Source organism: Oncorhynchus gorbuscha, linkage group LG03, assembly GCF_021184085.1.
Source record: "Oncorhynchus gorbuscha isolate QuinsamMale2020 ecotype Even-year linkage group LG03, OgorEven_v1.0, whole genome shotgun sequence".
In the NCBI taxonomy this organism is placed as follows: Eukaryota; Metazoa; Chordata; class Actinopteri; order Salmoniformes; family Salmonidae; genus Oncorhynchus; species Oncorhynchus gorbuscha.
In genome coordinates, this window is record NC_060175.1 from 57,623,514 (window position 1) to 57,695,295 (window position 71,782).

At 41.3% G+C, this 71,782-nt stretch overlaps 4 protein-coding genes across 8 annotated transcripts; 2 read left to right on the forward strand and 2 right to left on the reverse strand.

Moving 5' to 3' along the window:
• Positions 1 to 3,526: 3,526 nt before the first annotated feature.
• Positions 3,527 to 15,834, reverse strand: LOC124031619 (protein ILRUN). 4 transcript variants are annotated; one of them, XM_046343090.1, is made up of 5 exons: positions 15,411 to 15,825; positions 12,448 to 12,602; positions 12,029 to 12,226; positions 11,393 to 11,700; positions 3,527 to 4,117 (listed from the first exon to the last, which is right to left on the reverse strand). In XM_046343090.1, the coding sequence occupies exons 1-5, from the start codon at positions 15,656 to 15,658 to the stop codon at positions 4,082 to 4,084; spliced, it is 945 nt and encodes a 314-aa protein (XP_046199046.1). In that variant the 5' UTR covers positions 15,659 to 15,825; the 3' UTR covers positions 3,527 to 4,081. The 4 variants fall into 4 exon arrangements, with proteins under 4 accessions (XP_046199046.1, XP_046199043.1, XP_046199045.1 ...); XM_046343087.1 differs by lacking the exon at positions 3,527 to 4,117 and adding an exon at positions 4,126 to 5,166 and having other exon boundaries at positions 15,411 to 15,834; XM_046343089.1 differs by lacking the exon at positions 3,527 to 4,117 and adding an exon at positions 6,175 to 6,338 and having other exon boundaries at positions 15,411 to 15,831.
• A 2,054-nt stretch (positions 15,835 to 17,888) lies between these two features.
• On the forward strand, positions 17,889 to 32,399 carry LOC124031620 (U1 small nuclear ribonucleoprotein C-like). 2 transcript variants are annotated; one of them, XM_046343091.1, is made up of 6 exons: positions 17,889 to 17,997; positions 30,433 to 30,475; positions 30,580 to 30,688; positions 31,119 to 31,208; positions 31,339 to 31,449; positions 31,776 to 32,399. In XM_046343091.1, exons 1-6 carry the CDS (start codon positions 17,981 to 17,983, stop codon positions 31,883 to 31,885), a joined length of 480 nt encoding a protein of 159 aa, XP_046199047.1. In that variant the 5' UTR covers positions 17,889 to 17,980; the 3' UTR covers positions 31,886 to 32,399. The 2 variants fall into 2 exon arrangements, with proteins under 2 accessions (XP_046199047.1, XP_046199048.1); XM_046343092.1 differs by lacking the exon at positions 17,889 to 17,997 and adding an exon at positions 18,487 to 18,622.
• An 8,560-nt stretch (positions 32,400 to 40,959) lies between these two features.
• Positions 40,960 to 50,592, reverse strand: LOC124021067 (V-type proton ATPase subunit S1-like protein). Its single transcript, XM_046336391.1, has 7 exons — positions 50,448 to 50,592; positions 44,196 to 44,236; positions 43,869 to 43,957; positions 42,746 to 42,987; positions 42,570 to 42,620; positions 42,074 to 42,317; positions 40,960 to 41,589 (listed from the first exon to the last, which is right to left on the reverse strand). The coding sequence occupies exons 1-7, from the start codon at positions 50,546 to 50,548 to the stop codon at positions 41,326 to 41,328; spliced, it is 1,032 nt and encodes a 343-aa protein (XP_046192347.1). The 5' UTR covers positions 50,549 to 50,592; the 3' UTR covers positions 40,960 to 41,325.
• A 6,045-nt stretch (positions 50,593 to 56,637) lies between these two features.
• On the forward strand, positions 56,638 to 58,287 carry LOC124031621 (40S ribosomal protein S23). Its single transcript, XM_046343094.1, has 4 exons — positions 56,638 to 56,739; positions 57,286 to 57,445; positions 57,631 to 57,751; positions 58,099 to 58,287. The coding sequence occupies exons 1-4, from the start codon at positions 56,736 to 56,738 to the stop codon at positions 58,243 to 58,245; spliced, it is 432 nt and encodes a 143-aa protein (XP_046199050.1). The 5' UTR covers positions 56,638 to 56,735; the 3' UTR covers positions 58,246 to 58,287.
• Positions 58,288 to 71,782: the final 13,495 nt, after the last annotated feature.

Consider the following 71,782-nt stretch of genomic DNA (forward strand, 5'->3'; position numbering starts at 1 on the left):
CCCCTCTTGTATTTCCTGTTCACCCATGAATGTGTGGCCAGCACGACTCCAAAACCACCATTAAGTTTTCTGACGACACCAACAAAGATGAGACAGCCTATAGGGAAGTGGTCAGGGACCTGGCAGTTTGGTGCCAGGACAACAACCTTTCAATGTGAGCAAGACAAAAGGAGCTGATTGTGGACTATAGGAAGGCCGAACAGGCCCCCATTAACATTGACGGGACTGAAGTGGAGCGGGTCGAGAGTTAAGTTCCTTGGTGTCAACATCACCAAACTATCATGGTTCAAACACACCAAGGCAGTTGTGAAGAGGGCACAGCAACACCTTTTCCGCCGCAGGAGACTGAAAAGACTTGGCATGGGTCCACCTCCCCCTCCCTTTGTCTTTACACTGCTGCTACTCGCTGTTTATTTTCTATGCATAGTCACTTTACAAATTACCTCGATTAACCTGTACCCCCACACATTGACTCAGTGCTGGTACTCCCTGCAAATAGCCTCGTTATAGTGTTATTTTGATTGATTCATTTTTTTTTTACTTGAGTTAATTTAGTAAATATTTCATTAACACTACTTCTTGAACTACATTGTTGGTTAAGGGCTTGTAAGTACGCATTTCACGGTAAGGTCTACACCTGTTGTATTCGGCACACGTGACAAGTACGATTTGAAATGCTGAGCTCGTTGGCTTGCTTCTCCTTCACTCCGCGGACCAACTCATCCCAAAACATCTTAATTGGGATGAGGTCAGGTGATTGTGGAGGTTAGGTCATCTGATGCAGTACTCCATAAATCTCCTTCTTGGTCAAATAGCCCTTACACAGCCTGGATGTGTGTTTTGGGTCATTGTCCTGTTGAAAAACAAATGACAGTGGGACTAAGTGTAAACCAGATGGGATGAGGTATCGCTGTAGAATACTGTGGTAGCCAAGCGGGTTAAGGGTGTTTTGAATTCACAATAAATCACAGACGAGGTCACCAGCAAAGCACCCCCACACCCTCACACCTCCATGCTTCATGGTGGGAACCACACATGCAGAGATCATCCGTTCACCTACTCTGTGTCTCACAAAAGGACCAAAAATCTCAAATTTGAACTCATCAGACCAAAGGACAGATTTCCACCGGTCTAAATGTCCATTGCTCGTGTTTCTTCTCGTGTTTCTTGGCCCAAGCAAGTCTCTTCTTATTGGTGTTCTTTAGTAGTGGTTTAACAAGGAACAGCCTTGTTCAGGAGTAGAACGACAGATTTGTACCTTGTCAGCTCGGGGATTCGATCTTGCAACCTTTCGGTTACTAGTCCAATGCTCTAACCACTAGGCTACGCTGCGGCCCCGCTGCCGTGTCTTTGGAGCAATTTAACCAAGAAGGTCTGATTCACAGTCTCCTCTAAAAAGTTGATGTTGAGATGTGTTTGTTACTTGAACTCTGAATTATTTATTTGGGCTGCAATTTCTGAGGCTGGTAACCCTAATGAACAGCAGAGGTAACCCTGGGTCTTCCTTTCTGTGGCGGTCCTCATGAGAGCCAGTTTCATCATAGCGCTTGGTTTTTGCGACTGCACTTAAACTTTCAAAGTTCTTGACATTTTCCGGATTGTCTTAAATTAGTGATGGACTGTCGTTTCTCTTTTCGTATTTGAGTTGTTCTTGCCATAATAAAGACTTGGTATTTTACCAAATAGATTTATCTTCTGTATACCAACCCTACCTTTTCAACACAACTGATTGGCTCATACGCATTGAGGACATGAATTCCACAAATTAACAAGGCACACCCGTTAATTGTATTCCAGGTGACTCTCATTAAGCTGGTTGAGAGAATGCCAAGAGTGTGCAAAGCTGTTGTCAAGGCAAAGGGTGGCTACATTGAAGAATCTCAAATATATTTTGATTTGTTTAACACTTTTTTGGTTACTACATGATTCCTTCCATGTGTTATATCATAGTTTTGATGTCTTCACTATTATTCTACAATGTAGAAAATAGGAAAAATAAAGAACATTGGAACTTTTGACTGGTACTGTACATATGCAGACATTGATTTAAAACCTAAAGTTGGAAGTTTACATACACCTTAGCCAAATGCATATAAACTACATTTTTCACAATTCCTGACATTTAATCCTAGTAAAAATTCTGTCTTAGGTCAGTTAGGATCACCACTTTAATTTTAAGAATGTGAAATGTCAGAATAATAGTTGAGAGAATGATTTATTTATTTCTTTCATCACATTCCCAGTGGGTCAGAAGTTTACACACACTCAATTAGTATTTGGTAGCATTGCCTTTAAATTGTTTAACTTGGGTCAAACGTGTCAGGTAGCCTTCCACAAGCTTCCCACAATAAGTTGGGTGAATTTTGGCCCATTCCTCCTGACAGAGCTGGTGTAAAACGGAGTCAGGATTGTAGGCCTCCTTGCTCGCACACGCTTTTTCAGTTCTGCCCACAATTGTTTTTATAGGATTGAGGTCAGGGCTCTGTGATGGCCACTCCAATCGCTTGACTTTGTCGTCCTTAAGCCATTTTGCCACAACTTTGGAAGTACGCTTGAGGTCATTGGGAAGACCCATTTGCGACCAAGCTTCAACTTCCTGACTGATGTTTTGAGATGTTGCTTCAATATATCCCCATAATTCTCCTTCCACATGATGCCATCTATTTTGTTAAGTGCACCAGTCCCTCCTGCAGCAAAGAACCCCCACAACATGATGCTGCCACCCCTGTGCTTCACGGTTGTGATAGTGTTCTTCGGCTTGCAAGAGTTCCCCTTTATCCTCCAAACATAGTAATGGTCATTATGGCCAAACAGTTCTATTTTTGTCTCATCAGACCAGAGGACATTTCTCCAAAAAGTACGATATTTGTCCCCATTTGCAGTTGCAAACTGTAGTCTGGCTTTTTTTAATGCCGGTTTTGGAGCAGTAGCTTCTTCCTTGCTGAGTGGTCTTTCATGTTATGTCGATATAGGACTCGTTTTACTGTGTATATATATACACTTTTGTAGACGTTTCCTCCAGCGTCTTCACAAGGTCATTTGTTGTTCTGGGATTGCTTTGCACTTTTCGCACCAAAGTACGTTCATCTCTAGGAGAGAGAACGAGTCTCCTTCCTGAGCGGTATGACAGCTGCATGGTCCCATGGTGTTTATACTTACGTACTCTTCTTTGTACAGATGAACGTGGTACCTTCAGGCGTTTGGAAATTGCTCCCAAGGATGAACCAGAATTGTGGAGGTCTACAATTTTTTGGCTGACTTATTTTGCTTTCCCCATGATGTCAAGTAAAGAGGCACTGAGTTTGAAGGTAGGCCTTGAAATACATCTACAGGTACACCTCCAATTGACGTCAATTAGCAATCAGAAACTTTTAAAGCCATGACATAATTTTCTGGAATTTTCCATGCTGTTTAAACACAGTCAACTTTGTGTATGTAAACTTCTGACCCACTGGAATTGTGATACAGTGAATTGTAAGTGAAATAATCTGTAAACAATTTTTGGAAAAATGACTTGAGTCACACAAAGTAGATGTCCTAACCAACTTGCCAAAACTTTAGTTACTTAACAAAAAATTTGTGGAGTGGTTGAAAAACATAGTTCGAATGACTCCAACCTAAGTGTAGGTAAACTTCCGACTTCAACTGTACAATTGCTCAACAGGCAAAATTGTTTTAGATGGCTTTTTTTCACTCACACGTCATTTGCTCAAGCTCACACGCATCCATCCCTTTGCTAAACTCATCCAGCAGTCCTTACTCACTGAGGTGTGTTGACAGATAAAAATAAGAAAGAAAACTAAAAAGAGCTGTGTAGTAGTACGACAACTTTTTTTTAGGATTTATAGCACTCATTATATGGCATTTACACATACAGATCTCAGGAGGGTGCTGATGATGTTGGTAGGGGGTTATTCGCTGGGGTAGGTGCGTCCTTGTTCTCTCTGTAGCTTGTGTTTTGGTGGATTGGGGGCAAGGAAGAGGGTTGTCTGGAGTCTGTATGAAATGTGTCACTCCCCTCTCCGGTGCCCCTGCCTCAACATACCCAGGTCAGTTCAGCACCGCCTGGATCTCCATCTTTTTAACTCTGGCCAAACGGATAGGGGCCATGAATACCCTGGGGAGAGACACAGAACACAGTGCACAATTTTACGCTGAACGGCGCATGCCTCTTGCGGAGTCTGCGTGCTTACGCCCAGGTTCATTGAATTTAATAGGAGTTTCTCAAGGTTTGCAAAAGTTACGTTTCCAGTGTCGCAGGCCAGTAAGGAAGCAGCACCCACCTGAACAGGGCAGGCACTTACATAAAGCACATGTGTATTCCTCAGAAAGATAAGCTCAGCAGTACTTCAGTCCATTATTGAGTCAATAAAAGCTGTGAATGAGCAAGAGGCAAGGGTTTCTGAACAGTCAGGTGTACCCAGCCAGGAGTGGCAGTACATTTACAGTCTGGAATTTAAAAAAAAGGCCAGCCATAACAGAACGATGAGGTGATTTAGAGCAGGCACGGAACACACACATATTCAAGCATCTCTGAGGGCTATATGGTGGCAAACTGACAAGGGTTATCATCATATACAGGTAAATCCATAAAAACAAAAATGACTTGCATCATTAAGGGCAATAAACTTGGCAAAGCAGGTGGTGTACAGAAGCTGTAGTGGTGGATGTTGTTGCTCAGTGAGGATATTAACCACGAACTGACATAGGGCTGGTTATCCAGACACAGATTATGACTACAAGGAGAACCTCCACTGAGAATGCTTTAGTCCAAGACTTTAAAAAAAAAGGGCCAATGCAGCTGTGTTTATCTCAATATCAAATAATTTCTCAGTAACAATTAAGTACTATGGATGAATATTTTCCCCAAAATCTACCTGTATTTCAATAAGAATAATTCATATTTATACCGAGAGTGTAACGAGTGTACACTGAGAGTCGGGAAGCAAGTTCAGAGAGTGAGTGTTTTTATGAATAAAAGAAACAATGAACACGAAACGCACCGACATGAAAACAGAGTCAATAACACCTGAGGAAAGAACAAAAGGGGAGTGACAGATGTAGGGAAGATAATCAAGGAGGGGATGGAGTCCAGGTGATTGTCATGAGGCGCAGGTGCGTGAAACGATGGTGACAGGGGTGCGGGATAATCAGCAGCCTGATGACCTAGAGGCCGGAGAGGGAGTATACGGTGAAGAGAGTCCCGGGAAATACCACAAAAAAAATCTTTCAAACAAAGATATGGTTACTTTGCCAGAGTTCTCCCAATATATACATAAAGATTTCACCGAAAGTGAAACTGATATTTAGTAATGATACAGTAACTTTGATCACCAGTGACATTGTTGTGAATTGCGAAAGAGTTCATAAATTATGAGCATTATTAATTAATTCAGGCATAGAGCTCACCCCGAATAGGCTATAGCGTTGTCGAATCATACAAACTTTGTAACGGTGGTCAAACTGCTCAAAGTTGACAGAATATCTCCTATTTGGCAAAAATCAATATTATTATTATAATAATACAGATCGGCTCATGAAATAATAATAATAATAATCCACTTGAGCGCTCATATAGGCAGCAATAAGAGACAGTGCAGAGAAGCAGGATAAACGTTACAGCTGTATTTTGACATGCATAGGCAAGACATACTTTGATAATGCAACCTATGGATTACAGAATAAAGTTAGGAATTTTAATGTGAGACAGGAGTCAGGATTTTGGGTTTCGTTGGGATTGGCACAATAGGAAAATAGCCTAGGCTTGATATTTAAAAAAAGGCTACAACGCAAGTCAATATAGAAATATACACTGGATTTAGGCTACATTATTGCACACTAAATGTTTCTGATCAGTGATAGCTCATTTATTTTTTTGCTCATCTACCACATGTCCTGCCAGAGATCAAATAACCAAATAGAGATTCAGTGACACAAAATCACATTGATTGATTATCAGACAAGTCACAGGCTTTTGGTTGAGAGTAGGACCGGCTACTACATGAGTGAAGAGCAAGCAGACTTGTTCAAAAATGTTATCAGCTAATATACAGTGACAAGAAAAAGTATGTGAATTACCTGGATTTCTGCCTAAATTGGTCATCAAATTTGATCACAACAATAGACAAACAGTGTACATAAACTAATAACACACAAATTATAGAATGTTTCATTGTCTATATTGAATACATCATTTAAAAATTCACAGTGTAGGTTGGAAAAAGTATGTGAACCCCTAGGCTAATGACTTCTCAAAAAGCAAACTGGAGTCAGGAGTCAGCTAACCTGGAGTCCAATCAATGGGACGAGATTGAGATGTTGTTTAGAGCTGCCTTGACCTATAAAAACAAAACAAATAAATAAAACAAATTTTAAAAAACAAATTTGAGTTCGCTATTCACAAGAAGCATTGCCTGATGTGAACCATGCATCGAACAAAAGAGATCTCAGAAGAGCTGGAAAGGATTACAAAAGTATCTCTAAAAGCCTTGATGTTTATCATTCCACGAATTGTCTAGAAATGGAGGAAGTTCAGCACTGTTGCTACTCTCCCTATGAGTGACCACCCTGCAAAGATGACTGCAAGAGCACAGAATGCTCAATGAGGTTAAGAAGAATCCTGGAGTCTCAGCTAAAGACATCTCTGGAACATGCTAACATCTCTGTTGAGGAGTCTACGGTATGGAAAACACTAAACAAGAATGGTGTTCATGGGAGGACATCATGGAAGGAGCCACTGCTGTCCTAAAAAAAACATTGCTGCACATCTGAAGTTTGCAAAAGTGCACCTGGATGTTCCACAGCGCTACTGGCAAAATATTCTGTGAACAGATGACACTACAGTTGAGTTGTTTGGAAGGCACACACAACACTGTGTGGAGAGAAAAAAAAGGCACAGCACACAAACATCAAAACCTCATCCCAACTGTAAAGTATGGTGGAGGGAACATCATGGTTTGGAGCTGTTTTGTTGCCTCAGGGCCTGGACAGCTTGCTATAGTCAACGGAAAAGTTCATTCAAGTTGATCAAGACATTTTGCAGGACAATTTTAGGCTGTCTGCCTGCCAATTGAAGCTCAACAGAAGTTGGGTGACGCAACAGGACAACGACCCAAAACAGAAGTAAAATCAACAACAGAATGGCTTAAACAGAATAGAAAACACCTTCTGGAATGGCCCAATCCTGACCTCAACCTGATTGAGATGCTGTGGCATGACCTCAAGAGAGCAGTTCACACCAGACATCCCAAGAATATTGCTGAACTGAAACAGTTTTGTAGAGGGGAATGGTACAAAATCCTCCTGAACGTTGTGCAGGTCTGATCTGCAACTACAGAAAATATTTGGTTCAGGTTATTGCTGCCAAAGGAGGGTCAACCAGTTATCAAATCCAAGGGTTCACATACATTATCCACCCTGCACTGTGAATGTTTACATGGTGTTTTCAATAAAGACAAACGTAGAATTGTTTGCGTGTTATTAGTTTAAGCAGACTGTTTGTCTATTATTGTGACCTAGATGAAGATCAGATAACATTTTATGACCCTTTTATGCAGAAATCCAGGCATTTCCAAAGGGTTCACACACTTCTTCTTGCCAATGTATGAGCAAACTAGAATAAAATATGATCATTAGTACTTAGCTAATATTTCCCCAGCCTAATTGTTACTAAATATCCAAACAGAGATTCAGTGAAAAATCTATAAGTCCCCCACCCCACACTTGTCAAAGCAGCACTGTCCCAATCAAAACAGTGCTAAAATTATAATCTAGGTGACCACACACACACACACACACACACACACACACACACACACACACACACACACACACACACACACACACACACACACACACACACACACACACACACACACACACACACACACACACACACACACACACACAACGATTGCTTTAAATTAGTATAACGGTTGGATACAACTTTAGGAGTTTCAGTATAAGCAAGAATTTGATAGATGCCTTCAATTACATTAGCCTACTTTATTCCAATATTTTCATCATTCAGTTGCTCATATCTAAAAGGTGAGTTTTCTATTCTCTGCGCTTTTTCTAGGCCCAATGGCTGCTTCCTCACTCCATTGCCGCCAGCCTTCACCGTGTTGTTCTCAACACCCGTTTTAAATCAATATAGCCTACTGTTTACTAGAAGTCTGGCTTTTCATTTTTTCCCCCCAGGTTCAGACTCATTTAATTTCTGTGATGGTGGAACAGGCCTGGACTCGGGCTTCTGCTCACCGGGCCTGGATCAGAATCAAATTTTCAGGTCTAATTACAACTCCAAATTGCATTTGGGTCTGGTGTGCAGTCCGGCAGTTTCAATTATGCATGTGCTTTGAATTTATGGCGACTTTGTGTGAACTAAATCCATGAGGCTAAAGGCTTCCATGTGACAACCTGTTTAGATAATGTGCCATTACATTTTTAGCCAATCTGCTGCGGCGCATGTTGTGGATTTTGTGGAATTGCATTAGTGCCACATTGGGGGGAAATGTGCCACATTGGGGGAAAATAATTTTTTTTTTTTAAATCAGAAAATGTGAAGAGTGGTTATGGGATCCAGGTTACTGGTATTAATACATTTTAAGTACACACACTCATAAGTTTGGGTCACTTAGAAATGTCCTTGTTTTTGAAAGAAAAGCACTTTTTTGTCCATTAAAATAACATCAAATTGATCGGAAATACAGTATAGACATTGTTAAAGTTGTAAAAGACTATTGTAGCTGGAAATATCTAATGGAATATCTACATGGGCCTCTGTACACCTATTATCAGCAACCACCACTCCTGTGTTCCAATGGCATGTTGTGTTAGCTAATCCAAGTTTATCATTTTAAAAGGCTAATTGATCATTAGAAAACCCCTTTGCAATTATGTTAGCACAGCTGAAAACTGTTGTTCTGATTAAAGAAGCAATAAAACTTGCCTTCTTTAGACTAGTTGAATATCTGGAGCATCAGCATTTGTGGGTTTGATTACAGGCTCAAAATGGCCAGAAACAAAAAACGTTCTTCTGAAACTCAGTCTATTTTTTTCTGAGAAATGAAGGCTATTCCATGCGAGCAATTGCTAAGAAACTGAAGATCTCGCTAAGAAACTGAAGATCTCGTACAACGCTGTGTACTACTCCATTTCCAGCTAGAATAGTCATTTACAACATTAACAATGTCTACACTGTATTTCTGATCAATTAGATGTTATTTCAATGGGCAAAAAAAAATAAGAAAAAGTGTGCTTTTCTTTCAAGAACAAGGACATTTCTAAGTGACGCAAAACTTTTGAACGGTAGTGTATATACACACAAATGTTGAAACCCCTTCAAATTAGTGGATTCGGATATTTCAGCCACAAATCAGGACATAATAAAAAATAAATTGAGCACACAGCCATGCAATCTCCAAAGACAAACATTGGCAGTAGAATGGCATTACTGAAGAGATCAGCGACTTTCAACGTGGCACTGTCATAGGTTGCCACCTTTCCAACAAGTCAGTTTGTCAGGTCTGCTCTGCTAGAGCTGTCCCGGTCAAATGTAAGTGTTGTTATTGTGAAGTGGAAACGTCTAGGAGCAACAACAACTCAGCCAACGAAGTGGTAGGCCACACAAGCTCACAGAACTCGACCGCCGAGTGCTAAACTGTGTAGCATGTAAAAATAGCATGCCCTGAGTTACAACACTCACTACCGAGTTCCAAACTGTCTCTGGAAGCAACACCAGCACAATAACTGTTGTCAGGAGCTTCATGAAATAGGTTTCCATGGCCGAGCAGCCGCAGACAAGCATAAGATCACCATGCGCAATGCCAAGCTTTGGCTGGAGTGGTATAAAGCTCTACCCCATTGGACTCTAGAGCAATAGAAATGCGTTCTCTAGAGTGATGAATCATGCTTCACCATCTGGGAGGCGACAGACGAATCGGAGTTTGGCAGATTTGGCCCTTTCCTGTTTCAGCATGACAATGCCACCGTACACAAGGCGAAGTCCATACAGAAATAGTTTGTTGGAGATCGGTGTGGAAGAATTTGACTGGCCGGAAACAGAGCCCTGCCCTCAACCCCATCTAACACCCTTGGGATGAATTGGAACACCGACTGCGAGCCAGGCCTAATCGCCAACATCAGTGCCCGATCTCACTAATACCCTTGTGCTGAATGGAAGCAAATTCCTCAGCAATGTTCCAACATCCAGTAGAAAGCCTTTCCAGAAGAGTGGAGGCTGTTATAGCAGCAAAGGGGGACCAACTCCATATTAATGCCCATAATTATTTTTAATGAGATGTTCGCCTAGTAGGTGTCCACATACTTTTGGTAATGTAATTGTTTTTAATAGCAGAGAAGCATAAATATGGAGCCCCCATGCACTTACCACAAATACCTTGTTTGCGGTATTGTACATTCCTCTCAGTTACTCTTTTGATGTATACTGTGCTAATGAGGTTAAATTATCTACATTTTTGCTCCAAGACGCTGGCAATTTGTTTATTCGTGCACTGAATTCAAAACTCTGTGGATAGTGCTAAAAGAAAAATGGTCAAAAAGAAACACAAAATGGCTTCTTAGCAAGGGGCACTTTCTCAAGCAAGAATTTTGCTAGAACTGTCTGGGAGTGGTCTGAGAGGGAAACTGAAAATTAGTTGCGCTCTAGCCAACAGCTCGCAGATACAGTGCCCGTATAGACTACATATTGAGATTATTATGGACAAAAAGAGTGAAATTATTTGTATTTGTCAAATGGCAACCAAGCATCGATCTCCATGTCACCAGGTTAAGACCCTCGATAATTATTGGAAAGGAGCATCAAGCTCATCTCTGTGCACTTTCACCACCCTGTGAAGATCATCATAACTTACTTAATCTGTAGCTTAATAACTTCAGTTTCATACACATGCTACGTTAGGTTAAATACTGTACCCCTGAAAACCAGAAACATCCACTTTTTGCTAGTAGCCTAATAAACTGCATGCTTTCCCGAACAATCGGTCTGTGCTACAATTCAGAGCAGAGATCTATTGTGTTTTCCACACTACCAAACACACATTCTGTAACTGTACGGTAGTGGCAACGCCTGGAGAAAAAAAAATAAAAAATAATAATAAATAAATAGGAGAACTTCACTAGCACTGTACTTTCGTGACAACAAAAAAACACTATATTGAATTGGAGGTTTCAAAGTCAGCCATGAAGAGAGATGTTCTTATCCACATCCAAACGTGGCACTGAAAAATAAAATACATAAAAACCTCAAGAAATATTGTAATAACTACTCACTTCAAACACAAGAGGCCCGATGTTTAAGCAGATAACAATGAGGAGTGGACGTCACCTTGTTTTGAGTCAAGCCAAACTTGGTTAATTAATTCATACATACCTGACTGTAAGTGACTACTGATAGATTGCTTTGGAGCCCATTCGATGCTCTATTTACAGCATTGTGAGACAGTCCGTTTTGATCTTGCTGGATGGCGTCCTGCATGCCCTCCCAGGCTCCTCCAGGGTCTTTCAAGTTGTTGTGGTCTCCGGAGTTGTGTTTGCTCTTCTGTGGCGAGGCGAAGGGGTTGAAGTCTCCCTCCACGTTGCGGTGCGGCTGTGTGTTGAACTCTGTCTCGAAGGAGGACAGCTGCTGTGTTACGCCCAAAAGGCCTCCCACCTCTACACTGAGGATCACCCAGATCACATCTATGTGGACAGAGAGAGAGAGTGACACACACCAGGAGTTAGGGGTGATGTGTTCTGTCCAGGAGACAGAGTGCTGTGAGTTAAATACCCCAATGCTCAGTAAATCAAGGATAAAAAGTGAAGTTGACCAATTTCAAGACATTGATTGACCACTTAAAAATCTTGAAAAAGGACTACACAGCTAAACAGTTGCACACAAACGTATAAAATGATTCAAATAAAAACTGCAGAGGTTAACGTGTCTGGATAATTTCTAGAATGAATTACACCCTTATGGGGAAAAAAAACATGTCCACAAAACAGTGCATCCGCGCTGTTTGGGACCTACCTCCGTAAAACAGTCCTGTGGCTGTGCACATCCTCCATTGGCCCTGGTACATGCCAGGTGACACAGGGCTGTGCATCTGCACACTGACATCTGAGATCTCCTGGGGGTCTAGACAGCGCACCATCACCATGTTGATGTGGCCAAACTGGTCCCCTCCAATGTACTTCAGACATACCCCGGGTGGCCAGGACTCTGCACCTGTGAAACAGACAGACAAAGATATTTGATACACATTTTTAAGACACAAAGCTCCCTTGCCAAACATGCAGTCAGTTACCTTACCTGCACCACACACACACACACACACGTTTACAGGCCAGTGGTTTCCAGGTCTTACATTGCAGTGAAGGTTTTTCTTCTTTTGTGACTGAATCATACGTATGGTGATATGAACTGGATGAATAAAAGGTAACCCCCACCTGTATTCTGTATCCTCCAGGTCTTTGTGAACGGTGTGTCGGGGGGAACAGACTCTCCCTCACCAATCGTCACATCCTCCAAAAAGGACATGGATGGTGTGTTGATGCTGGGACTCTCAACGTCATAATATGCACCAATGGCTGCCTGTAGATTCCTGTTTTAATGGCAAAAGACATTGAGGAGAGTGGGTGAGTCAATGCCATGTTTAAACTAGGAAGTATTCAACATGATCTAGTTCCTGAAACTACTTCACAACAACCATTTAAAAATATATATATTTAATAAGTATCTTGCTGATTATGATTTTCCCTGGCAAAAATATGAGTCAAGGTCATTTCAGGGTTGTTTTATTTTGTTCAGTGATAAAGTCGTGATCACTAGCCTACCTCAGCTCACTACCAATCAAATTACGTCATCATATCACAAACACTCACTAGCTAGGTGTTCAAAAATGTGCTCCTAGAGCTTGCATATGGTTGTTTAGCTGGACCACAAAAAAAATAGAAGTTAAATGCGATGGAAACCCATTTTCAGCTCTACTGATGTTTATTTTATATATTCAAAAAAAAAAAGTTTTATAGAGTGTGCCTACTACGGTATTGGCAAGTGTTAGCTACATGGCATGTATAGCCTGCATGATGAAATTATTATGGACCAAAGAGCAAGATAATTTTTATTTGTCAAACAGCTGTCAAGCATGGATGAGCATGTCACCAGAATTAGACCCTCGATATTTGTTGGAAAGGAGCAACCTCATCACTTGCGCCACCTTGTGAAGTTCATCTTAATTTGTTCAATCTGTAGCCTAATAAACTGCATGCTTTCCTGACGAGTGGTCCATGACTCCCAAATTCACTTCAATATGATGGTTATTATATCAATATTTGCACATAAAAGCATTTCCACCAGCATTTCTCGCATAATTCACTAATAACAAAAAGATTACACCTTGTCTATCATGTTTTGTTGACATTACATTTACATTTAAGTCATTTAGCAGACGCTCTTATCCAGAGCGACTTACAAATTGGTGCATTCACCTTATGACATCCAGTGGAACAGCCACTTTACAATAGTGCATCTAAATATTTTAAGGGGGGGGGTGAGAAGGATTACTTTATCCTATCCTAGGTATTCCTTAAAGAGGTGGGGTTTCAGGTGTCTCCGGAAGGTGGTGATTGACTCCGCTGTCCTGGCGTCGTGAGGGAGTTTGTTCCACCATTGGGGAGCCAGAGCAGCAAACAGTTTTGACTGGGCTGAGCGGGAACTGTACTTCCTCAGTGGTAGGGAGGCGAGCAGGCCAGAGGTGGATGAACGCAGTGCCCTTATTTGGGTGTAGGGCCTGATCAGAGCCTGGAGGTACTGAGGTGCCGTTCCCCTCACAGCTCCGTAGGCAAGCACCATGGTCTTGTAGCGGATGCGAGCTTCAACTGGAAGCCAGTGGAGAGAGCGGAGGAGCGGGGTGACGTGAGAGAACTTGGGAAGGTTGAACACTAGACGGGCTGCGGCATTCTGGATGAGTTGTAGGGGTTTAATGGCACAGGCAGGGAGCCCAGCCAACAGCGAGTTGCAGTAATCCAGACGGGAGATGACAAGTGCCTGGATTAGGACCTGCGCCGCTTCCTGTGTGAGGCAGGGTCGTACTCTGCGGATGTTGTAGAGCATGAACCTACAGGAACGGGCCACCGCCTTGATGTTAGTTGAGAACGACAGTTGACAATAGGAAAGTTCATCAAAAAAATGTTTACAAAAATGCTGTTTCCATCAGACATGTCATGACATTTTTTTATCCAACATGTACTTTACTGGTATAAAAATGTTCTATGGAAACCTGGTTACCGCTGCCTTGTTATTTTTCATACAATATGACTTTACTCACATAAAAGCTGGATGGAAGTGTGGTTATTGAGGTGATTCGATGAATCTGGTCCAGGGAAATGTTCACTACATTAGTTTTGGAGCCAGGTGCCCCCGTTCAAATCAACTGGGAGCTGGTATATCTCCGACTTCCGATAGTGTGTTCAAGACAACTGTGTACTTGAAGATCAATGACCCCATGATTTCACCTAATTATTTTCCAAATTCCCAAGGTGCTTTCAAGACAACTGGCAACTCTGAAAAATACGAGGTCAAGTCATGACTTCAGTGCTCTTCAGGTCAGAGCTCTAGAAAGAGGCCCAAATTCCTGAGTTGGAATTCCGAGTTGGATGACAGTTAACATCGATGTTTTCCCAGTTGGAGCTCGTTTTTTTCACGTTCCCAGTTGACTTAAACACACTGAAGTCAGAAGTCAGAGATTTCAGAGTTCCCAGTTGTTTTGAACACAGCATAATGAGTAGTATTCTGTGTTTACACATGCAAACGTGATTGCTTTTGACAATAACGTTATATCTGCCTTCCCAATGAAAACTTGTTTTAAAATACATTCTAACACACACACACAATGGACAAGATATGTTGTATGCACCATGCTGCCTTGTTGACAACATGACCGAGCAGCACATATTACTGTTTATTTGAGAAAGGCGCTCCTCCCTCACCGCTTTTGCCCGTTCACGGTCGCGGTCCATAGACCGGTGCCCCGCATCATAATCGAATCAGCACAATTTATCTGGCGTTAGCTACAGTTTCACATAACTAACGTAACTATTGCCGCGTTCACATACTAATCGAAACTAGGAAACTCGGAAAAGTCTGACTCGTTAACTGGTTCGTTATACATGTGCAGCGTTCACCGAATAAGCAAATCGGAAATGTTCGAGTTTCGACTAGCACACGAACACGGCATAATTCCCAGCAATGACATAGCCAAATGCAAAGTATCGGCACAAGTAGATATAACTACATGAAAGAGAACGAGAGAGACACACAAAACCACAATAAATAACAGCTAGCTCGCTTTGGCACTAGTCCAAATGTAGCTAGCTACTAGCCAAGTTAGGCCCCATATCCACGAACTCACCAGTTGGTCATGTCAAGGAAGAAGGCGCATCCTGCCGGGTTGAGTTGGAACCCCAGCAGTCTTTGGAATTCTGAGATGAGGACATCCTTGTCAGTGGTGCCCATACAGTTGAATTTCTGCATGAGCTCCGGGTCCAGGTCTATGTCCATGCCCTCCATCGGCAGGTCTACCGTGGCAGCGACGGCGGGGTCTCCTAATTTAAACCGAGGCCTTGTCCAGTCATAACAACCACTCCAACAACAATACATTTAATACGCATGGTGGAGGGCAACGTTTGACGTCGGTGCAATTGAACGTCACCTTGCGTCGCGGTGTGTGAGCCAAGGTGTGGACACAGAGTTTGATCGGGATTTCTATTGGAGAAGCTGTTTATGCACAGATAGAACAACGACACAGATATTTCACCAGATGTATAAAATGTGAAGAATCCGCTTGGCGTTTTCACTCACTACCAAATATGGCCGGCAGTGGGAGACGATGGAAGGAGATGGAATTTGGCTGAAATTCAGCAAATTTTCTAATCAATGAAACATTGGATCTCAATACAGTTTTCTGTTCCCCAAGCTAGAATCCGTTATGAACAAAGTGGACTACGTTTTTCAGACTTTAACATTTGCCAAAGTTGCAAAAAATTGCGTTGTTTAGGAGTGCAAATGCGAATTGAGTTATTACACACTCGGAAATATGCAGATATATGCAAGAACGATCTAGACTAATTGGATCTCACTGGCTCGTGTTTGTCTCTGCCCACCTCCTTGCTTGTTCTGCCCACTATGACTAATGTATTCTCATTAGAAACGACAGGCTGTGGTCTCTTAGTTTAGTTCTAAACATATTTGGTTTGAGCCTATCTTCATACTCTTCTGTCAAATCAAGCTTTATTTATACAGCACATTTCAGACATGGAATGCAACACAATGTGCTTCACAGGAAAAAAATATATAAAAACAATGGAAATAAAAACTGCAATATTTACTACATAGGCTATATTATTTATATTATTTCAAGGCTAGCATACAAATAAATACATTGTGAAGCATTTGCAAATGTGACACAATAGGCTGGTAGAGATATATAGCGCTCCGCATTTAAATAACATTTCCTTGTATTATATGATTATAGTCTATATATTGCACTTATAGGCTGTGACTAAGTTAGAATTAAATACAAAGTCAACAAAAAAAATACTTATTAGTGAATTTGAATTCATTTTTAGAAACATGAGTCGGGCCAGTGTCTGGCTACAGGCTCACGCGTTGCTGCCTGCGAGCCGGCCAGCAGCGGAGAATATCTGAGGCACTGGGGATGGTAAACACCCTTTTGGCCACTCTTGCCAGGCTGGGCAGAGATGCAGAGTTGTTTTATTTTTATATCGATAGGCTTAAAGGTTTTTAGGCAAAACATCCCAATAAAAACGTAAAGCTCCTTGAACGTGGGAATATGCCAGGCCTATTGTGCCAAAATCAAGTATGGCCTATTGTATAGATAATAGAATGAAAATGAACTAAACGTTTAAGAGATCTGATTTTGTATTTATAAATACTTTGTTACAATGACACAGTTATATACCCACCTCCTTCCTTTCTTAAAGCATGCTCACATAGTAAGTACACCATCAAGTGTATTGTCAGATTCCACAATGATTCTTTAGTTGTGGACACTACATCACCACACTCCCTATCTTGCTCTTGGTCCTCATTTTTGTAAATCACCTTAATTTAGCCCCTGTGTGTTTTACTAACTTCTTTATGAAAATATTTAGGGAACTCCATGACAGTAGCTAAAGCAAGGGGCTATAGCAGCACACAAGTAGACTACAAATGCATGCCCTGAGCTCGTCAAGTGAGTTCTACTGGACGAGATGAGAAGGCCGATGCTCAAGTCTCGCCCAACGCTCCAGTCAAATTGGGCACTCTCAGCTCTGCTCACATACTCTGCTGGCAGGCTATTCCAGAGGCTGGGTATTAGTAACTGAAGGCTGCCTCTCCATGCCTCTTGGTCCTAGGCTTTGGGATAGTTAAAAGGCTAGTGCATTTGAAGCATGTCAGACATGTTTTGGGGTGCACAATCGTGGATCGTTTTAAAACCAATAGAATAATCTTAAAATGAATTCTAAAACTGTCTTTGGTACAGACTTTTGTCATCGGTCATCTGTTGCTATTTGAATTGTTATTTTAATTTGCTTTTCTTTAGCTAATGATGGTTTCAAAACAATAATCTGGGTCGTTCTAAGAAAAACACAATTAAATAATCAGAAGTCCTTTATTGCATTAATTAATTAGACTAATCAACAACTCTCCACAGGGAAATCATAATTTGTGATGAGAAAAAGTATGACAATTATTAGGCGGAACTATTTATGGGCAACCTTTGAATTTTCGAACAATTGAGAGTGGGAACACAGACAGGGTTGCCATGTTCACATTTTCTAAAATTGGTTACTAAGAAAAACGATATCACCGGTTATAAAATGTATTGATTGGTTGCGAGGTTTGGGCTATTTCTAAATTGCATCGCGGCCGCCATGGCATTTCTCTTATGTTAAAAAAAAATATCACTGTGACCTGCTGATGCTGACTATCAGGCTGTGAGTGAATAAGTGAATGAATGATGGGGAGGACCGGAGGGGTGTCTATGTGTGTGTTGAGAGCACTGGTTGAGAGAGTTTTGCAGCAGGCACTGAGTCACGGAGACAGAGCACCTTGTGACAACTTTTTGCCAGTTGTAGGTAGGCTACTTCGATTGGTCATTATGGAGCCACCTATTTCCAATCCCTTTTCCATAAAATATATTACCAACGTAATTAAAGCAGTAAAAATACATGTTTTGACATAGCCGTGGTATACGTTCTGATATGCCACGGCTGTCAGCCAATCAGCATTCAGGGCTCGAACCAACCAGCTTAATCATAGCAGCCAGAACAAGTGAAATTGAAAATGTTCTGGCTCGTTTAATAAAGGGGAATTATATTTTCTCTTGCAAAGCTCTCAATAATTATTATTTTAATGAAAACCAAATTAAATTAAGTCTATATTATTTCTTAATTCCCTCGAGGTCGTTATGGGAAAGGGTTTATTGGATAAAAGTGGAAACTAATATTGCTGCTAGATTTCAGGCCTTATGACCAATTTACATTTGCGAAGGCCTGGCAACCCTCAACACAGGAAATGATCTCACTGAGCGTCTCGTGAAGAACACAAAAATATGCCTAAGTAAGTTGCGAAATTCCTCAATTCAAGTGTTATTTCCAAGTATTTTATCGCTGCGTCACCTGCAATATTTACATGTTTCAATGTTTTAAAACTTATGTTTGGGAACGATTCTTTTTAAATCGAGATTGTGTATATTTTGTGTCTGCCCCCCAATAGTAAACGTTAGCATTACGACCTTTAGCGTTTCCATTTAGCTCATTATTCATTCCCATCTAGCCAGTTCGATGTTTTGATACTAAGCTATTTGTTCTCATTTAGCTATGCCATATCGTGGTAATGATCTCCTTTGCCTTAACTAAAGTTAAATTGTGTATGTGAAATATGTTTTATCTAGACTAGCTAGCTAACCCATTCATAGACGCTAACTGCTTTAGCGCCTGACGATAGTATCTTTTTGTAAAGATCCCCGACTCGTTCTGAAAGTTAAAACGCATCGCTTGGGGTACTGAATGCATCTTTCATATCAGCGAGGAATAACTTTCAATAAACAAAAGGTTAAACGCCCACACCAGTAGAAATCCACTTTTTCATCCTGAAAGACGATGGCCAGAGCTTACCCATGATGTTGCACGACAATGTAGCTAAGTCATAATTTTAGGCAAAGTATGATATATTTCGGCTTGAAGTGCCAATTTCGAATGTGTCACCTCGGATGTTTCCGTGAATCTTAACTTCTTATGGCTGAGATCCCGTGTCTTTTCCAGTGGCAATTTTAGCATGTAAATCTTGGTGGGGCATTACATGCCAGCAAAGCCACTACACAACACGAAACAATGCATTAATTTCACTATAACAGTGAGATTGCCCACAATCTGTTAGGGCCTACATAAAGCTGTCCCAACACCTTACCACTGCTACACCTGGCTATCAGCGTAGCTTTTTCTGGCTGTAAAACAAGTCATTTAGCCTCATTTACTGTCTTTAAAAAACATGTTTTAAATGTTTTTATTTCACCTTTATTTAATCAGATAGGCTAGTTGAGAACAAGTTCTCATTTGCAACTGCGACCTGGCCAAGATAAAGCAAAGCAATGTGACACAGACAACAACAGAGTTACACATAAACATTAAACAATCCAATAACACAATAAAAAGTAAATGACACAGTAGGAAAAAAAGTCAGTGTGTGCGAAAGGCATGAGGAGGTAGGCAATAAATAGGCCATAGGAGTGAAGAATTAAAATTTAGCAGATTAACACTGGAGTGATACATGAGCTAGATGATGATGTGCAAGTAGAGATACTGGTGTGCAAAAGAGCCGAAAAGTACATAAAATAAAAACAGTATAGGGGTAGGTAGATTAGGTGGGCTATTTACAGATGGACTATGTACTAGAGGTCGACCGATTATGAGTTTTCAATGCCGATACCGATTATTGGAGGACCAAAAAAGCTGATACCGATTAACCGGGCGATTAAAAAAAATAAACAAAAAAAACACATGTTTTAATCCTTTTGTAATAATTACAATTACAACCATACTGAATGAACACTTATTTTAACTTAATATAATACATCAATAAAATCAATTTAGCCTCAAATAAATAATGAAACATGTTCAATTGGTTTAAATATTGCAAAAGCAAAGTGTTGGAGAAGAAAATAAAATGTGCCAATATGCAATATGTGCCAATATGCAATATGTGCCATGTAAAAAAGCTAACGTTTAAGTTCCTTGCTCAGAACATGAGAACATATGAAAGTTGGTGGTTCCTTTTAACATGAGACTTCAATATTCCAAGGTAAGAGGTTTTAGGTTGTAGTTAATATAGTATTTATTGGACTATTTCTCTCGTATACCTTTGACTATTGGATGTTCTTATAGGCACTACAGTATTGTCATTGTAACAGCATAGCTTCCGTCCCTCTCCTCGCCACTACCTGGTCTCGAACCAGGAACACATCAACAACAGCCACACTCGAAGCAGCGTTACCCATCGCTCCACAAAAGCCGCGGCTCTTGCAGCGCAAAGGGAATAACTACTCCAAATCTCAAAGCGAGTGACAACAGTATTAGCGCACACCCAACTAACTAGCTAGCCATTTCACATCGGTTACACCAGCCATTAGGCTGATAGGCTTGAAGTCATAAACAGCGCTGTGCTTGCGAAGAGCTGCTGGCAAAATGCACGAAAGTGCTGTTTGAATGAATGATTGCGGGCCTGCTGCTGCTCAGTCAGACGGCTCTATCAAATCAGACTTAATTATAACGTAATAACACACAAAAATGTGAGACTTTGGTCATTAAGATGGTCGAATCCGGAAACTATCATTTCGAAAACAAAACGTTTATTATTTCAGTGAAATACGGAACCGTTCGGTATTTTATCTAACGGGTGGCATCCCTAAGTCTAAATATTCTTGGTACATTGCACAACCTTCAATGTTATGTCATATTTATGTAGAATTCTGGAAAATTAGTTTGCAATGAGCCAGGCAGCCCAAACTGTTGCATATACCCTCACTCTGCATGCAATGAACGCAAGATAAATTACACGACTTCACCTGGTTATTATTGCCTGCTAAACTGGATTAGTAGTTATAACTAGTGATTATGATTGATTGATTTTTATAAGATTGCATTCTATTGCATTCGCGTAACAGGCAGGCTCCTCGTGGCGTGTAATGGTTAGAGCGTTGGACGAGATCCCCTGAGCTGAAAAGGTGAAAATCTGTCGTTCTGCCCCTGAACAAGGCAGTTAACCCACCGTTCCTAGGCCGTCATTGAAAATAAGAATGTGTTTTTAATTGACTTGCCTAGTTAAATAAAGGTATAAAAATCGGAAATTGGCGCCCAAAAATACAGATTTCCGATTGTTATGAAAACTTGTAATCGGGCCTAATTAATCGTCCATTCCGATTAATCGGTCGACCTCTACTATGTACAGCTGCAGCGATCGGTTAGCTGCTCAGATAGTTGATGTTTAAAGTTGATGAGGGAAATAAGTCTCCAATTTCAGTGATTTTTTTTTTTTTATTATTAATATTGTTTTTTGCAATTCGTTCCAGTCACTGGCAGCGGAGAACTGGACGGAAAAGCGGCCAAATTAGATGTTGGCTTTGGGGATGATCAGTGCGATATACCTGCTGGAACGTGTGCTACGGGTGGATGTTGTTATCGTGACCAGTGAACTGAGATAAGGCAGAGCTTTATCTAGCATAGCCTTATAGATGACCTGGAGTCAGTGGGTCTGGCGAGGAATATGTAGCGAGGGCCAGCCAACTAGAACATACAGGTCGCAGTGGTGGATGGTATAAGGTTATTTGGTAACAAAACGGATGGCACTGTGATAGACTGCATCCAGTTTGCTGAGTAGAGTGTTGGAAGCTATTTTGTCGATGACATCGCCAAAGTCGAGGATCGGTAGGATAGCCAGTTTTACTAGGGTAAATTTGGCGGCGTGAGTGAAGGAGGCTTTGTTGAGAAATAGAAGCCAATTCTAGATTTGATTTTGGATTGGAGATGTTTAATATGAGTCTGGAAGGAGAGTTTACAGTCTAGCCAGACACCTAGGTATTTCTAGTTGTCCACATATTCTAGGTCGGAACCGTCCAGGTGGTGATGCTAGGCGGGCGGGTGCGGAAGGATTGTTGTATGGCATTGAAGCTCGTTTGGAGGTTAGTTAGCACAGTGTCCAAGGAAGGGCCAGAAGTATACAGAATGGTGTCATCTGCGTAGAGGTGGATCAGGGAATCGCCCACAGCAAGAGCGGCGACATTGATATATACAGAGAAAAGATTCGGCCCGAGAATTGAACCCTGTGGTACCCCCATAGAGACTGCCAGAGGTCCGGACAACATGCCCTCCGATTTTGACACACTGAACTCTGCCTGCAAAGTAGTTGGTGAACCAGGCGAGGCAGTCATTAGAAAAACCAAGGCTATTGAGTCTGCCAATAAGAATACGGTGATTGACAGAGTCGAAAGCCTTGGCCAGGTCGATGAAGACGGCTGCACAGTACTGTCTTTTATCGATGGCGGTTATTATATCGTTTAGTACCTTGAGCGTGGCTGAGGTGCACCCGTGACCGGCTCGGAAGCCGGATTGCACAGCGGAGAAGGTACGGTGGGATTCGAAATGGTCAGTGATCTGTTTATTAACTTGGCTTTCGAAGACTTTAGATAGGCAGGGCAGGCTGGATATAGGTCTGTAACAGTTTGGGTCTAGGGTGTCACTCCCTTTGAAGAGGGGGAGGACCGCAGCAGCTTTCCAATCTTTATGGATCTCAGACGATACTAAAGAGGTTAAACAGGTTGATAATAGGGGTTGCAACATTGGCGGCGGATAGTTTTAGAAAGAGAGGGTCCAGATTGTCTAGCCCAGCTGATTTGTACGGGTCCAGGTTTTGCAGCTCTTTCAGAACATCTGCTGTCTGGATTTGGGCGAAGGAGAAGCTGGGGAGACATGTGCGAGTAGCTGCGGGGGAGGCAGAGCTGTTGGCCGGGGTTGGAGTAGCCAGGAGGAAGGCATGGCCAGCCGTTGAGAAATGCTTATTGAAATTTTCTTTTATCATGGATTTGTCAGTGATGACCGTGTTACCTAGGCTCAGTGCAGTGGGCAGCTTCTCCATGGACTTTACAGTGTCCCAAGCTTTTTGGTGTTGGAGCTACAGGATGCGAATTTCTGCTTGAAAAAGCTAGGCTTTGCTTTCCTGACTGACTGCGTGTATTAGTTCCTGACTTCCCTGAACAGGTGCATATCGTGGGGACTATTCGATGCTATTGCAGTCTGCCACAGGATGTTTTTTGTGCTGGTCAAGGGCAGTCAGGTTTTGAGTGAACCAAGGGCTATATCTCTTCTTGGTTCTGCATTTTTTGAACAGAGCATGCTTATCTAAGATGGTGAGGAAAAGTGCTCACTGAAGTGTTTTAGGGAGCGTTTGACAGTGATGAGGGGTGGTCGTTTGACCGCAGGCCCATAGTGGATACAGGCAATGAGACAGTGAGGGCAAGTTGGTCAGGATAATGTCTGAGGGTGCCAATGTTTACGGATTTAGTACCTGGTGGGTTCCTTGATGATTTGTGTGAGATTGAGGGCATCTAGCTTAGATTGTAGGACTGCCGGGGTGTTAAGCATATCCCAGTTTAGGTCACCTAACAGAACAAACTCTGAAGCTAGATGGGGGGTGATCAATTCACAAATGGTGTCCAGGGCACAGCTGGGAGCGGAGGGGGGTCGATACCAGGCGGAAACAGTGAGAGACTTATTTCTGGAGAGGTACATTTTTTAAATTTGTAGTTCAAACTGTTTGGGTATAGACCTGGAAAGTATGACAGAACTTTGCAGGCTATCTCTGTGGTAGATTGCAACCCCTTTGGCAGTTCTATCTTGACAGAAAATGTTGTAGCTGGGTAGGAAATCTCAGAATTGTTGGTTGCCTTCCTAAGCCAGGATTCAGACACGGCAAGTTCATCAGGGTTGGGGGAGTGTGCTAAAGCAGTGAGTAAAACAAACTTAGGGAGGAGGCTTCTGATGTTGACATGCTTGAAACCAAGGTTTTTTCGATCACAGTCAACAAATGAGGGTGCCTGGTGACACGCATGGCCTGGGTTTACCTCCACATCACCCAAGGAACAGAGGAGGAGTAGGATGAGGGTACGGCTAAAGGCTATAAAAACTGGTCGCCTAGAGCGTTGGGGACAGAATAAAAGGAGCAGATTTCTAGGCGTGGTAGAATAGATTTAGGGCATAATGTACAGACAGGGGTATGGTGGGGTGCGGGTACAGCGGAGGTAAGCCCAGGCACTGAGTGATGATAAGGTAGGTTGTATCTCTGGATAAGCTGGTTATAATGGGTGAGGTCACCACATGTGTGGGAGGTGGGACAAAGGAGGTATCAGAGGTCTAATGAGTGAAACTAGGGGCTCCATTGTAAACTAAAACAATGATAACTAACCTAAACAACAGTATTCAAGGCATAGTGACATATGAGAGAGACATACAGCGAGGCATAAAGCAATCACAGGTGTTGATTTGGAGAGCTAGCTAAGACAACAATGGGTGAGACATCAACAGCTAAAAAGTAATTTTGTTGGCATTTACGTATGTCCACGTTACCAGTAAAACATCATCAAAACCTATTTCTTTTACTCACTTGCTGTGCTGTTTCGTTGTTCATTTGTGCAGTCGTTTCATTCTCAACCAGGATTTCTATGGAACGCTGTTTGGGTCTTTGCGTGTCAAAAAAGATGCATGTCAAAACATTATTTCATGTGTCAAATAACACTATTTGACGTGTCAAATAAGCTTGTTGACCAATCAGGACCTGACATGACAGCACATCAAATAATAATTTAATAAGTTTATACATTTATGTCGTTATTACACATTGATTATACTATCACTCGTATTTCATATTTCGCAACGATTCATTGATACGTATGCTATGATGCTGGTAAAGTTGTCTCGTGCACCTACAGTGCTGGTCATTTAAAAAAGCTAGCTAGCTCATGGATGCAAACAATGTTCTTCCCCAAAAACATAGCAAAATAAACCTAATTTATAAGACAGTTCTTATTTGATTAATGTTGGTTGGACCCATCTATGTGAAGCTAGCCACAATAAGGATTAGCCGCAATAGTGGACTTTGCGGTTAGCTTTCAAAATAAAAGTATATCATTGACAGTGATGCAAATTAATACAAATTGTAGAATTGATTGAATAGATCATGCTAAACGAGATTGGAATGTTGTCTTTCTACTCAGTGACACCCAGAGAACATTAGCATCGTAGCTCTAATTGCGGGACTCTGAAACAACTGTGAATTGAGCCACGTTTATTGTTAACCTATGTGTATTGAACACTATTCTTGAGGAAAAACAATACTGCATGGATGTTTTGGAGTCTGATAACTGAGGAGGACGTTGGGAAAAAATATCTTGGGTATTGAGTAGACTGATACCCCATTTCATTGATCCTCAATCCTTAGGTAAAGTTGTACAGTGCAACATGAATGAATGTCAATACACACAATAGCATGGCTGGGGAGGTGATTTCACACAGTCACAGTGTGAGAGCTACAACGCTAATATTTGCGTGAATTCTTCAGAGTTGTGTTCTGTGGGTAGCACCGAGTAGACTGATACCTCATTTCATTGCTTCACATTCCAACCTTGTTTGTCATTATCTAGTCTAAATAAGGCATAATACCATACATTGTAACCTTCTGCATCACTTTCAAAGGTACTTTTATTTTGAAGGCTAACCGCAAATTCCACTATTGTGCCTAATCCTTATTGTGGCTAGCTTCACAACACATAACCCGGTCCGGGCAAGCCTCACTAGCCAGATGAAGCTAGCTGGCTGCTTATAACCTTCGCTTTGGGCAACAGGGTTACGTAGCTAGCTAAGTTCAATTTCAATAGGCAAACAACAAGTGGCTGCCTAGCTAATACTTATTCTCAAGGATTCCTAAATCATTGCTAAGAATAATGAAAATGACTGCAGTTTCTATTGGTCATTGTTTTCAGGCTGGTTATATTGAGGCTAGCTAGGCACCAAGCTAAAGCTACCCCAGAAGTTGCGGTGGTACAAAAAATGCTTTATTACCAACGGCGTATTGTAAACACATCGTTCATGGCCGGTGTTTGCTTGTTTGCAGATCTTTTTGTTGAACAAACAAGGTCGACTCATGATGACGTCAGTGATCTTCAAGTCGGAGCTCTAGAAAGAGGCCTGAGTTCCCGACTTACGTTTTGAATGTTCATCCAACTTGAAATTGTATTTTCCTAGTCAGAGCTCGTTTTTTTCCAGAATTCCCAGTTGTCTTGAACTCACTCAAGCCAGATTTCCCATTTCTGAGTTTCCTGTTGTTTTGAGCACGTCAGAAGTCATGCTGGATTGACAGGATGGCCAATGTTGAATGTTTATCCTTTTAAGCTTGGAAAAAATACCCTTAAACCCAGACTTGAGACCACACACCCACTCTACTGAATAGCAGGGTAATGATTGCTTTGCAATGCTTGCAGGTAGCCACTGATTCCTTCCAAACCACTCATTGTTGAATTTGCGATTTTCAAATTGTTGTGTAATGTTTATGGTCGATGAGCACCGATACGTTTTATCTATCATTTCTCTTCATATGACAAGGATGAAAAAGGATTTGGCAGTAGATTGTCGACCTGATTCATGATAATAACTGCTAGCTGAGATTTTGAATGTATGATGTTGACCTGATCAGTCCAATCAAACTTCTGTACGTATAGCGTGATTTTACAAAAAGTTATCTGTGGCCAATGACCTTGAGCCTTTTTGGGTGGGCACTTCTAATATCACTCTCTGGCGGCACTCAAGGGGCTTGATTTTGTGAGTTCTACCCTTTGATTTGGTGGTGGCATAGTGTCCCCATGAGTGACAGAACACTGAGCCTATCACGGCGCAAATGGAGAACATTACCAACCCCTGTGCTCCGTTTTTTTCCCGCTGGCTGCCCCACCACCACAGAATGCACAGAGCTAGGTTGAAACACTTGCATTTTGGAGCTGCCTTACTCAAGAAAGCAAAAAAGAAACCATGTTTGAATGTGGGTTTATTAACTCAATGATTTTACAACAAACTAAACCTATGTAACACATATTAATGCCAAAATAACATGCAAAACAGGCAACCCCCTCCCCAAAAACAATATATACAGTACCAGTCAAAAGTTTGGACATACCTACTCATTCCAGGGATTTTCTTTAATTTTACTAGTTTCTACATTGTAGAATAATAGTGAAGACATCAAAACTATGAACTATATATAAGATGGCGCCCGGAGAACAAGGCTGACCTTTTTATGTATTCCTAACTGTGGTTTATGTTCATTTCTTTGCTTTGTTTGTAAGTTATTTTGTACATAATGTTTCTGCTACCGCCTCTCATGACCAAAAATAACTTCTGAACATCAGGACTGCGATAATAAACCCCCACTTCCTTCCATTCTACTAGCAAACATGCAATCTTTGGAAAGAAAATCGATGACGTACGCGGAAGATTAAACTACCAACGGGATATTCAAAACTGTAATATCTAATGCTTCATGCTGGCTGGTTATAAGCTGTATCGGCGGGACAGAACAGCGGTGTCTGTTAAGAAAAGGAGCAGTGGACTATGTATTTTTCTAAATAACAGCTGGTACACGATATCTAAGGAAGTCTCGAGGGTTTGCCTCGAGGTAGAGCATCTCATGATAAGCTGTAGACCACACTATCTACTTAGAGTTTCATCTGTATTTTTCGTAGCGGTCTATATACCGCAACAGACTGATGCTGGCACTAAGACCGCACTGAATGAGCTGTATTCCGCCATAAGCAAACATGAAAATGCTCATCCAGAGGTGGCAATCCCAGTGGTCGGGGACTTTAATACAGGGAAACTGAAATGAGTTTTACCTCATTTCTATCAGCATGTTACATGTGCAACCAGAGGGTGAAAAAACTCTGGAACACCTTTAATCCACACACAGAGATGTATACAAAGCTCTCCCTCGCCCTCCATTTTGCAAATCTGACCATAATTCTATCCTCCTGATTTAAGCAAGCACCATTGACTCGGATCAATAAAAAAAAGTGGTGAGATGAAGCGGATGCTAAGCTACAGGACTGTTTTACAAGCACAGACTGGATAATGTTCCGGGATTCCTCCGGTGGTATTGAGGAGTACAACACATCAGTCATTGGCTTCATCAATGAGTGCATCAATGACGTTTTCCCCACAGTTGACCGTAGGTACATACCCCAACCAGAAGCCATGGATTACAGGCAGCATCCGCACTAAGCTAAAGACTAGAGCTAATGCTTTCAAGGAGCGGGACTCTTACCCGGAAGCTTATAAGAAATCCCGCTGTACCCTCGGACGACCCATTAAACAGGCAAAGCATCAATACAGGACTAAGATCGAATCGTACAACACGGGCTCTGACGCTCATCGGATGTGGCAGGGCTTGCAAACCATTACAGACTACAAAGGGAACCACAGCCGAGAGCTGCCCAGTGACTTCTATGCTCGCTTCGAGGCAAATAACACTAAAACATGCATGAGAGCACCAGCTGTTCCGGAAGACTGTGTGAGCACGCTCTCAGCAGCCGATGTGATTAAGACCTTTAATCAGGTCAACATTCACAAGGCCGCAGGGCCAGACAGATTACCAGGACGTGTACTGCGAGCATGCGCTGACCAACTGGCAAGTGTCTTCACTGACATTTTCAATCTCTCCCTGTCCGAGTCTATAATATCAACATGTTTTAAGCAGACCACCATAGTCCCTGTTCCCAAGAACACTAAGGTAACCTGCCTGAATTACCTCCTTCTGTAGCCATGAAGTACTTTGAAAGGCTGGTCATGGCTCACATCAACACCATTATCCCAGAAACCCTAGACCCACTCCAATTTGCACACCACCCCAACAGATCCACAGATGATGCAATCTCTATTGCACTCCACACTGCCCTTTCCCACTGACTACGGCTCAGTGTTCAACACCATATTGCCAAAGCTCATCACTAAGCTAAGGACTTTGGGACTAAACACCTCCCTCTGCAACTGGATCCTGGACTTCCTGATGGGCTGCCCCCAGGTGGTCAGGGTAGGTAACAACACGGAGGCCCCTCAGGGGTACGTGCTCAATCCCCTCCTGTATTCCCTGTTCACTCATGACTGCACGGCCAGGCACAACTCCAACACCATCATTAAGTTTGCCGATGACACAACAGTGGTAGGCCTGATCAACGACGATACAGCCTATAGGGAGGAGGTCAAAGACTTGGCCGTGTGGTGCCAGGACAAGAACCTCTCCCTCAACGTGATCAAGACAAAGGAGATGATTGTGGATTACATTGTAGTGGAGCAGGTTAAGTGCTTCAAGTTCCTCTATACCAGGCAGTGTCAGAGGAAGGCCCTAAAAATTGGTTGGACTCCAGCCACCCTAGTCATAGACCAGTCTCTCTGCTACCGCACTGCAAGTGGTACCGGAGTGTCAAGTCTAGGTCCAAGAGGCTTCTAAACAGCTTCTGGCTACCTAGACTATTTGCATTGCCCCCCTTTTTTTTATACCGCTGATACTCTGTTGTTATCATCTATGCATAGTCACTTTAATAACTCTACCTACATGTACATATTACCTCAACTAACCGGTTTGGCCGGCCGGGTTGTCCTTGTCCCGTCATGCTCTATGGACTCCTGTGGCGGGCCAGGCGGAGTGCACGCTGACACGGTCGCCAGGTGTACGGTGTTTCCTCTGACATTTTAGTGCAGCTGGCTTCCGGGTTAAACGAGCATTGTGCCAAGAAGCAGTGCGGCTTAGCGGGGTCATGTTTCGGAAGACGCACGGCTCTCGCCCTTCGCCTCTCCCAAGTTTGTACTAGAGTTGCAGTGATGGGGCAAGACTAACTTTCAATTGGATATCACGAAATTGGGGAGGAAAAAAAACAAACAAAAAATACACACCCCTGCCACACCTTAATTTCGCTGACATCCACCCCAAACTAACAGCTGGTGAATAGCATAAGTTCAAGGTTAGAATACAAAGAGAGAGAAGAGCATAAAGGGGAATTACAGTCCATTCGTGTGCGCTTAACTTGGGTCGGAATTTCCCCCATGGAGCCAACTGTAGAGAAATGTACCTGCTGAAAACCCTACATACTAAGAAGGGTTTTCGAGAGCTACTAGCTAGCATCTTCTTCACTCTCCCAGCCAGAGCATTCTATTTGCATAGTAAAACGTATAGGGCACTGCTCCAAGCTAGTTTGTTCTGGTCCATGGCCCAGCTAAAGTTTTTTTTTTCCATTTTTTTTCTTCAGTGAATTGGTTAACTTGCTTTTTTGTATCCCCCAGATTTTATTGTGACTACTGTGATACGTACCTTACACATGACTCGGTAAGCCAGACTAATTTTCAGTCTCTGCACCCTTTAACAATAGCGAGCACATCATAAATTGCACCCTGTATTAACATTAAATTGAACATTATATATTTTTACAGCCATCGGTGAGAAAGACTCACTGTAGTGGACGAAAGCATAAAGAGAATGTGAAAGACTACTACCAGAAATGGATGGAGGAGCAGGCACAGAGCCTCATCGATAAAACAAGTAAGCAGATATGAAGGGGGTAGCTAAACATTCAGCCGATTCTATGCGGTTTCGTTTATAAGCAACAGTTTGTGCAGATACAAAACATACACAGGCCCCACACACCCATACTTGCATAATAAGCGTGTAGCGTTCGAATTCGGGGGTAGCACTGACCTGGATTCGAACTCGGGTCCAGCGACTGTCAACCCAACACCTTAGCCGTTACTCCAAGAGATCCGAACATCTTTTAAGGTCGCTACACTACCCCCTTGCGTGTCCCCATGCTTCTCTATACGAAGTCCCTCACGTGAACACGTGCATCTCCGATGGCCTCATGGGTGCCATCCCACGTCGGACACCGACGTAGTGAATTCAGGGATAGCGCCCTGGTCCAGCGACTGTAAACTCTACAATAGGTTAACATGTTGCCTTGTGTTTTCCTCCTCAGCGGCTGCCTTCCAGTCTGGTAAGATCCCTCCTACCCCATTCCCTGGAGCCCCTCCCCCAGGCGGAGCCATGCTCCCTCCTCCAAACATCGGTATGTAGACTGTGGACCAACCACATCAGTGCTAGTCTAGCATTTTGAGGATGATTTATATTTTTTAATAAGATACTGATAACTTGGTGTGTTGGGGACTGAGCTTTAAATTGTCATTTCTGAACCCCAGGTGGCCCTCCACGCCCAGGCATGCTACCAGTGCCCGGGCCCCCTATGGGTGGACATGGTCCTCATATGATGCAAATGATGGGGCCCCCACCACATGGAATGATGCCTGGAGGTGAGATTATTGCCCCAACACCTACATCATGTATTGTTGATGTAAACAATGTGTGTGTGAGTGTGTCTAAAAAAATATTTTTGGTGGGCATTGAATTAAAGATCTGCAAGTTCTCACCCAAAATGTATCTGCTGCTGCTCACAAATCTTCACTGAACAAGAACAGTTCATGCCTGGTCAAAGTCATAGCTTTGAGATATATTTTTCACCAAGATTTGATGTGATGTATTCATAATACTCCATAAGGGACATGTATACTGGACCATGATTAGGGTACAATGTGAAAACCAAGTAAAATCAGATATGTTTGCTGTCCTGTATGTCCAGGTATGCGACCACCAATGGGCCACATGCAGATGATGCCTGGCCCACATATGATGCGCCACCATCGGCCAATGATGCTTATCAGACCGGGTATGATCCGGCCGGACAGATGAGACCCAAAATCAAGAGGCGCTCCTGTGTTCTACACTGCCATATACATGATCTTTGGAGGACACTGCACCAAATGCATTGTTTGGGTTTTTTGAAATGGCCACCTATTGTCTCCACCGTAAAACCCATTTGGTAGAGTTCCACATCATCCCTCTTTATCACCACAAAACCATTTTGACAGGCTATTTATTGTGTTTTCACATAACCAAAACTTCTTCTTTTTTTGTGTTCAGTGTATAGGTCATAGTTTTGTTTTGATGCATAGTTGTATTGTTTACACAAGTAGGTTTCTGTTTCCCCCTGCTGCTCTAATAAGAATACAGCTGTGGAGGTTTAACGTGGCACCAGTTGCACAGAAGCACATGCATGTCAGAAAGAGCAGGTATTATTTTGTCACTGTGCTGATGTAAATGCCTCATCACGTAATTTGTTTTTCAAAGTAAAATATGATTATTTTATGGGCCCACAGTCTTTTTTATTTTTGAAATAAATAAAATGAGTAGACTTGAAAGTGTATGTTGGTCTTCAATCATTTTTTTTGTTAATAATAGATTTATGAGGCTTCTACCTTCATAAAATGAACAAGGGCTCCTGTTTAGAAAATGGTCTGTGAACTTTATTCAATTTACCTCTGCTTTATTCAACTATATGACACTTGAGTGTTTTCTAGAGAAAAAAGTCTACTTTTCAGACTGACTCTTTTTCTCCGCAGGTCACTTGTATATCATTTTTCTTGTCAGTATGCTGCATGTGGTTTGTAAGGGAATTTGTCCGACTGAAGTATTTGCCACAATCATTGTAGCTAAATGGTTTCTCCCCAGTGTGTAGCTGCATGTGCTCCGTCAGGGCTCCTTTCAGTTTGAAGCATCTTCCACAAACGTGTCCTTGCCTGTGTGAAGTCTCAGGTGTGTTCTTTTTAAAGTACCTACCGCAACAAAGCCTTTGTTACGTAGGGCATGTAAATGTTTTCTTTCCTGCATGACTCATCATATGCATAAGGCTTTTCTCCTTGAAGAATTTGCCAAATACACTACATTGCCAAAGGTATGTGGACAACCCTTCAAATGAGTGGATTTGGCTATTTCAGCCACACTCGTTGCTAACAGGTGTATAACATTGAACACACAGCCATGCAATCTCCATAGACAAACATTGGCAGTAGAATGGCCCATACTGAAGAACTCTGACATTCATAGTGGATGCCACCTTTTCAACAAGTCAGTTTGTCAAATTTCTGCCCTGTTAAAGCTGCCCTGGTCAACTGAAAAGGGCTGTTATTGTGAAGTGGACTTCTAGGAGCAACAACGGCTCAGCAGCAAAATGGTAGGTCACACAAGCTCACAGAATGGGACAGCCGAGTGCTGAAGCGCGTCTGTCCTCTGTTGCAACACTCGCTACTGAGTTCCAAGCTGGCTCTATGAGCTTTATGAAATGGGTTTCTATGGCCGAACAGCCACACTCAAGCCTAAGTTCACCATGTGCAATGGCAATCATTTGCTGGAGGGGTGTAAAGCTCGCCGCCATTGGACTCTGGAGCAGTGAAAACTCGTTCTCTGGAGAGCTTAATCACGCTTCACCATCTTGGAGTCAGACGGACAAATCTGGGTTTGGCGGCTGCCAGGAAAATGCTACCTGCCCAAATGTATAGTTCCAATTGTAAAGTTTGGTGGAGGAGGAATAATGGTCTGGGGCTGTTTTTCATGGTTCGTTCTTAGTCCCTTCATTCCAGTGAAGGGAAATCTTAACACTACAGCATACATTGACATTCTAGACGATTCTGTGCTTTCAACTTTACTGTTTCAGCATGACAATGCCTCTGTGCACAAAGCGAAGTCCATACAGAAATACTTTGTTGTGATCGGTGTGGAAGAACTTGACTGACCTGCACAGAGCCCTGACCTCAAACCAATCAAACACCTTTTGGAATTAATTGGAACGCCGACTGGGAGTAAGGTCTAATCGCCCAACCTCACCAATATTGTTGTGGCTGAATGGATGCAAGTCTCCGCAGCAATGTTCCAACATCTAGTAGAAAGCCTTCGCAGAAGAGTGGAAGCTGTTATAGCAGCAAAAGGGGGGGATCAACTCCATATTAATGCCCATGATTTTGGAATGAGATGTTCGATGAGCAGGTGTCCACATATTGGTCTTGTCGTGTATGTCATTATCCTCCGACAGTAGGCTATTTAGGCCAATATCAAAAAATGTTCAAGAATTTTAACAAGGTATTCTCTCTGCTCTGGCAGGGATGCATAGCCACCTAATATTTACTGGTAGAATTTCAATTGCATATCCTTCATTCCTCACCTCCCCTCACCTCCCCTTCACCCATTGGATGAAAAGGTCTGAGGTCCATCCCCTCTATACTTTCATCCGATGGGTTTTGAGAAGGAGGCAAGAGGATGTGAGGAATCAATTAAATCAAAATGAGATTATCCCACTGTCACTGCGGAGGCTAGTTTTTTTTGTTGGCGGTACCACATGAGACCATGGCGTAGACATAACACTTCAATCATCTAGGTTTGTTTTTCATTAACTTTATTTTATGCATAATGAACTTGGCTATTATAATATTCAGTGGCCTAAATAGACTACTTGTTGGAGTTTAATGACATATTAGTTTTGGTCATCAAGCTGAAATAATTATTCACTCTGAATCAGTCATACTGCACAGCAGGTTGCGATAACTAGACTGTGGATATAGATCAGTTTATTTGCATTTGGGAGCAGAAATGTAATGAATATGGTTGATTCTGTGGATGAATAGATTAACGTTATTTATCTGAAAATGTCCAAACTGGAGCTGGAAAGACTGCAAACTAGCTGCACTAAATTTAATTCTACCTGTTTTCTATTGATGTTTATTTATATATATCCATAACATTTACACTGATGAATGATTTCGACTGGCTGAGAAAAGCTGCCTGCCTGTTAAATGCGTTTCTCACTGAGCGATTAGAACAGCAGCGGCTGTTAGGATATTTGGGGCAGGGAGAAATCTCCCCTTCATCTACAGAGGCTTCTGGATATCGTTGTGAGTCTCATCAGCTATACCTGCACTGTAGACTATCTGCGAGGGGTTGGCTATTATAACAGTGCCTTCAGAAAATATTCACACACCTTGACTTTTTCCACATTTTTGTTGTCATAGCCTGAATTTAAAATGGATTTACATTGCGATTTTTGGTCATTGGCCAACAAGTGCAATTATGTTTTTTGAAATCTTTGTAAATTCATAAAAAATGAAAAGCTGAAATGTCTTGAGTCAATAAGTATTCAACTCCTTTGTTATAGCAAGCCAAAATAAGTTCAAAAGTAAATAATTTGAATGGATGACTACCTCATCTCTGTATTCTGCACATACAATTATCTGTAAGGTTTGACATAACATTGAATATCCCTTGAAGCATGATGAAGTTATTAATTACACTTTGGATGGTGTATCAATGCACCCAGTCACTACAACGATACAGGTGTCCTTGCTAACTCAGTTGCCGGAGAGGAAGGAAACCGCTCATGGATTTCACCATAAGACCAATGGTGACATTAAAACAGTTAAGGAGTTTAACGGCTGTGATAGGAGAAAACTGATGATGGATCAACAACATTATATTTACTCCACAATACTAACATAATTGACAGAGTGAAAAGAAGAAAGCCTGTACAGAATAAACATATTCCAAAACATGCATTCTGTTTGCACTAAAGTAATACTACAAAACAATGTGTGAAAGCAATTCACTTTTTGTCCTGAATACAAAGTGTTATGTTTGAGGCCAATCCAATACAACACATTACTGAGTACCGCTCTCCATATTTTCAAGCAGAGTGGTGGCTGCAACATGTTATGTGTATGCCTGGAATCGTTAAGGAATGGGGAGTTTTTCAGGATAAAACAAATAAACATAATGGAGTTAAGCACAGGCAAAATCCTAGAGGAAAACCTGGTTCAGTGCTCACTCCACAAGAACCTGGGAGATTAATTCATCTTTCAGCAGGACAATAACCTTAAACAAAAGGATAAATCTAGACTGCTTACCAAGTGTTGTGTGACAAGTGAATGTTCCTGAGTGGCTGAGTTACAGTTTTGACTTCAATCTACTTGAGAATATATGGTAAGATCTGAAAATGGTTGATTAGCAATGATCAACAACTGATTTGACAGAGCTTGAAGAATTTTGAAATGAATAATTGGCAAATTTTCACACCCTGACCATAGTTTGCTTTGTATGTTCTATGTTTTGTTTGGTCAGGGTGTGATCTGAGTGGGCATTCTATGTTGGATGTCTTGTTTGTCTGTTTCTGTGTTTGTCTCTCTAGTCATTGTCTCTGATTGGGAGCCATATTTAGGTAGCCTGTTTTGTGTTGGGTTTTGTGGGTGATTGTTCCTGTCTTTGTGTTTGTTACACCAGATAGGGCTGTTTTCGGTTTTTCACGTTTCTTGTTTTTGTATATTGTTCTATTTTCATCTTTATTAAAGATGTATCAAAATAACCACGCTGCGTTTTGGTCCGACTCTCCTTCAACAGAAGAAACCATAACAGAATCACCCACCACAACAGGACCAAGCGGCGTGGTGACAGGCAGCAGAAGCATGAGCAGCGCAAGAAGGAATGGACATGGGATGATGTATTGGACGGCAAGGGTTGCTACACATGGGAGGAGATCCTGGCGGGAAAGGATTGCCTTCCATGGGAACAGGTGGAGGCTGCTAGGAGAGCAGAGGCAGCCGGAGAGAGGAGCCGGCGATATGACCGAGAGGAAGCCCCAAAAATGTTTGGGCGGGGCACACAGGAAGTATGGCGAAGCAACGTAGGAGACCTGCGCCAACTTCCTGTGCTTACTGGAGGGCGAGCGAGAACGGGCAGGCACCGTGTTATGCGGTGGAGCGCACGGTGTCCCCAGTGCGGGTGCATAGCCCGGTGCTACATACCAGCTTAACCGGGAGCATTCAACCAGGTAAGGTTAGGCAGGCTTGGTGCTCAAGATCTCCAGTGCGCCTGCACGGTCCGGTCTATCCGGTACCACCTCCACGCACCAGCCCTCCGGTGGCAGCTGTCTGTCGTCTCATCCCTACAGGTGCTCCCGCCTGTCCAGTGGTGCCAGAGCCTTCCTCTCCGGCGTTGCCGGAGTCTCCCGCCTGTCCGGCGCTGCCGGAGTCTCATTGGCGTTTGCCAATGTGCAAACGATCTCCAAACAAAATATTCCCTATGCATTTTGATACGTCGGCCAGTATACTGGGTTGGTTTTCATTTGAATCCTTCACTTGTTTGTAACAATTGCAAAGACATTGACAACTTTGTATTTAGTCAACTTCGTTCTGAAGTTACCGGCGGTTACAGACAGATGAACATCTTGAACATCTTAGCTGTTCTTTTATTGGGCTAAGGCAGTCGGTAAGGGAGGAAACGTAATTTATAATAGTTACATGGAGAAAATTTGACCTCTCTGAAATGAAAATAGATGGCCCTCCCTTCAGCAAAACATGTTTTACCTAATACATGTTGAAAACAAAACAAGTGACCTTACCCTACACCCAGTGGTCAAAATCTGTTTGGTATGTATTTTTACTGACCAGAATATGATGTATTTTCTGACCACCATACAACCAGTTGGTCATAATTCTGAACACTGTATTATGTGCTATATTAGGTAGCCTACTGGTCATACTTAAGACCTCATAACCTGGTAATGATCACCTGGCTACAGCCTATTAACTATTGTATAGCAGAGGATAACGTTGAATATTGAAAACATTGTTCATTACATTTCTATTTGTTTCCACAGCCACCAATTAAAGTGTAAATCTGCAACAGATTTTTATTTAACAAAGATTATGCAATGGCAAAAACAAATCTACATCACAATTTTCTGCACATCTGCATACAGTAGTAATTGTTTCATAATTCACCCACATCAATTACATGCAGAGAAAGACTGGGACACAGCTTATATAAAGGCAGATTGTTTTATTTTATTAATAAAAGTGATGTGATGGTTCAGATCAGCGCATTACAACTTTATCGATTTGAGAATTCTAAAGAACTAGTAAAGGACATTCCTGAAGAAACTTTGTGGACTCAGCTGGCTAAAAGTATTTCCATGGGACTAGTTGAAGAAGTTGGTGGCCGTTATATCTTACATGTTTAAAAAAAAGAGCAACTTGCAAAACAGTAAATACATTATGCCCATACATACGTACGGTATACTAAAAACGACAAAAACATATGCAGAAAATAAGGCACTTACTTTTATTGGAACACAAACACGGCAAACGTTATTATTTGTAAGGAAGACAACAATGAAGGCAATACGAGTGCCAGCCAGAAAATGTGCTAGTGGAGAAATCTTGTGCTAGACGGCGCAAATGTCTGCGTACTTGATCTGGAGGAATACTGGGAAGGTGCTTGGGCTCTCATTGAAGAGAAGTTTTTCCGGTTCAGTAAAGCCTCAAATATAAATTGTCCACAACAGTAAAATGGGCTACTTCTATGTGATTTAATGAGGCGGAACACAACTCAATTCAGTGTTGTTAGAAAATAACATTTCTTTAAAAATCATTTCATATTGACAAGTTGAAATATAGCTTATAAATAATTAGCAGGCAATGTGTGTCTTGGTTTGAGGGCAGAGCAGGTTAACTGTCCTGTCCTTTTGGTGTATTGCCGCCACCTACTGTACAGGGTATTGAAATACAACCAAAATAATATATTCCATTGTGGGGCGGGAGGGCCCAAGATAATACAAAATACACAAATAAATCAAACAACCATTCCACTCCTTCAGTCACATTCAAATCACATCCCTACACAGGCTCAGGTGCCTGTGAGGACAAATAATTAATCGACAGGATTCCTTGTAATGCCTCTGCAGAAAAGTTCCTGAGTCCCAAAAGAACGCTCAGCCGCACTCACAATGATGCCTATTTTCTCAGATTTCCTCTCTGTTTGCACTGTGAAGTCGATAACCAAAGTAATAAACACTACAAAGTCCACCTTCTTAACATGCAACATGTCAGGATCCCCCTGTTGACAAGGAACATCATATTGTGTCTCTACCACGACCATTACTTCTTCAACTTCAAGTCTTTCTTCCACTCTTCTCAATGCCTCCGGGTAGGAGACATTCTGGACAGCCCTTATTCTTGCCACCTCCGCCTCCTTCACCCTAACAGGACACACAACCAAATAATTGACATTTCTCACACTGCGTGGGTTTGGACACGAAGGCCCTCACAGGGAATCTCATATAACCCAGATACACATGAGAAGGGAGAGAGTGTTCATTAAAAAACTATAGAATGGATGGACTGGGCTTCCACACTCTACCATGCGGGTCAGTCGTCGTGCACCAACCGCTTGATCCAATTCTTCGCGTGTATCCTTTGCATTTACTTCGAGCACCACCCCAGAGATAACACCCTTGATAGGCGCCCTGTTTCGAAGATCTACACACAAGGGACATTCCAATCCGACGTCTTCTTGAGAAGCAAAGCATGCTCCTTCTGTTCCATAGAAACACAACAAAACGGAATCAGCCAACTTATGGTTTTTTTTTCCCCTTCATCGACGCCACCTCATCCAACGCATCTACAATTTTAATAGAGACTTCAAACGGATCTCCCAGGTAACATCAATCCAAAACCCTTGTTCCTTCTGTTTTCCTACAAGATTCCACTACCACTTTACTGCTCTTATTTCCTTTTGCATTCGTCCCTGTAATCCTGTTCTTCTCACTCTCATCTCCACTCGACACACGTCATCCGATTCAAACAGAACATCCGCTTCCAATATTTTCCCCGAGACTAACTGTCCTGTTGCGTAACAATCACATTTTGGAATAGCGAGGGCATTCTGACCTCACTCGCATAACAAAACAAAACAAAAAATCATGTTTTCACTCGAGCTGGGATGAGCGTTAGAGATATTTGGAACTCACGAGTGAAAAGGTTAGTGACAATAAAATATTACATTTTTCAAAAGTGATGTCTGTCATATCACTGCTGCTACGAACATTGTTAGAAATGGGTGTAATTGGCAAATGTCTTACTCTTCTCTGAATCTACACGTGTGTGAGTTTGAGTGAGCGACAGGGAGAATGAGATTGAGAGAAATGGGAGAAGCTTTACATAACTCACCAGTCTGTTGAATCAGGACACGAGGGTCTTGTCAGTGAAAAGCATCTAAAATATGTGGGAAGATAATGTGTTTTGAGTATAATTTAAAATGTTGCAACAAGAAGAAGCGGATAGGTGTGTGTGGCGAAGATATGGAGTGTCTCAGAATGCATGCATTAATAGACCAATAACAAAGAGAGTTCCAAACCTCTCTGCCAATAACAGCTAGTTTACATTTTTTTCTCTCACCACTTAGACCACTCCCGGGTAGCCCTAACAAAATTCTTGCTTGAGAAATAGTTGATAGCCAAAAAGGTATTTTTGCAAATGTTTCTAGAAATCTATTACAAGTATCTGATTTTTACCCAGAAATTATTTGATATTGATTTCAAAATGACCGTTAAACTTCCACACTCCTCTTCCATTGAGAGATTGCAATGGACACCTTTGAGCCAACTTGGGTTTATTTTGTCCAAACACATAGCCTACAGATAAATGAAACGTACATAACAATAAGTTCCTAGAAAATGTTTACAATTTTGCCCATCAGAGTAGTGTACTGTTGTATGCAAATGTATTTTCTAGCCACAGGCATGATGCATATCACAGTATATTGTTGATGTGATTCTGGCAATTTGAACTGTTTTTAAATAGTTCAATGACAATATAACGTTTTAACTGGAAAACTATTGAGAAATTAAAAACACCAAATAAAATTTACAAAACCAGAATTCACATAACAGTATTATTTTCACAAAAGCTCACCAATTGCGTATCCAACAAAGATTAGTTAATTATATAATAGTTTATACTGCATACCCTTTACGGTATGTACCGTTTAGGGTATGGATATTCAAATGAAACATCTTTATCAAATATACCAGAATTTATAGTACTGACAAGGAACTCAAAATAAATCGTTTTTTGTGCTTTTATCAGTTTGAATTTCATTCAAGAGTACATCATTATTAGTTTATTTTTCACTTGCAATGCCAGATAAGTGGTTAATGTCTCAGGATTAGTGTCCTCCAAAGTTGTTTACAAATCCACCAGATGATGTTGAGCCGAGAAGTATTGGATCTACTGGACAACCACTGCCTGAGTCCAGCAATGCCAGAGTGGACGACCATATCAAGTCCAGGCAACATGACCATGTCCTTCAGTATGGGATGTTACTTTATATCTAGAGTTGAGTCAGTCAATCAGTCGGTCTGCCAGGCATTAGGGGTCTCAGTCGGAGCCCCTGCACAGTCACTCTCTGACAACTACAGGAACAGTCTATACTCCTAGTGGTGGAGACTGAGGTGGATCCTGGGAAACAGAGTCCTACAAGCTGTTTTTCTCAGTGGCGGTGGAGCCGGTGGCATCGGTGCATTCTGCAGTCTCTGAGCTGCGAGGGAAGTAGACAGTAGTCTTGTGCTCTTCGTAGGTGTCGATGTGTTTGAGGTGCACCACCATGTGCAGAGCGTAGGCCAGGACCAGGAGGAGGATGAGGGAGGTGATCAGACCCATGAGGATTGCCGGAGTGAAGAACGTAGCGCAGTCGCTGGCTGAGGCAAACTTGTTGGACAGCACGTTGAATGATTGTAACTGTCAGGCAAAGAGAAATAAAAAGGTGAGATGTTCAAGTAAAGTAAACAAGGCAAAGATTACATACATAACACATAAAGGTTATTACATCAAAACTATTCTTGTGGATTTCTATATTAAGTAACTCTTTAAAAAATAAACATGAATATTTCTGGGTTCATACACAAACACAATTAAATACAATACATTAACAATGTAGTGTAATGGTATTAACAATGGCGGTATGACTAGAAACTGTCCTGTATTATGGAGAGTTAAGTAAAGCCACACACAAGTTGGAGTCCTGTTTACCAATCATTCATTATTATTTTACAGCACTTTTCACAAATCATGGTTTTAACAAACAGTACAAGTTATCCATTACATTTCAACAGGAGTAGCTACAGAGGTTCTGACAGAACCATTAGAACGTGCTCCTCTACCAAAACATCACTCCCCTCCTGCCATAAAATGTCGCCTTCCTGCAAAAACAATGCATGCCAACCTGGAAGTCTGTGAATGTGATGTGCCAGTTTGCGGAGTTGTCTGTGATGGAGCTTGGTACAAGCAGCGTGTCGTACTTCTGCAGACTGCTGACGTGTTGACAGTGGTAGGAGTAGGTACTAGGAGCGTACACGTCGCTGGCATTGAACGTAGCCTCGTGGGTCCAGTTGTAGTGGATGTGTACGCTGTCCAGAGTAAACCAGTTCTGCCCTGCCGACTCATAGAATGTGTTGGACATCTGTAGCCTGTCGGAAGAGTTCATACATTGATTATACATTTACATTTGAGTCATTTAGCAGATGCTCTTGTCAAGAGAGACACAGTTAGTGTACAGTACACAGAATATATAAATATCAAGTATCACAACCAAACTGTAACACACACGATATACTTCAGACCAACATGTGACCTGCCAGGAAAACCCTGGGCCAATCTATCATTTTTATACTGGTCTTTCAAGCCTAAAATTGGCTGTAAAAATGAATGAAGAATTAAACCTTATGGCAAGTCCTCTCAAGTCCTCCACATCTCCAAATCGTAGAACAAGCCTGGTGGGGAAAAACAAATTCAATAGCACTGTCATTACATCATCCTTCAAAATGTCAGGAGAGCGAGGAAGAGTCATGTACCTTGAACTGCAGCAGGAATATCTACAGCCGCTAAGCAGACTTACGTAGCTTTATCTTTGCTGCACATAGATCCTTTGGTGTCAACCGGTGCGTCGGGGCCGAATGCCTTCTCTGTGAGATCCACCGAAGTGCTGTTCCTGAACCTTATAGCAATCTTCCTGGCCCTAAACAGGATACATGTTTTTCCATTGTAAACCACGCTCAGAGGAGAGTAAGGAAGAGTGCTCGATGTCTGCAGTAGCCTCCTTTTGGTTCTGTGTGGGGAGTCCAGCTGCCACCCATAAAGCTGATGGCGGGAAAGAGAGGATGAAACAGGATGGGTTGAAAGAGGGAGAGAGGGAAAAGAAGAGAAGGAGAAGGGGAGAGAGAAATAGATAAGATGGTGGCTCATTGATTGACAACCAACAGTAATCTGAAGTACTATTACAGATTGCTTTTCATCTCATTGTGGGCGCTGCAGCAGGCGTTCATTGACCAATAAGACGTTGTGTAAGGGTGCTGTTGTTAGGAATAATCTAATCTGTTTATTAATTTCCTTGATGACAATATATCTAATGGTTTACCTCACTGAGATTATGCCTTCTGTCTGGGATTAATATCAAATGGCTGGGAATAAAACCTATTCTCAATGTACAAGGTCCTTTTCGATAACTAAAAACCTCTGTCTGGTGTAGTCACGCACACAGTAGTCTACACTGAGTATACCAAACATTCGGAACACCTTCCAAATATTAAATAGCAAATCTTTCGTCTTGCCCATTCACAATCTGAATGGTGCATATACACAATCCATGTCTAAATTGTCTCAATGCTGAAAAAATAATGATTTAACCTGTCTCCTTCTCTTCATCTACACTGATTGAATTGGATTTAACAAGTGACAATAAGAGATCATAGCTTCCACCTGGATTCACTTGGTCAGTCTGTGTCATGGAAAGAGCAGGTGTTCTTAATGTTTTGTACACTCAGTGTATTTCTCCATTCCACTGAAGTGTGCACTCGTTCACTATGCTTTCCCTAAATATGAAAGCATTGGATTGATGGAGGCATGGGCTAGTGGGAGTTTCCACAATATTCCTTCTACCAGTCATTTCCTTTCAGGGTCAGTGAAGTGAAGTGAACAAGTGCACACTTTGAGAGTGAGGAAAGATAATTGGGACATAGTACCTGCAGCACTCTTCTGAGAGGGTGCTCCACCACAAGCAAAGAACTGTCCCCATCGGAAGCAGCACTGTGGCTCTGGGAAGCCAATCCATCTGTATACAAGGAGAGAGAGAGAGAAATACAATTCATTTAAAAAAGAAGATGACTGCTGTATTAGCAACGTTAATACAGCGTTGCTACGGGAGTTATTGCAGTGTTACTACTACACAGGTACATGAGCAACGTGAAGTGAAGTGTTAACAGTGAATTTAGTGTATTTGTTTTTATACGCATCTCAAAATAGAATTAAAAAGTTCACATAATCAATTGACAATAAGGGAAAATACCTACTGTTTTGAACCCTGATATCTTGGGATGTGGGTCCCCCTAAACTGTAAATATAAGACAATAAATCATTATTTCAGATGGTAGGCTGTAAGGTACTGGCTACAGGACATCAACGTAAATCTCTCTTATATGATTACTAGGACAGGAGATATAGGGATAATGGTAGGATGAATATCAGGCATATACTATATACAATCAAATCCATTTCCAGCATCGGGTTTGATACAGTTTATTACATACAGTGGCAAGAAAGGGTATGTGAACCCTTTGGAATCACCTGGATTTCTGTTTAAATTGGTGATCAAGTCACAACAATAGACAAAAAAAGTGTGCTTAAACTAATAACACACAAATTATTGTATTTTTCTTGTCGGTTGTGTTGGTTAAGAAAAGTATGTGAACCCCTTGGCTAATGACTTCTCAAAAAGCTAACTGGAGTCAGGAGTTGGCTAACCTGGAGTCCAATCAATGAGACGAGATTGGAGATGTTGGTTAGAGCTGCCTTGCCCTATAAAAACACTCACAAAATTTGAGTTTGCTATTCACAAGAAGCATTGCCTGATGTGAACCATGCCTTGAACAAAATAGTTCTCAGAAGACCTAAGATTAAGGATTGTTGACTGGAAAAAAAGCTGGAAAGGGTTACATAAGTATTTCTAAAAGCCTTGCTGTTCATCAGTCCACAGTAAGACGAATTGTCTATAAATGGAGAAAGTTCAGCACTGTTGCTACTCTCCCTATGAGTGGCCGTCCTGCAAAGATGACTGCAAGAGCACAGCGCAAAATGCTCACTGAGGTTAAGAAGAATCCTAGAGTGTCAGCTAAAGACTCACAGAAATCTCTGGAACATGCTAACATCTCTGTTGACGAATCTACGATACGTAAAACACTAAACAAGAATGGTGTTCATGGGAGGACACCAAGGAAGAAGCCACTGCTGTCCAAAAAAAACAATGCTGCATCTTTGAAGTTTGCAAAAGTGCACCTGGATTTTCCAAAATATTCTATGGACAGATTAAACTACAGTTGAGTTGTTTAGAAGGAACACACAACATGATGTGTGGAGAAAAAAAGGTACAGCACACCAACGTCAAAACCTCATCCCAACTGTAAAGTATGGTGGAGGGAGCATCATGGTTTGGGGCTGCTTTGCTGCCTCAGGGCCTGGACAGCTTGCTATCATCAACGGAAAAATGAATTCCCAAGTTTTGTCAAGACATTTTGCAGGAGAATGTTAGGCTATCTGTCCGCCAATTGAAGCTCAATATAATTTGGGTGATTCAACAGGACAACAACCCAAAAGACATACTTTTCTCACCCTGGACTGTGAATGTTTACATGGTGTGTTCAATAAAGACATGAAAATGAATTTGGGGAGAAAAGGGGGGTAAAAAACATTTTTAAAAGTTTGGACACACCTACTCATTTAAGGGATCAAGTTTTTTTTTACATTGTATAATAATAGTGAAGACATCAAAACTATGAAATAACACATATGGATCATGTAGTAACCAAAAAAGTGTTAAACAAATCAAAACATATATTTTACCTTCTTCAAAGTAGCCACCCTTTGCCTTGATGACAGCTTTGCATACTCTTGACATTCTCTCAACCAGCTTCACCTGGAATGCTTTTCTAACAATCTTGAAGTAGTTCCCACATATGATGAGCACTTGTTGGCTGCTTTTCCTTCACTCTGTTGTCCAACTCATCCCAACCATCAGAATGCTGTGGTAGCTGTACTGGTTAAGTGTGCCTTGACTACTAAATAAATCACTGACAGTGTCACCAGCAAAGCACCCCCACACATCACACCTCCTCCTCCATGCTTCACGGTGAGAACCACACATGTGAAGATCATCCATTCACTTACTCTGCTTCTCGGCTGTTAGAACCAAAACTCTCAAATTTGGATTCATCAGACCAAAGGACAGATACCGGTCTAATGTCCATTTCTCATGTTTCTTGGCCCAAACAAGTCTCTTCATCTTATTAGCATTCTTTAGTAGTGGTTTCTTTGCATCAATTCAACCATGAAGGCCTGATTCATGCAGTCTCCTCTGAACAGTTGATGTTGAGGTGTTTCTGTTACTTGAACTCTGTGAAACATTTATTTGGGCTGCAATTTATGAGGCTAGTAATTCTAATAAATGTATCTTCTGCAGCAGAAGCAACTCTGGGTCTTCTTTTCCTGTGAAGGTCCTCATGAGATCCAGTTTCATCATAGCGCTTGATGGTTTTTGCGACTGCACTTGAAGAAACTTTCAAAGTTCTTGAAATGTTCTGGATTGACTGACCTTCATGTCTTAAAGTAATGATGGACTGTCGTTTCTCTTTGCTTATTTGAGCTGTTCTTGCCATAATATGGACTTGGTCTTTTATCAAATAGGGCTATCTTCTATATACCACTCTTACTTTGTCACAACACAACTGCACAAATTGCATAAATTAACTTTTAACAAGGCACACCTGTTAATTGAAAGGCATTCCAGGTGACTACCTCATGAAGCTGGTTGAGAGAATGCCAAGAGTGTGCAAAGCTGTCAAGCTAAAGGGTGGCTACTTTGAAGAATCTCAAATATAAAATATATTTTGTTTTGTTTTTCTGGTTACTACATGATTCCATATATCATAGTTGTGATGTCTTCATTATTAATCTACAATATAGAAAATAGTAAAAAGTAAAGAAAAACCTTTGAATTAATAGGTGTGTCTAAACTTTTGAGTGGTACTGTATTTAAAAAACAACAACACTGGAACCATTGGTTGGCCAAGCGGACATTGTGAGATGGTACCTTCTACATGGAAAACAAAATGTATAATAGTGTTTTAGAAATTTGGACGTGACTAAAATAGAGATAACACTTTCCCTAATAATGTATTTGGCCTAGTTTGCTCTTATTGTGTTTTCCTCAACAGTGCAAGAGATTATCCTGTGACTAACTGTTTAAGCATCTAATCACTGCCATAATGCCAGATTAAATGAGCTTTGGGGAAACGCTAAAACCTGATTAAGGTTCTGCTCGATTAATCCTCCCAGACCACGGTGTCCTTACTGGGACTTAGGGGGACTAGCAGCCAGACCATGGTATCCTTATTAGGGCTCAGGGGGTTTAGTGTAGCTAGCAGACTGCCCACCAGATCTGAGGCGGCTACCGAGGACTGGCAGGCAGCAGGGTTGTGGTCCTCAGGCAGTAAACTGAAATTCCAATTCCATTCTTCTTCATTGCTTCTCAATTAGGTACATTGGAATTTCAGTTAGGTTCCTGAATTAAAATGGAATTGACCCTAACCATGAATGGCGCTCCGCACCAGCATCGAACAGCCCCCGTGACATGCAACCCACAGGGAAGCCAGCAAACCAATATACACAGGCATCTAGAAAAGCCAAGGCCAGCTTCCTCAAGCAGAAATTTGCCATCTGCAACACAAACTCAAAAAAGTTCCGGGACACTGTAAAGTCCACGGAGGACAAAAACACCTCCCCCAGCCGCCCACCGCACCGAGGATAGGAAACACCGTCACCACCGATAAATCCACCACAATTGAGAATCTAAATAAGCATTTTTCTACGGCTGGCCGTAGAATGTGATGTGTCTATGCACTTTAATATCAATGCAAATTTCAGTAATTTAATGTGCAAAGCACTTTTTCTACAGCTTTCGTCTTCAGGTGTCCAGTAGATTTCTCCATTGGCGCACTACTGGTCTATCTGAGCAGTGGGTGGTGAGCATCTGTAGTCATACACTGTGCTTATATTCTGCATGAATCATAATCCCTTATCTGATATGTTTATTATTAAAAGCATGAGGGCAACGTTTGGCTTGACCCTGTAATAAGGCACTATGTTACTGCGTAGTTTATGGTGATTTGTTTAATACTATTACAGGCAGTCATATACTACCGTTAAATAATGTATTATTATCTATAACAGGAATAGATCATATTCAGTGTACCTCAGTGTAAAAGTGTAATTCTCTGACATTTGTTATTGAAATCCCATCTGTGGGTGTATCTGTGTTGGGCTTGCTCAGTGATGTAACAAGTCATTTGGGAGTTGACGAGGAGTGAGTGCTCTGTGTTCTTGTTTGCCAGCAGATGCCATTCTTACATAATAAAAAGTGACAAAACAATGAGTAATAATTTATCTGAACACAAGTGTCCAACTGAATTTGCTACACAGACCCACACGTCCTCACCAAAATCCCTAACCCAAGCAAAAATTGAGCTTTAATTCAAACGACTGAACCAATTGTGATGATCAAGAGTGGATAGCAAAATCCTCCTCCCTTCTCCTCCGACTATCCCAACCCCACCCTACCAGCAGCTTACAAATCCACTCTGCCCTGCTGCCATCACTGACTGGCTGCACCTGAGCATGTTATGGACAATCCATTTATTAATCAATATGATCCGTTAGTCATCTCTCTTTCACTTCACAATGCCTGTCATGTCATGTATTCTGAGGGTAAGAGGGAATATTGCGGTGGACGCGCTGCTTTTAGACTGCACCCTGTGCTCAGCTCAGCACGCTCATGCCTAGCTAAATCAAATCTGCTCTAAGACTAAAGCCCGCACTGCCCTACATGTTGCCACAAAGTCCCATCTGTGCAGGCGCGAATGCAGACCGGCTAAATAGCCTAATGCCCTTGAGGCAATATGTTGCCAATTACACATTCGTTTTTTTTAAATGTATTAAGTCAGATATTCACTAACAGATGAGCCCAAAGCACATATGTGTTACAGGTGCTGGGACACAGGGCGGAAAATAATTACTTTGGTAAACAAGGAGGGGAACGAATCTTTGTCTTTTTTAGTTAAAGATACATATGTTAAAATGTTAAGTAGTATTGTCCACGTCTTGGCCTAAATGCACAAAAGACACTGTGACAAGTGAAATGAGGCTGAAATTGTTTCGTTGACATTTCTTCATTGTTGCAATTGGAATGATCCTCACCTCTTAGATCATCAGTTGACTTTGTTTCCTGTATTCTGTGTATTCATAGCCTGATTTAATCACAATATCACACTGCTCTCCTACAGAAAGCATCCGAAGCCCCTGCTGTCTATTAAGGACAGGTTCACAGGAGGTTGTAGCCAAGGCAGCCGAATAGAAATATTACTGAGAATATGATGTGGAATTTTGGGGGGGCAGTACATTCCCACAATACTGATGGAAATGTCAGGACATGTTGACAGGGGGCTATTGTAGCCTATGCAGTAGCTGAGGTAAGTGTCAGGGTCATGACCACATGCCACATGTCAAAACAATATGATTAAAAAGTAAACAGGCGTCAGAAGGTAGGACATCAAGGCACCAGGCATCGACCGGAGTCATCTACCTGGCAATCTGACATCTCATCTTTCAGTCCAAATATGGCTCCCTACTGTATTCATTAAAGTTATATAAAACGCAATTCATGGGAGACTATATCCATGCTACTAAAATAACAAACTGCAATGACATTGTCGATCAAAATAACCAAAATCAATGAATTGTTGTCCAATGAAACACTACAAACAAATAAACGAAGTAACTGAAGTAACAAATCTGTAGTTAACATCATAGTTAACATATTGTATTTAATATATATATATATATATATATATATATATATATATATATATATATCAGTAAAACTCGTGAAAATAGCTGTTACAGAAATGACAAAATGTCTGTTGTTATATTATTTATTTTTACATTTTGATTACTAGATTGACAGCAGTCCAAGAGCTGAATAGAATAGAAATACTCAATCTAGCATATATGGATCTGTACTCAAATAGTGTAATTCTCAGAGGAAGGATGGCTCTGCGATATATAGCATGTGAGCATACAGAATATGACTCCATCTCATCCCTGATGTAACAGCTTTCATTCCTGCCTATTTTTGTAGTGCATATATGGATTTGCCCTGTAAACTGATGCCTTCAGAGCAACACCAATGGATTTTCTCTTGTGTTTCACTGGAAAATTCCTAGAACATTATAATTGCAGATGTGCACACTACAGTATAGTACAGTACAGTGCAGAACACAAGGTAAGAGGGAAAACACTACCACAATTGTTACAGATAAAAATAGATAATGCTTTTGCAGATTCACAAGTGCATTTTAAAACTGTCTGTTTCTCCTCATTCCCACGATCTCAATCACACTATGAAAGAACCTCATTCTCCCCCAACCCCCCTGCACATCCATCCATCCCCCTGCCTGACTCCAGCCTAGAGTTGAAATACCTCCTTACATGCCTACCTTTTCTCCACAACAGCAGGCACTTGATCAAAAGACAAAGAAAGCTGCAGAAAAACGACAGAAAATAAATGCAAATACATAAAGAGGTCTTGTTTTGCCATGGAGCCGGCCAGATGAGACTACGACTGATGATGACTGCTTCCTAATCTGCTTCGAAAACAGCCGAAGCCTAAGCCTACTGGTTGACAAGGGCAGCAGCCAATAGAAATCTAGATGGACTGGTAATTATGTGTCACGGTCACACCCACTCTCAGAACACACACACTCACACACAAAGCCCAGCAGCTGTCCTCAAGAAAACTGATTCATAAATACACTGTTAAACATTCAGAATGTTCAAGGTCAGTATGCTTGCCGTTTTTTTCCCACAGTGAACGTGCCCCCTTGATTAAATGACCTAGATACCAGGCTGTCTCTATTGGAATTCATTTAAAGTATAAACCAGGGTTATCTGAAGAATAAAAAAAAGCTCTGCATGAGAATGAGATCATGGGTTAATGAAGCAGTATGAAAATGAAATATGACGAAAGACACGTTCATTCAATGGAATTACATCCTCGTCATTGGCATAGAGTTGACACTGGATGTATCTATTCTCTTTCCTCGACTGGCCTACCCTTCTGTCTGTACATCAGTAACCTATGAATGATGAGATTGTACTACAATTTAAAAGTGGGCTAAAAAACAACAACAATGGAATTGTTTCATGTTCTAATAATCAAAATAGTGATATAAGAATAAAATAGTGCAAAAGTTAAGAGGTTTAATTATAGTGCCTGCTGCTGGTTACCTCAAATAATGTGCATCCCATTGAGTTTACTGACATCAAGCCTATGACTCCTTGAATTATGTAGCTCTGTAGTTTTTTAAAAATTAGACCACTAATAAAGCAAGATGGCTTTTAGAGCTTGTCTTATCAAATTAGCCTAGTGATGGGCGGTCCAGTAGACTGGGACAGGCATAATCCACTGTCATCTAGGCTACTGCTAAAAAACTATTTTGAAAGCATCTCATTTACTTCACCAGTGGTGAAGAACATGTTACTAGTTGCAGTAGAGGCTAATATTATGATAATCTGTGGTAGAGGTTTGGGATTTCACCCAATCATCTTCACCCAAGATTGTTTGGACTTTTCCTCTCTGTTACAATCAGTAACATCTGCATTGACCCTATCTTGCACTTACTCTATGCACACTCACAATACTACACTCACTCACATATACTACACTGACACTCACACAAAATCCCCACACACATATACACAACACACACGCATACCGACGCCAGACACACACATACTCACTCATCATATGCTGCTGCTAATCTGTTCTTTACTTTACTCTTATTATTATCTATACTGATGTCTAGTCATTTTATCTCTGACTTTATGTACATACTTACCTCAAATACCTCATATTCCTAAAAAATGATACAGTACTGGTACTTCTTGTGATTCTACAGAAGTGGTGCAAATTGCAGTCCCACCCCCCAAAAAACGATTTAAAAAAGCAATCAAGCCTCCAAAAATGTTTTTACATCGTGATATGTTTTATTTCTCTCACACCCTGATCTGTTTCACCTGTCTTTGTGCTTGTCTCCACCCCCCTCCAGGTGTCGCCCATCTTATATTATCCCCTGTGTATTTATACCTGTGTTCTCTGTTTGTCTGTTGCCATTTCGTTTTGTTCGTGAGACCTACCAGTGTTTGTTCCCCTGCTCCTTTCTGTTTCTTGCTCCTGCCTGCTGTTCTATACCTTTCCCCACCTCATTGAATTATTGACCCCTTCCTGCACTGACCCTGAGACTGCCTGCCGTTCTGGACCCTTTGCACCTTCTCTAGATTACTGACCCCTGCCTGCCTTTGACCTGTCGTTTGCCTGCCCCAGTATTAGAAATAAACTTTTGTTTCTTCGACACTGTCTGCCTCTGGGTCATACCTGAAATGTGATAATTTCAATATAAGTAAATAACAAACATATTGTTATATTAATATCTTACAAAAGTTTAGTTTTTTTAACGGAAAGGTATATGTATTCACCCCCTCTGATATGAGAGCCCCTAAATAAGATCTGGTGCAACCAATTTCCTTCAGAAGTCACATAATTAGTTAAATAAAGTCCACCTGCGTGCAATCTAAGTGTCACATGATCTGTCGCATTATCTCAGTATACCTGTTCTGAAAGGCCCCAGAGTCTGCAACACCACTAAGCAAGGGGAACCACCAAGCAAGCTCTCCAAACAGGTCAGGGACAAAGTTGTTGAGAAGTACAGATCAGGGTTGGGTTATAAAAAAATATCTGAAACTTTGAACATCCCATTGAGCACCATTAAATCCATTATTAAAAAATGGAAATAATATGGCACCACAACAAATCTGCCAAGAGAGGGTTGCCCACCAAAACTCACGGACCAGGCAAGGATGGCATTAATCAGAGAGGCAACAAAGAGACCAAAGATAACCCTGAAGGAGCTGCAAAGCTCCACAGCGGAGATTGGAGAATCTGTCCATAGGACCACTTTCAGCCGTACACTCCACGGAGTTGGGCTTTTTGGGTTTGCCAAAAGGCATATGGGAGACACCCCAAACATATGGAAGAAGGTACTCTGGTCAGAGACTAAAATTTTGGTTTTTGACCATCAAGGAAAAAACTCTATGTCTGCCGCAAACCCAACACCTATCATCACCGCGAGAACATCATCCACACAGTGAAGCATGGTGGTGGCAGCATCATGTTGTGGGGATGTTTTTAAATCGGCAGGGACTGGGAAACTGGTCAGAATTGAAGGAATGATGGAAGGTGCTACATACAGGGGAATTCTTGAGGGAAACCTGTTTCAGTCTTCCATAGATTTGAGACTGTGACGGGGGTTCACCTTCCAGCAGGACAATGACCCGAAGCATACTGCTAAAGCAACACTCGAGTGGTTTAAGGGGAAACATTTAAATGTCTTGGAATGGCCTAGTCAAAGCCCAGACCTCAATCCAATTGGGAATCTGTGATATGATGTAAAGATTGCTGTACACCAGCGGAACCCATCCAACTTGAAGGAGCTGGAGCAGTTTTACGTTGAAGAATGGGCAAAAATCTTAGCGGCTAGATCTTCCAAGCTTATAGAGACATACCCCAAGAGACTTGCAGCTGTAAATGCTGCAAAAGGTGGCTCTGCAAAGTATTGACTTTGGGGGAGTGAATAGTTATGCACGCTCAAGTTTTCAGCTTTTTTTGTCTTATTTCTTGTTTGTTTCACAATATAAAATATTTTTTTTATCTTCAAAGTGGTAGGCATGTTGTGTAAATCAAATGATACAAACCGCCCAAAAATACATTTTAATTTGAGGTTGTAAGGCAACAAAATAGGAAAAATGCCAAGTGGGGGGGTGAATAGCCGCTGTACTTCTCCAAATAAAATATTAAGGTTTTAAAAATCAGGTTAAGAGTCATGTCTTTACTGTTTTGTTAATTTGGTATGCAAATAGTTTTTCTAAAATGTATCTGTAATAGAAGGTTAATCAAAATGATAATTTCTGTGCATGAAGGGTAATTTCTACCTTTATTGCAACTGTTTCAATAGTGACAAATTTAGTGGTACGGTAAGGAATTCAGGTAAATAGTATTTCAAATATGCAATACAAACAAAGTCCTGACATATGTTTGAAGACGTGTGTGCTGAAATTTTGGGAAAAATAAGATACAAATGCATTCTTTTCCAACACCCAGTTTGCACAAAACATTATTCTCCATTGGGGACAAGCTAGCTACAATATGCTAATATACTTTCTACTGAGCACTACATTACTTGATGTAAATACAAACATGAATTGTGTTATCAGCTAGTAATATTTCCCTCATGGAACTCAGTGGCTAGAGGTCCGTGTATGGAGATTCTGAGTACTTGCTGTTTTTCTTATTGCACCCACCTGGTGTCCCATCTCTACCAGTCCCTGATGGGGAAGAATGGACATCTTTATATCTTTCATTTCATATACTAACTGGCCACCAGACTACAGACACTAAAGCAATGGAACTGAAGTAATGGAATAGCAATAACTATAATGTTAGCAATGAGAATGTGGCATGAGAGAGAATATGGCTGCTAAGATTTTATTTCTATATTTTTGTCCTTAAAAAAATAAAAACAACAAATAACTGGAACTCTTAAAAAGAGCGGAACCATTGCTCTCCTAATATAAAGTAGAAGTCTCTCCACCCCATCCTCTCCCCTTTTTCTCTTCTCTCTAGTGTCTCCTCTCCCCTCTTTTGTCTCCTCAACCACCCCCCTCCTCCCTTCCTTTCCACTCCCCTCAATTTTTTAAATATCCTTTCTCTTCTCCTGAAAAAGTAAAAAAATGTGTCTGTAGATGGATAAGTAAGACCTAACCCTTATGCACTTGTAGATATGTTTGGATAGGCGTAAGTATCATGATAATGGCTGATACAACCCTAACCCTTGTTTGATTGGTTAGTCTGTAGTCCTAGATTTGTTTTATCTGCTTTGTTGTTTGTTTTTGTTTTTTCACCATTATTTTGTGCGGTGTTTTGTATGTTAGGATGTGTTATGTATTTTTAGATGTGTGTGTGTGTGTTAACTCCCATTGATCTTGTTCCCAGCATCTGGGTTCTTGTGTTTTTCTCCTAAGCCTTCTGTTCTGTGAGAGATAAACCACACCACAATGAGTACATTTTCTTTGTCAGAGGCCATATTGTAGAATGGAAATGTTAAATGTCCCGTAGATAATCATAGATAAAGAGTTACCTGTCTAACACAACACAAAGGGTGTTCTTTAATGGAAGCCTCTCCAACATAATCAAGGTAGAATCAGGAATTCCCCAGGGCAGATGTCTAGGCCCCTTACTTTTTTTCAAACTTTACTAACGACATGCCATTGGCTTTGTGTAAAGCCAGTATGTCTATGTATGTGGATAACTCAACACAAAACACGTCAGCTACTACAGCGACTGAAATGACTACAACATGTTTTAAAAACAAAACAATGATTTAACAAGGCAAGTCAGTTAAGAACAAATTCTTATTTACAATGACGGCCTACACCGGCCAAACCCGGACGACGCTGGGCCAATAGTGCGCCACCCTATGGGACTCCCAATCACGGCCGGTTGTGATACAGCCTGGATTCGAACCAGGGTGTATGTAGTGATGCCTCAAGCACTGAGATGCGGTGCCTTAGATATATTATATTTTGCATTGTAGATATGTGGTGGTGGAGTAGTGACCTGAGTCCACACACTTAATGCGTTGTGAAATATGTTGTGAATGTTATAAATTATTTTATATTTATAATGAGCATGCTTTTTTTATGGATCCCCTTGGCAGCAGCTACTCTTCCTGGGTTCCAGCAAAATTAAGTAATTTAAACAATGTTTTTGTTTTTTAAATTGTTTAACTGACTTAATTTTGCTGGACCCCAGGAAGAGTAGCTGCTGCCAAGGGGATCCATAATAAATACAATTACAAAACAATCTTTATTTTGATAGCATTCTGGAATAATCTCATTGTCTACAGTATGGGCTGGTTTCCCGGACTCAGATTACACCTAGTCCTGGACAAAAAAAGCATGCTCAATATAAATGTAAAATAATTGATTTGTCCAGGACTAGGCATAAGACAGGAGAGGACATAGGAGGAGAGGAAGAGGGTGAGGTGGAATGTACAGTATGGGCCAGGCACGTCGTAGAAAAATACAAAAGAAGGGGGTTAGTGGGAGCATGCCGATAAAACAGATACAACCCAGTACACCAGATGAGACAAGCTGACCATGGCCCCATGGCAAATAAACACTACTGTAGTATAAACACTGGGGACTGGGACAGGGAGATCGAGAGACAATGTGGCTCCGTCCAAACCCACCCCTGAGTGCAACAAGCTATGCACTCAGCGGTATGAAATTTCAGTTGAGAGTGGGGAGCCGACCAAGCAGAGACAGAAAGGATGGTTTATCAATCCAGTAGTTTTGGTGACTCTCTGCTTAACGCCGTGTCCATTTTCAGACTTGTTTGACTGCACTTTAAATCAGGCATTTAAAACACCACCTCGTTATTACACCTACTTAATATAACATAGCTATTCATATAGTATATATGTGATATTTCCTTAAATTGTGTATTTTAAACGGGTTGCTTAAAATGGAGCTATATTTAAATTGTATTTTGAAAAAAGACCTAGCTCAAACAGGCACTTTATTACCCACCTCTGGGGTCCTGAGAAGGGACATTGCCGCGGAGGAGTCTGGGATTCTTCCTTTCTAGCCTGGGCTCGTAATCTGCAAACATGGGTACGATCATTTTCCCTTTTTAACGGAACGATTACAAGATATAGTCATATTCCTTACATTGATATGGAATAAGGATGTCCTCTTACCAACTTCCAGTATAATCGTGGAAAAACGGGCTGTTATTTGTAGCCATATTTTCTAAATTTTACGGACAAATAGCGCGAGTTTCGCAACGTGGAGAGGGCCAGTAGCATGGCATGGGGTTCGGCAAGCACTTCCCCTCTCTGCCTTACGTTTCAGTCACCAAGCATTTACGAAGCCTACTGGCTAGTTACAAAGTGATAGAAAAACAAGTGTTTAGCAGCGAACTGCATCCATTTGACAAATTTGCTTAAATATTTAGCAATGAGCTAGCTAAATTGTTAGCCTCTGGATTGTCCGCATTTAACGTTAGTCATATCCGTTAATAAGCTACTGTAACTGGTTGTCTATTCTAGCCAAGGTTAGTCAGGTTCTCTAGACTCCATTTGTAGGTATGTATCGACCTGTTTTGTTAGTCGACTTAGTTCACGACATGATTTTAAGTTTACCGTTCTATTTCCCCAGGAAAGTGTCGCGGTCTGCGTACAGCCAGGAAGCTGCGTAACCATCGTCGTGAACAGAGATGGCATGATAAACAGTACAAGAAGGCCCATCTCGGCACTGCCCTGAAGGCTAACCCCTTCGGAGGCGCTTCCCACGCTAAGGGAATCGTACTTGAGAAAGTGTAAGTAGTTAGCTAACGTTACATCACAACGCCCCTAATGAGCGTTGACTAATAACCATGCAAACTTTAATCCAGTGAAAGCTATGTGAATGCTGTATGATCAACTATGTACAGTGCACTGGATGCCATCTTTCATATACTGTCAGTGCGAAGTGTCAAACTCCTCTCCCCAATTCTTCTTACAGAGGTGTTGAAGCTAAGCAGCCCAACTCTGCCATTAGGAAGTGTGTCAGGGTCCAACTCATCAAGAATGGCAAGAAGATCACTGCCTTTGTCCCAAATGATGGTTGCTTGAATTTCATTGAGGTAAGAGTCAAACCCAACATTGCATCCATCTTACCAAAGAACAGTGTACCAGTAACTATTTCTAGGATGTTGTGGATTGCCTCAGAATAAGAAGAGATTGATAAATTCCTAGAACATTAGCTAACTTGACAGATATTGTAGGATCTGACGGACGTATTTGGGTAGCCATATAAACCAGTATCTTGTACTCTGCCTGATATCCACTATAATGACAATTGTAAGACTCCCCATAAGTAATCTAAGAATATGCACGTGTTCAGGGACAATTATTTTGATATTCAAAGTTGCCTGGTACATATTGTCTGGTATTGTCATGTGTATTTAGTTTGTTTCCTTCGGTCTTTCAGGAAAACGACGAGGTTCTGGTGGCAGGATTCGGTCGTAAGGGACATGCCGTCGGTGATATCCCCGGTGTCCGTTTCAAGGTGGTCAAAGTGGCTAACGTCTCCCTGCTGGCCCTTTACAAAGGCAAGAAGGAGAGACCCAGATCTTAAACAGTTCTTGCTGTGAAATCAATAAATTATGTTTTCACAATTTGTCGGTTTGTTGTGCTTTTTGTTTTCCCCCATATACATATTTTAGTTGCAGAGATGGGTAACTGATCCTGAGGGCTGTATGTAATTGTGTTTTTTGTATCTTTTCCAAATCTGTGTCTTCTTTAGACCTGGGATACACACCACTTGTGCACTTGAAAGAACTGGCTGTGACACTGTCCCCAGAGGACTTAAGATGCCCATCCATGTACCAATTTTGTTTGAGTGGCTTCTCTGATTCACTTTTTCATGTCACTTTTTTTTTAAATTGGAAGAACAACAAGTTAATGGTTTTAGGATTTAGGTTGTTAGAAAGCGTTTCTCTTGGCTCGTATGTTTAACGTTGGATCATGCCTAATTGCTTTGTGTGGGTTCCGGCATTTGCTGCTATACTTATGCTCCATTGGAAGTTTTATTTATAGCTTGTCAGGAGGGATTGTAATGGTTTGACATCGTTTGGTGTCTTGGTTGTTCATCGAACAGATGCATTTTATACTCAGTCAAGTTGTCATATACCCCCTCAGGTAATTTGATGTGCAGTCTCATTTTGATTCATGCCGTGCAGTCGTCAAATTCAGGCATGGCTGCCACAGACGGCTGCCAATTTACCTATTGTGTGTTTCTGTGTTTGAGCCAGATGCCTTTTTGATTTTGCTCAACCGTGACTTATATCCCCTTTCTGTACAAACTTGCCAGTTCCTAATTTAGCCACACCTGTCTACATTTATAATTTCTGCAATTTTTAGCTAGGATAAAATCCTTCCGTCAACTGATTGTGATCTTAATTTTGTTGTGATGTGCTATAGCAAATATGATTTTAAAGTTAGGAGCATATTGCGTTGGATGGAACCTTTCACTTTGAGGTTTGTTGAGCTCATAGGACCAGGACATTTTACACAATCATATCTGTTCCTGCATGTAACAACCTCTCTCCTTTCATCCAAATAATTCATAAGATTACATTTTAATGCGTGATGCCATGACTTGTCTGGACATTATACATTAAGGAGAAATGCAGTGTTATCCTGAATGACAAAATAATTGGTATTGGGGTGGAAGAGGATTTGCTGCAGATTAGGGAAGTGACATGGTTGGGAAAATAGACAGGATATGTACAGTTTGAATCAAATGGATCACCCAGACTAGTGGTCTGCTGCTAGAATGACAAGTGAAGAAGTTTTTTAGTACTTGGCCACAGACAACGAACATGCTGTCAGATGATTTTGATCTGTCATGACAATCGGTACTGTACTTTTTAGACTGATGACTATTTGACATTGCCACCTAGTGGAGTTGCTGCCAGATACATGGATTCCTTTAACTCAAACCCGTGTTTTGGCATGAATCTCTGCTCTCAGTGGTCAAACCGAGTAACATTGAATTACGGACAAAAACTGACACTAACACATTTCAATATGTGATTGTCATATTGTGTAAATCATTTCAAGTGCAACTTGGCTGCTGTATACTTCTTGTAATGTTATCAGGATCAATGAGACAGGCCATGGTTGCTGCCAAGAGTGATCTTACGGTTCTCTCCTTCACAGCCTTCCTTCAGAGGAGGCAGCAAGGATGATATTGAATTGAATCCCTTCGGAGGTGGTGAGTGTTGAGAGATGGGTGATAGTGACAAGAAACCAGCAGCCACAGCCTGTGCAGGGCTGCAGCCCATCCATCCTCTCCACAGGCACAGCATTGTGACCAGACAACTGGAATGTCATAGGGAAACAGTTGATGATAGTAACACTCCCTGGGTGATGCTGTGTTTGAGTAATGATGGACAGGCATTACTCAATTTGTATTTTGTTTAATTTGTATATTATATTGCATTTAATGTTTTTGAATGTTTAATACACAAATGTAATCATGGAATTAATAAATGGAACTTGTATTTCATGATTTGAATGAATATGGTTTCATTATGGTAGATATTGCATTCATTGTTTGTATCAAACCATCATTTCAAAGTTTCATATATTTAAACATCTCAGATGCATTCAGATTCAGTTTTCAAATTCAGTTCTTTAAATTCAGATTCAAAACCAACATCCGGGTACTTTTCCAGACTTGAAACTTAGAGAAGAACAGATATAAACATAAGCTTCTGGCAGTTTGAAGCCAATGTGGCATGTTACATTTATTTTCTTCTTATCAATTTGGCTCTAGTGTTTTAACCACTTTTGCTATAAGCTATTGACCCCATTCCTGAAAGCTAATATACTCTGGAACATGGACGTGCTTTCTGTTCTATGATTATCACAGGCTGCATTAGAAGAGTGTCACAAAATTTGACCCACATGAATATATACTGAATTAAAAATATTTAAACTCAACATCCAACAATTTCAAAGACTTTACTGAGTTACAGTTCATATAAGGAAATCAGTCAATTGAAATAAATGAATTAGAAATAAAGAAACCGGCAAAGTTTCTGTTTACCACAGTGATTCTGTTCTCCTACTTTCCGTGCTGGCAGGCAAAGGATGTTGACTGGTTTTGAATCTGAATTTAGAGAACTGAATTAGAAAACTGAATATATCCAACATTGATCAACTTTAAATTATGGTTTATAAACTTGATACTCATACAATGAATGCAATATCTACCATATTGAAACTGAATATCTAAATATTGAACTTGAATATTCAATTAAATTGATAATTTCTTTAGATTATTTTTTTTTAAATTCAAAAATAACATTAATTCAATTCAATATCCTAATACAAATGTTAAATTATGGAATTCAAATACTATTTCTGTTGGCACTGAGATAGCTAATGATTAACGCCTGCCTCAGACCACTCCTAGAACAGCGTGCCGTTAGATTTTTTTGTTTTGCCATCCCGGGTCACTTTACACACAGAAGGATTCCGCTAAACATAAAATCACATGGTTTATCTGTTTTTATGTGGCCGCTGATAACTTCAGAACAAAATTCTACAAATACACAGTTTCCAATGTCTTTGCAAGCGAAGTATACAAATGTGGTTAAACATATGTAGCCTAATGTGCGCGATGATGTGCCAAATCGGTGATTTCGTGCATTTTCATTGGGTAAGCGTTATAATAAACTGCCTCAATATTTGCAGCCATAGGTAGTAATATCTCCAGCAGTTGTAAAATAATTCTTAAATCAAGGAAATATTGAATGGACTTCATGCTAGCATCGTGCTTGGAGTTCATTATCAGTTTATACGTTAGAAAGTTAGCCAGCTAAATACTTTGAGCTAAGAGCTGGTGGGACATTTAAGCCCTTAACAATGCCTGACAGGCAACTTCCACCCAGGCTGTATGCCACCCCCAAGACCACAGCCAATCGGCTAGTCTTGTGAGCTAGCCGTCTGGTTGTTAGCTTGCATAACTGATATTTGTATAATTGTAAGGGACAAGTCATGTTTTATGGATAATATTTACAGAGTGGATGAGCTTCATTCCTGACAAGCTGATCAGATTAAACATTTTGCCTCAGAGCTTGATCAGATTCAATAGCAGCCTAAGAGGTTGATAAATCAGGATGATGCCTTGTAGGCTGTTTTTATGGGTAAAGCACCGTGCAGGCAGATTAGCAGTCAGTGCATTATGTATATGATCAAGAAAGAGTGGGTGTGCTCTATTCATATTGTAGGCTGTCGGCAAGGAGCCTTACACATGAAAGAGCCTACAAGGCAACTTCCTGACTTATCAGCTTCTGAGGCTGAAATTGAAACTGATCAGTCTGTCACCCATTGTAAATGTGAATATTATCGACAAAACATGAAGTGTCCCTTATAATTATACACATCAGTTATGCAAGCTGACAACCATCATAGATAATCTAGCTAGACTAAGTAGCTAACTAGCTAGCTCATAAGACTTGCCAACTTACTGTGTTGTTCCTTGCATGTGATTGGCTGTGGTCTTGGGTACGGCAGGCAGCCTGGGAGACAGTGCATGTTCAGGGCTTAAATGGCCCATGAGAGCATAGCGATTAACGAATGGCTCCTTGATGAGGTAGGTGGTTATTTTAGGGCTCCAGAGTGGCGCAGCGGTCTAAGGCACTGTATCTCAGTGCTAGAGGCATCACTGCAGACCCTGGTTTGATTCCAGGCTGTATCACAACTGGCTGTGATTGGGAGTCCCATAGGGCGGAATACGTCGTCCGGGTTTGCCCGGGGTAGGCCATCATTGTAAATAATTAACTGACTTGTCTGTTGAATCTGACAATTAATCTTAATGGTTGTACAGTCGTCTCAAAGAAAACTGTGAAGGACCTCGGCGTTACTCTGGACCCTAATCTCTCTTTTGAAGAACATGTCAAGACCATTTCAAGGACAGCTTTTTTCCATCTACGTAACATTGCAAAAATCAGAAACCTTCTGTCCAAAGATTATGCAGAAAAATGTATCTATGCTTTTGTCACTTCTAGGTTAGACTACTGCAATGCTCTCCTTTCCGGCTACCCGGATAGGGCACAAAATAAACTTCAGTTAGTGCTAAATACGGCTGCTAGAATCCTGACTAGAACCAAAAAATGTGATCATATTACTCCAGTGCTAGCCTCCCTACACTGGCTTCCTGTCAAACAAGGGCTGATTTCAAGGTTTTACTGCTAACCTACAAAGCATTACATGGGCTTGCTCCTACCTATCTCTCTGATTTGGTCCTGCCGTACATACCTACACGTACGCTACGGTCACAAGACGCAGGCCTCCTAATTGTCCCTAGAATTTCTAAGCAAACAGCTGGAGGCAGGGCTTTCTCCTATAGAGCTCCATATTTATGGAACGGTCTGCCTACCCATGTCAGAGACGCAAACTCGGTCTCAACCTTTAAGTCTTTACTGAAGACTCATCTCTTCAGTGGGTCATATGATTGAGTGTAGTCTGGCCCAGGAGTGGGAAGGTGAACGGAAAGGCTCTGGAGCAACGAACCGCCCTTGCTGCCTGGCTGGTTCCCCTCTTTCCACTGGGATTCTCTGCCTCTAACCCTATTACAGGGGCTGAGTCACTGGCTTACTGGGGCTCTCTCATACCGTCCCTGGGAGGGGTGCGTCACCTGAGTGGGTTGAGTCACTGATGTGATCATCCTGTCTGGGTTGGCGCCCCCCCCCCCCCCCCTTGGGTTGTGCCGTGGCGGAGATCTTTGTGGGCTATACTCAGCCTTGTCTCAGGATGGTAAGTTGGTGGTTGAAGATATCCCTCTAGTGGTGTGGGGGCTGTGCTTTGGCAAAGTGGGTGGGGTTATATCCTTCCTGTTTGGCCCTGTCCGGGGGGTGTCCTCGGATGGGGCCACAGTGTCTCCTGACCCCTCCTGTCTCAGCCTCCAGTATTTATGCTGCAGTAGTTTATGTGTCGGGGGGCTAGGGTCAGTTTGTTATATCTGGAGTACATCTCCTGTCCTATTCGGTGTTCTGTGTGAATTTAAGTGTGCTCTCTCTAATTCTCTCTTTCTCTCTTTCTTTCTCTCTCTCGGAGGACCTGAGCCCTAGGACCATGCCTCAGGACTACCTGACATGATGACTCCTTGCTGTCCCCAGTCCACCTGCCCGTGCTGCTGCTCCAGTTTCAACTGTTCTGCCTTATTATTATTGGACCATGCTGGTAATTTATGAACATTTGAACATCTTGGCCATGTTCTGTTATAATCTCCACCCGGCACAGCCAGAAGAGGACTGGCCACTCCACATAGCCTGGTTCCTCTCTAGGTTTCTTCCTAGGTTTTGGCCTTTCTAGGGAGTTTTTCCTAGCCACCGTACTTCTACACCTGCATTGCTTGCTGTTTGGGGTTTTAGGCTGGGTTTCTGTACAGCACTTTGAGATACCAGCTGATGTACGAAGGGCTATATAAATACATTTGATTTGAAATAAAGGTTAAATAAAAAATGTTTAAAAATGATTGTATAAATGAATAATGCATGGTACTTTTGTTATTCTCGTGATCTCAATAAAACTTTTATGTTGCGATCGTGATCTCAAAGTAATGAGTAATTCTGTTCTGCATGTTATTTGGCATTAATAAGTGTCACATATCAGTTTTCCTAACAATGTACACTTTTTACAACTCATTAAGTTCATAAAGCCGCATACAAACATGGTCTCTTTTTTTGCTTTCTTGAGTAAGGCAGCTCCAAAATGTAGATGTTTCAGCCGAGCTCAGTGCCTTCTGTGGTGGTGAGGTAGCCAGTGGTTAATACGGAGCGCAGGGATTGGTAATGTTCTCTAGTTGCGCTGTGATTGGCTCAGTCTTCTGTCACTCATGGGGACACTACGTAACCGCAAAATCTACGGGTAGAGCTAAAAAATTCAAGCCCCTTGGGTGCTGCCATAGACCTACATTAGAAGTGCCCATCCAAGAATGCTCAAGGGGGCCAGAAAAGTTTGAATACATTGGCAATGCTGTCAATCCAGGATGACTTCTGCTGCGTAAAAAAAAGAAGGAAACTCGGATATGGGAAATATCAGACTTCAGTGAGTTCAAGACAACTGGGAACTTGGAAGTGCCCATCCAAGAAGGCTTAAGGTAATTTGCCACAGATAAAATTACATCAAATCACGTTATATCTAACTTAGCTTTGATTGAACAGATCAAGCCAACATGAATCTTTCAAAATCTTAGCTAGCAAGCTAGACAAGTCATCATAACTGCATCAAGTCGACAATCTACTGGCAAATCCTTGTCACATGAAGAGAAATAAAGAGATAAAACATATTGGTGCTCATCGGCCATAAACATCACACAACAAGTTTGAAATTGCAAATTCAACAATGAGTGCTGTGGCGCGACTGCAGCCTTGGGTTCGATCCAAGGCTGTGTCACAGCCGGCCGTGACCGAGAGACCCATGGCCCAGCATAATTGGCCCAGCGTCGTCCGGGTTAGGGGAGGGTTTGGCCGGCCGGGATGTCCTTGTCTCATCGTGCTCAGCGACTCCTTGTGGCGGGCCGGTCGGTGGAGTTCGGTCGTGAGTTCGACAGTGTTTCCTCTGACACATTGGTGCGGCTGGCTTCCGGGTTAAGCGAGCAGTGTATCAAGAAGCAGTGCGGCTTGACTCTCGACCTTCGCCGAGTCCGTAGGGAAATTGCAGCAATGAGACAAGATCATAACTACCAATTGGATATCACGTGAAAGGGGGTAATGCCATGGACCAGAAAAGTTAGAAAACATTGGCAATGCTGTCAATCCAGGATGACTTCTGCCACGTTCAAAAAAACTGCAAACTTGGATATGGGAAATCTCAGACTTCAGTGAGTTCAAGACAACTGGGAACTTGGATAAAACTAGCTGCGACTGGGAAAATAAGGAAAATAATTTTGAATAATAATTTAGATTTTGGGCCTCTTTCGCTACAAGCTTGGCACACCTGTATTTTTGGAGTTTCTCTCATTCTTCTCTGCAGATCCTCTCAAGCTCTGTCAGGTTAGATGGAGAGCATTGCTTCACAGCTATTTTCAGGTCTCTCCAAAGATGTTTGATCAGGTTCAAGTCCGGGCTTTGGCTGGGCCTCTCAAGGGCATTCAGAGACTTGTCCCGAAGCCACTTCTGTGTCGTCTTGGCTGTGTGCTTAGGGTTGTCCTGTTGGAAGGTGAACCTTCGCCCCAGTCTGAGGTCTGGCTCTGGAGTACCAGAGCGCTCAGAGTATCATTACCAACTAACCCTACACTCATTAAAACCTACAAACCTGTTCAGCTACTTTCCACTAATCCTATCTGAATCTACCCCAGGCCAGTGACCTGAGAGGACGGGACACTTACCCCTCAACATATCCTGTTACTCTTCTGAAGTCAAATCTCTTCCCCCAAGTACTTTTCTGAAGCTGCCACCACAACATCTATTTTCTGTGACTCACGTCCCATCTCTGCGGTACAGTTGATAACCATTGCTATGAATGCTAAGAACCCAACCTTACTGAAACATAACTCATTTGCCTAACCCTCTGTTCTGGCACAGATCTACTATTCAGAAGGATCCTCTCAGAATCCCTCACCTTTGAACCACCCTCCTCTACTTTCTTCACTGCCTCAGCACATGACATCTTCTGCACTACCCTGACCCTGGCCACCTCAACCTGCCCCTCTCACACCGGACACCTCCAATCCCCAGCAACATGGGCACCCCTACAGTTAACACACACAACTTTTTCCAACAAAACTACACATTCCTCTGTCCCTTGTTCTCTTGCACTCCGCCCACATCTTGAAATCTCCCTCCTACACACTGCCCATGAACGTGACACCTATAACACTGCAGTGTATTCGGCACAAAAGCTCTAACAGCATAACTCATGTATACGAACATTACTTTGTCAGGTAAAGACTCTGAATCAAAGCTTGAAAGAACAGACTGCCAAAGCCTTTACCATATTCTTACCTCTTTGTTGATCGATATTCATTGAATTTTAAAACGGAGAAAGTGTCAAACAACACAGCCATTTGCAGAAATATGAAAAGGTAGATGGTATCATCATAAAATTGAACAATCTCCTCAGTTTAACAGCACCTGCTGTTGTCTCAAATTCACATTTTTCAGTTAGGCAATTAGGTTCCTACAAGAACCTGCATAATCTAAGGAGGTTCCTCAATGAATCTCACCTCATATTTTTTTATTTTACTAGGCAAGTCAGTTAAGAACAAATTTTTATTTTCAATGAAGGCCTAGGTTAACTGCCTTGTTCAGGGGCAGAATGACAGATTTTTACCTTGTCAGCTCAGGGATTTGATCTTGCAACCTTTCAGTTACTAGTCCAACGCTCTAACCACTAGGCTACCTGCCACCTGTGGCTCTTGAAATAAACTTTTGGGGCCATTTTTCAGTGCCAAGAACCATAAGGTTATTTGAGGAACTTGGCGGATCTTAGAAGAACCCTTGTTGAACCCCACATTTTTTTGTGTGCACTGACAACAGATCAGCTCCTAGAGAGATGTTACCACTTACGGGTGGGTGCACACGTTAGGCTACACATCATTAAATATATTGAGACAAATTACAGACAGTAGCCTACAAGTAGTAAAATAGAACTCAATAGATTGAACATGAACTGTATTTCAATATGATTGAAATAGGCATGTAGCCTACTGTTTATAATTTAATGCAGTTTAATCTTGGTTTTCTCGAACTGAGTTGTAAACAGTATTACAATTGTTGACATTATACTGCAAAAACAGGACTCGGGCTGGTCTTCATACTGTACTGTATAGCAATGCTATGAACTTGTCACTGTGAATTAATTTTCTATTGTATGTACTGTTTTTGTCCCTTGAAATACATTTTAAACATGAATGACGATGTGATATTGATTGTAATTAAACATGTTTGCTAAGACTTATCTCATCCCTTATCTCACCTCATTTGCACACATTGTATATAGACTTATTGTTCTACTGTATTATTGACTGTATGTTTATTTTTACTCCATGTGTAACTCTGTGTTGTTGTATGTGTCCAACTGCTTTGCTTTATCTTGGCCAGGTCACAGTTGTAAATGAGAACTTGTTCTCAACTTGCCTACCTGGTTAAATAAAGGTTAAATAAAATCAAATAAATAAAAAAAGACAGGGTCCAGCAGTTGGTTTTAGAGCTCCAACAAAGAAAGAAAATATTAAAAGAAACAACAACAATGTTCTAGTGTGTCTTTTTTGCCTTTCTTAATGCACCCTCGACAACAATGACCTGCTTTACCAATTCATGATTGTACTTTAGACGAGCATCCATCGTTTTTGGATAGTTTGACGTATACCTTGCCATTCCCCACACAGGACTTCTATTTATTATTTTCTATTTATTTCCACAGTGCGACAGCGTAGACCGCACAGAGCCTGATTGGCTGACTATCCTTAGTTGTTCAAAATGGCTGATGTGGCTTTTGCTATGAGGACAAAAAGGGCAGCTTTGCAGAAAAACTAGCAGTTGTTCAATCTTCCCAGGGTAACAGTTGGGATAGTGGGACAATTCGGAGTACAATGCATTTATCATCTCGAGATTAAGGTACATTTTCCAAGCCATATCTAGTGCTGGCCCCGTGATGTCTTGAGCTACACAGTCATGCTGTCAGTGCGATTCAGTTTTTAAGCATTACAGGAATCGTCTGGCAAGCATTATCCTTTTGAACCTTCAGATGCATTTTAGACCTAGACAGAAACCTTTTTTGTGTGCATATATGACCTGAATAAATCATGTTGATGTGCTTCCTGGGATGTTATAATACAGTACTTCTCCACATGTGGTAATCTGTGCAGATTAGGATTGTGACTTTTTCTTCCACAGTCAAAGTATGTCAAGACCTTCTCTGCCATAAGAAAAGGCGAGTATTAAATAGGCCTATTAGTCCAGAAGATAAGAACCAAATAAACCTAAGATCATGCATTTTATGATAAAATTATCAAACTTGGTACACTCATATATTTTTATGATTTGAGGCAGTCTGGGAAGCCTTTAAGTCAACCAGGGTGGCCATTTTAATAAAATGTCTGCCATTTGTATTTTCATTTATTAGGGAGCCAAGGCAGCAGCTACTCTTCATAGGAGCCGAACAGATTAAGGCACTTACATTACATATAAAACAAAAGTATCACATTTTAGGGAAGACCCAGATGCAGACAGTGTCAAAGTAACAAAAGTTTATTACAAGAACAGGGGGCAGGCAAAACGACAGGTCAAGGGCAGGCAGAGGTCAGTAATCCAGATTAGAGTTCAAAAGGTACTGAACAATGGGCAGTCTCAGGGTCAGGGCTGACAGAATGGACAAAACGGAAAAACTAGAAAACAGGAACTATAGAAAAGACAGGAGCAAGGGGGAAAACACTGGTAGGCTTGATGAATAAAACGAACTGGAAACAGACAAACAGAGAACACAGGTATAAATACACAGGGGATAATGAGAGGAGATGGGAGACACCTGGTGGGGGTAGAGACAAGCACGAAGACAGGTGAAACAGATCAGGGTGTGACAAAAAGATAAAACAGTACATCATATAGCAATATTACACCCCTACATATATACAATACAACATGTATTGTGTATATATAGGCTTTACTCAAAGCCAGGGGCTTGTCGATAATAAAGATTGAAAAAAGTAAGGGGCCCAAACAGTTGCTATGGGGAATTCCTGATTCTACCTGGATTATGTTGAAGAGGCTTCCATTAACCATTTTACGCCTAAATTATAAATATTAATAATGGCATGAGTTCTTTTTGCACGCGGTACCAGAATTATATGCTGCTGTTCTAGAATTTGATTGCTGCATTTTGCTGCTATTCTCTACACCCCTCATTGTATCAATACCGCAATGTCTGCTTCCTGAGGCTTCATAAAACATTCTTCCTATAGTAGTAGCAGTGACTATCTACAGTAGTATTGATAATTTTATAATTATTATTATCATCTATATTACATGTATTAACATCTGAAAGAGGCTTTGGTATTAACCTGTCTGAGGGGCTGCACGTGTGAGATAGGGCGGTACACTGGTGGCAAACAAAAAGTGCGAGCAGGGAATAAGCATATATTACATATGCCGACCATGGCTAAACCCGGGAAAGGCTGGCATCCTAAATAATTTTTCTTCATTTTGAAAAATATATTTCATTTATCACCACTGGACGTGTAGCCTACAGATGCCTGACTCATCACCAAGCAAGGAAGATTTCTCATCAAATGCTGTGAGTATTATGGCTTGGATAGGTTTTAGCCTGGTCGAGGCAGAGGATAATGAGAACAGGGGGGTTGGACAAAGTCCTGTAAGCAACAAAGTGAGGTAGTTTGTGCGTGCAATCAGATTGAATGGTGTGCGCGTGTAATCAGCTATAATGTGTGCAGAGACTGTGGCATGAGTAAAGCGAGGTTGTAGATATAATTGGTTATCATAAACTATGGCGCAAGACAGGATTATCTAAATGTATATTTTGGCGCCATCTACAGGCTGAATGTTACATGGGCGGACCAGTTATCGCTCTCCTTCCAAAACGTGGTTACATATATAAACTTCAAGTATTACTAACTATACAGTACATTCCTAGGAACAATCTATGTAAATTAACAAACCAAATTGTACTCTTCGGTCTACAGTAGTCTACAGATTAGGCTAAATTGTTGTCTAGGGAAAAAATGTATTTGACTGAAATAATCTAAATCATATTTTCTCTAGCCAACAACCATTTGGCCAAATGATAAAAAATAATTGCTAGAATGCATTAGAAATCAAGTAATACATACTTTTCTTTTTCATTTCAGAAATGTAGCCCAGGAGTCCATTTCCAGGGGTGTTATTTTTATTCAGCTTTTAAACTTCTCCTGTGTTTGCCTCTCATTAATTGATAAATCCCCCATCATAGTAATATTTCCTCCATCATTTCCCCCCCACGATACCTTCCCCCTTTTCCAGCCCTCATGCACCTGAAATGCCCCCCCCCCTTAGATTTGTAATATCAACACAAGCTCGATGGTGCACTCGTGTGGTCGGTGTACTCAGCATGTTAGGTTTAAAATGAAATTTTAAATAGATACATTTTAGAAATAGGCAGGGTTTATGACATTGTGGCTATGGTAACTAGTGACAACCACTGTATGGGAACATATTGGACATGATTCCCATGGCCATATCTCTCTCTGTGCAGCAAACACTGGACAAGCCAGAAGCTTCACAGTTTGAAACTATTTTAAGGCAGACTGACAAACCTCAAGTTGATTTCCAAATTGTATAAAGGGTTAAGAGGCTTTTCCCGATGACACAAAACATGTCAAACAAAAATGTGAGGAAGAACTGGGAGACACTACTGATGATGATGAATGGATACAGATGTGTTTGAATGCCTAGCCATGTTCATATAATCTCAGGCATAAATGACTGTAGTTTAATACCATTCATAGAACGTACCATTTGACTATGAAACTGAATATCAAGCACTCAGAAATGTAATTCCTCTGCTGGAGGTGTAAAACACAATTTTTTTATTTATTTTACCTTTATTTAACTAATAAGAACAAATTCTTATTTTCAATGACGGCCTAGGAACAGTGGGTTAACTGCCTGTTCAGGGGCAGAACGATAGATTTATACCTTGTCAGCTCAGGGGTTTGAACTTGCAACCTTCCGGTTACTAGTCCAACGCTCTAACCACTAGGCTACGCTGCCGCCCCAAGAGGGGACATACAGTGCATTTGGAAAGTATTCAGACCCTTTTACTTTTTCCACATTTTATTACGTTTGCCTTATTCTAAAATTGATTAAATAAATATTGTTCCTCCTCAATCTGCACACAATACCCCGTAATGACGAAGTTAAAACAGGACTTTATAAATGTTTGCAAATGTATTAAAAATTAAAAACAGAAATACCTTATTTATATAAGTATTCAGAACCTTTGCAATGAGACTCTAAATTGAGCTAAGGTACATCCTGTTTCCATTGATCATCCTTGATGTTTCTACAACTTGATGGGAGTCCACCTGTGGTAAATTCAATTCATTGGACATGATTTGGAAAGGCACACACCTGTCTATATAAGATCCCACAGTTGATAGTGCA

What these genes read in the sequence shown, in the direction of transcription:
- LOC124031619 (XM_046343087.1), bottom strand. Translation starts at nt 15,658, where the DNA reads ATGTATTGTTGTTGGAGTGGTTGTTATGACTGGACAAGGCCTCGGTTT. An exon ending in TTCCTTGACATGACCAACTG is followed by an intron (nt 12,603 to 15,410) that starts GTGAGTTCGTGG and finishes CCATTAAAACAG; the next exon opens with GAATCTACAGGCAGCCATTG. An exon ending in CTGGAGGATACAGAATACAG is followed by an intron (nt 12,227 to 12,447) that starts GTGGGGGTTACC and finishes TCTGTTTCACAG; the next exon opens with GTGCAGAGTCCTGGCCACCC.
- LOC124031620 (XM_046343091.1), top strand. An exon ending in CGTACCTTACACATGACTCG is followed by an intron (nt 30,476 to 30,579) that starts GTAAGCCAGACT and finishes ATATTTTTACAG; the next exon opens with CCATCGGTGAGAAAGACTCA. An exon ending in ACATGGAATGATGCCTGGAG is followed by an intron (nt 31,450 to 31,775) that starts GTGAGATTATTG and finishes CTGTATGTCCAG; the next exon opens with GTATGCGACCACCAATGGGC.
- LOC124021067 (XM_046336391.1), bottom strand. Translation starts at nt 50,548, where the DNA reads ATGGCAAAACAAGACCTCTTTATGTATTTGCATTTATTTTCTGTCGTT. An exon ending in CTCTCAGAAGAGTGCTGCAG is followed by an intron (nt 42,988 to 43,868) that starts GTACTATGTCCC and finishes TCCCGCCATCAG; the next exon opens with CTTTATGGGTGGCAGCTGGA. An exon ending in TTGAGAGGACTTGCCATAAG is followed by an intron (nt 42,318 to 42,569) that starts GTTTAATTCTTC and finishes CTCTTCCGACAG; the next exon opens with GCTACAGATGTCCAACACAT.
- LOC124031621 (XM_046343094.1), top strand. An exon ending in GGAATCGTACTTGAGAAAGT is followed by an intron (nt 57,446 to 57,630) that starts GTAAGTAGTTAG and finishes TTCTTCTTACAG; the next exon opens with AGGTGTTGAAGCTAAGCAGC. An exon ending in GTTGCTTGAATTTCATTGAG is followed by an intron (nt 57,752 to 58,098) that starts GTAAGAGTCAAA and finishes TCGGTCTTTCAG; the next exon opens with GAAAACGACGAGGTTCTGGT.